General features: G+C 37.7%; 7 protein-coding genes across 9 annotated transcripts; 5 read left to right on the top strand and 2 right to left on the bottom strand.

Annotated features, from left to right (window-relative positions):
• Positions 1-7,983: 7,983 nt before the first annotated feature.
• Positions 7,984-9,166, bottom strand: LOC126589957 (uncharacterized). Its single transcript, XM_050255412.1, has 2 exons — positions 8,716-9,166; positions 7,984-8,217 (listed from the first exon to the last, which is right to left on the bottom strand). Exons 1-2 carry the CDS (start codon positions 9,043-9,045, stop codon positions 8,191-8,193), a joined length of 357 nt encoding a protein of 118 aa, XP_050111369.1. The 5' UTR covers positions 9,046-9,166; the 3' UTR covers positions 7,984-8,190.
• Positions 9,167-24,319: 15,153 nt separating this feature from the next.
• LOC126589956 (ras-related protein RABA1b-like) lies at positions 24,320-27,103 on the top strand. Its single transcript, XM_050255411.1, has 2 exons — positions 24,320-24,730; positions 26,431-27,103. Exons 1-2 carry the CDS (start codon positions 24,510-24,512, stop codon positions 26,861-26,863), a joined length of 654 nt encoding a protein of 217 aa, XP_050111368.1. The 5' UTR covers positions 24,320-24,509; the 3' UTR covers positions 26,864-27,103.
• A 525-nt stretch (positions 27,104-27,628) lies between these two features.
• Positions 27,629-36,085, top strand: LOC126589952 (anaphase-promoting complex subunit 6). 3 transcript variants are annotated; one of them, XM_050255405.1, is made up of 16 exons: positions 27,629-28,016; positions 28,382-28,516; positions 28,648-28,721; positions 28,969-29,008; positions 29,630-29,675; positions 29,922-30,001; positions 30,168-30,346; positions 30,447-30,572; positions 30,844-30,918; positions 31,626-31,751; positions 32,277-32,346; positions 33,086-33,168; positions 33,992-34,105; positions 34,390-34,489; positions 35,469-35,504; positions 35,631-35,772. In XM_050255405.1, the coding sequence occupies exons 1-16, from the start codon at positions 27,771-27,773 to the stop codon at positions 35,679-35,681; spliced, it is 1,581 nt and encodes a 526-aa protein (XP_050111362.1). In that variant the 5' UTR covers positions 27,629-27,770; the 3' UTR covers positions 35,682-35,772. The 3 variants fall into 3 exon arrangements, with proteins under 3 accessions (XP_050111362.1, XP_050111363.1, XP_050111361.1); XM_050255404.1 differs by lacking the exon at positions 35,631-35,772 and adding an exon at positions 35,779-36,085 and having other exon boundaries at positions 27,631-28,016; XM_050255406.1 differs by lacking the exons at positions 33,992-34,105; positions 35,631-35,772 and adding an exon at positions 35,779-36,085.
• A 184-nt stretch (positions 36,086-36,269) lies between these two features.
• On the bottom strand, positions 36,270-40,408 carry LOC126589953 (uncharacterized). The gene is made up of 8 exons (XM_050255407.1): positions 40,253-40,408; positions 40,040-40,156; positions 39,092-39,285; positions 38,903-39,008; positions 38,619-38,769; positions 38,323-38,462; positions 36,861-37,027; positions 36,270-36,783 (listed from the first exon to the last, which is right to left on the bottom strand). Exons 1-8 carry the CDS (start codon positions 40,314-40,316, stop codon positions 36,490-36,492), a joined length of 1,233 nt encoding a protein of 410 aa, XP_050111364.1. The 5' UTR covers positions 40,317-40,408; the 3' UTR covers positions 36,270-36,489.
• LOC126589954 (uncharacterized) lies at positions 38,809-63,990 on the top strand. The gene is made up of 3 exons (XM_050255409.1): positions 38,809-38,819; positions 60,825-61,469; positions 62,497-63,990. Exon 3 carries the CDS (start codon positions 62,507-62,509, stop codon positions 63,638-63,640), a length of 1,134 nt encoding a protein of 377 aa, XP_050111366.1. The 5' UTR covers positions 38,809-38,819; positions 60,825-61,469; positions 62,497-62,506; the 3' UTR covers positions 63,641-63,990.
• Positions 40,491-40,997, top strand: LOC126589958 (uncharacterized). Its single transcript, XM_050255413.1, has 2 exons — positions 40,491-40,653; positions 40,796-40,997. Exons 1-2 carry the CDS (start codon positions 40,581-40,583, stop codon positions 40,909-40,911), a joined length of 189 nt encoding a protein of 62 aa, XP_050111370.1. The 5' UTR covers positions 40,491-40,580; the 3' UTR covers positions 40,912-40,997.
• LOC126589955 (protein DOG1-like 4) lies at positions 47,654-49,072 on the top strand. The gene is made up of 2 exons (XM_050255410.1): positions 47,654-48,130; positions 48,591-49,072. Exons 1-2 carry the CDS (start codon positions 47,720-47,722, stop codon positions 48,861-48,863), a joined length of 684 nt encoding a protein of 227 aa, XP_050111367.1. The 5' UTR covers positions 47,654-47,719; the 3' UTR covers positions 48,864-49,072.
• Positions 63,991-70,447: the final 6,457 nt, after the last annotated feature.

Genomic DNA, 70,447 nt, shown 5'->3' with positions numbered 1-70,447 from the left:
GTATCTGTAACTGGTGGAGATGCACAAGGTAATGTATCAATTTCACTTGAAGCTTACTTGTAGTTTCAGGCTTGGTCAAGCGCGATACAAACCATGTAGTAGGAGTCCCCCAAGTCGCCGAGCTAGGGGATCTGCTGAAAGAGGTGACAGACAAGGTAAGCAATCAGAGCTCCGGCTGATTGTTCACATTCTCCCTATCTTGCAGGCAGCATGAAGGATAAAGAGAAGAAAAATGAGAAGAGATGATATGGGATACTTTTGCTTTTGAAGAAGTAACTTTCCATAGACTTATTCTTGAACTGGGCTGGAGGGTTTTCTGGTTTCCTCCAGAGTATAAGGCCGACTGAAGAATTTGAGGGTCAAAACAAGTCCATCAAATCTAGAGTACGTTCGACCCTGCTGATATGGGATACTTTTGCTTTTAACAGAGTAGTGGATGTATCGGCACGTGTGCTGTTACGCTTGTCTCCACATGCTTCCTTGTATCCTTCTCACTTGCCGTATCTGTTCCTCAGGCAGATACGGTATCTTCCCTGGAAGCATAAGATGTTGAAGATGAGTACTCGAGAGCAATGCCAGGTAAGTAATCAGGTAAGGGGTTCCAGGCAGTCAGTTCCTGACTGGAAGCTTGATTCCAAGTGCTGACTGATTGCTCTCTTTCTCCTTGTCTTGCAGGTAAGAACAAGGCCAAAGGAAAAGACAGGGAAAAAGCATGATATGGGATACTCTTGCTTTTAACCCTGATGATATGAGATATTCTTGCTCTAGTATAGCTTGTTTATAGAGGTATTATCGGGGGGAAAGAAAGCTGAATATTTCGAAAGGCTTCGTTGGGAGTGCCCTCTCAGATAAGAGGAAGGGTTGAGCATTTTTGCAGGTCTGCCAGTCCGTTGGGGATGGAGGTCGACATATATAGGAGTCTCCCTAACATCAAGTAATAATGCTATTCCTTTACCCTACTTGGTCATAGCACGGTAGTGGGAGCTGTCAGCTTCACATGTTTTAACTCTGTCAGAGCACTTTGAAAAAGTGGTCTGTGGTATCTGGAAAGCTGATGTTGCGTGTGAAGATTACAGACAAGCTTTATCCAAGGAGATCCAGCTCTTGAAGTTGGGAAAGTGGTGCCTCTTCGGTTTTCGAACAAGCAATCCTGTCGGGGATCTGGCTCTCGAGATTCGGAGAACGATGCCTCTTCAATTTTTGAGAAAGCAATCCTGCTGGAGGTCTGGCTCTCGAGATTCGGAGAGCGGTGTCTCTTCGATTTTTGAGAAAGTAATCATGTTGGAAGTCTGGCTCTCGAGATTCGGAGGGCGGCGCCTCTTCGATTTTGGAGCAAGCAATTTTGTTGGGAGTGTTTTCTCGAATGTGAGTAAAGGTTGGGCATGTTTGCTAGTCTACCTTGCCACGAAGCACAGAGGTTGACACACAGGGACTTTCCAATTATCCAGCAGTGGTACTGTTCCTTTACCCTCTCTTCGATTTTTGAGAAAGTAATCATGTTGGGAGTCTGGCTCTCGAGATTCGGAGGGCGGTGCCTCTTCGATTTTGGAGCAAGCAATCTTGTTGGGAGTGTTTTCTCGAATGTGAGTAAAGGTTGGGCATGTTTGCTAGTCTACCTTGCCACGAAGCACAGAGGTGGACACATCGGGACTTTCCAATTATCCAGCAGTGGTACTGTTCCTTTACCCTTGTGGGTAATAATATGGTAGCTAGACCTTCAAAATTTATGTGTCTAAACTTTGTTAGTGTTGTTTCTTTGCTATTCTTTTACCCTTCTTGGTCAGAGCTATGTAGTGGGAGCTGCAAGCTTCACGTGTCTCAACTTTGTCAGAGAACTTTGGCAAAGTTATCTGTGGTACCCATGAGCTACTGTTGCGTGTGGGAAGTGGATGATTGAACAGTACGATTCATGTGCTTTCTACTTTGCCATAAATCTTCGACAGAATGCCCATAATTTCTACAAAGCTGAGTGTGCGTGTGACAGGTGCTGACAAGGCTGGAAAAGTAGGTGCCTCTTCGATTTCTGAGATCGGCCCTCGTGGTCTCTGAGCAGCCCAGCTTTTGAGAAAGCAAGCCTCTTCGATTTCTGAGATCGGCCTTCGTGGTCTTTGAGCAGCCCAGCTTTTGAGAAAGCAAACGCCTCTTCGATTTCTGAGATCGACCCTCATGGTCTCTGAGCAGCCCAGCTTTTGAGAAAGCAAACGCCTCTTCGATTTCTGAGCAGGCGCCTCATCGATTTCTGAAGCTTCGTCGAGTGCCGATTTTTATAGGGGCTGACATTAAGTTTCAAAGCACACTTGAATATCCACCAGTAGAAGCTCTATTCTTGCACTTCTAAGATCTTGATTTGTTCGACCTCTTCTCTCTTCAACACCTTTGAAAATGTCTGGCCCCTCCGACCGTCGTTTTGACTTGAACCTTGTTGAAGAGGTAGCCCCACCTTCTCCAGACAACATATGGCGCCCATCCTTCGTCTCCCCTACTGGTCCTCTTACCGTTGGGGATTCCGTGATGAAGAATGATATGACCGCTGCGGTAGTGGCCAGGAACCTTCTCACTCCCAAAGATAACAGACTACTTTCCAAACGGTCTGATGAGTTGGCTGTTAAGGATTCTCTGGCTCTCAGTGTTCAGTGTGCAGGTTCTGTGTCTAATATGGCCCAACGCCTATTTGCTCGAACCCGCCAAGTTGAATCATTGGCGGCTGAAGTGATGAGTCTCAAACAGGAGATTAGAGGGCTCAAGCATGAGAATAAACAGTTGCACCGGCTCGCACATGACTATGCTACAAACATGAAGAGGAAGCTTGACCAGATGAAGGAATCTGATGGTCAGGTTTTACTTGATCATCAGAGATTTGTGGGTTTGTTCCAAAGGCATTTATTGCCTTCGTCTTTTGGGGCTGTACCGCGTAATGAAGCTCCAAATGATCAACCTCTGATGCCTCCTCCTTCTAGGGTTCTGTCCAGTACTGAGGCTCCGACTGATCCCCCTCCGGTGCCTTCTCTTTCTGGGGCTCTACCGACTGCTGAGACTTCTCCTAAGCAACCTTTGTGAAGGCTCCCTCTTGTTTGTTTATTTTGACTCAAGTATATGTACATATTTGTAACTTATCGGGGATATCAATAAATAAGCTTTCTTTTATTTCAACGTATTGTGTTAAATACACCAAAGCCTTCTTCGCTAAGTTCTTGAATTTTCTTTTGTTGAAGCTTGTATGTTGAAGCTTTGTGAGTGGAGCATGTAGGTTGAGGTAGTGTTCCCTTAATTTACCGAGTGAGGAAAACTTCTCGGTTGGAGACTTGGAAAATCCAAGTCACTGAGTGGGATCGGCTATATGAATCTTAGAACGCCATTGTGTTCTGTCCTGTGTCATGTCCTCTGTTAGATCCAAGTACTCTAAGTCTTTTCTTAAGGTCTCTTCCAAAGTTTTCCTAGGTCTTCCTCTACCCCTTCGGCCCTGAACCTCTGTCCCATAGTCGCATCTTCTAATCGGAGCGTCAGTAGGCCTTCTTTGCACATGTCCAAACCACCGTAACCGATTTTCTCTCATCTTTCCTTCAATTTCGGCTACTCCTACTTTACCCCGGATATCCTCATTCCTAATCTTATCCTTTCTCGTGTGCCCACACATCCAACGAAGCATCCTCATCTCCGCTACACCCATTTTGTGTACGTGTTGATGCTTCACCGCCCAACATTCTGTGCCATACAGCATCGTCGGCCTTATTGCCGTCCTATAAAATTTTCCCTTGAGCTTCAGTGGCATACGGCGGTCACACAACACGCTGGATGCACTCTTCCACTTCATCCATCCAGCTTGTATTCTATGGTTGAGATCTCCATCTAATTCTCCGTTCTTTTGCAAGATAGATCCTAGGTAACGAAAACGGTCGCTCTTTGGTATTTCTTGATCTCCGATCCTCACCCCTAACTCGTTTTGGCCTCCATTTGCACTGAACTTGCACTCCATATATTCTGTCTTTGATCGGCTTAGGCGAAGACCTTTAGATTCCAACACTTCTCTCCAAAGGTTAAGCTTTGCATTTACCCCTTCCTGAGTTTCATCTATCAACACTATATCGTCTGCGAAAAGCATACACCAAGGAATATCATCTTGAATATGTCCTGTTAACTCATCCATTACCAACGCAAAAAGGTAAGGACTTAAGGATGAGCCTTGATGTAATCCTACAGTTATGGGAAAGCTTTCGGTTTGTCCTTCATGAGTTCTTACGGCAGTCTTTGCTCCTTCATACATATCCTGTATAGCTTGGATATATGCTACTCGTACTCCTTTCTTCTCTAAAATCCTCCAAAGAATGTCTCTTGGGACCCTATCATACGCTTTTTCCAAATCTATAAAGACCATGTGTAAATCCTTTTTCCCATCTCTATATCTTTCCATCAATCTTCGTAAGAGATAGATTACCTCCATGGTTGAGCGCCCTGGCATGAACCCGAATTGGTTGTCTGAAACCTGTGTCTCTTGCCTCAATCTATGCTCAATGACTCTCTCCCAGAGCTTCATTGTATGACTCATTAGCTTAATACCCCTATAGTTCATGCAATTTTGTACATCGCCCTTATTCTTGTAGATAGGCACCAAAGTGCTCGTTCGCCACTCATTTGGCATCTTCTTCGTTTTCAAAATCTTATTGAAAAGGTCAGTGAGCCATGTTATACCTGTCTCTCCCAAAACTTTCCACACTTCGATTGGTATATCGTCTGGGCTTACTGATTTTCTATGCTTCATCTTCTTCAAAGCTACAACCACTTCTTCCTTCCGAATTCTACGATAAAAGGAGTAATTTCTACACTCTTCTGAGTTACTCAACTCCCCTAAAGAAGCACTCCTTTCATGTCCTTCATTGAAAAGATTATGAAAATAACCTTTCCATCTGTCTTTAACCGCGTTCTCTGTAGCAAGAACCTTTCCATCCTCATCCTTGATGCACCTTACTTGGTTTAGGTCCCTTGTCTTCTTTTCCCTTGCTCTAGCTAATTTATAGATATCCAACTCTCCTTCTTTGGTATCTAGTCGCTTATACATATCGTCATAAGCCACTAACTTAGCTTCTCTCACAGCTTTCTTCGCCTCTTGCTTCGCTTTTCTATACCTTTCACCATTTTCATCGGTCATATCCTTGTATAAGGCTTTACAACATTCCTTCTTAGCCTTCACCTTTGTTTGTACCTCCTCATTCCACCACCAAGATTCCTTTTGGTGTGGGGCAAAGCCCTTGGACTCTCCTAATACCTCTTTTGCTACTTTTCGGATACAACTAGCCATGGAATCCCACATTTGGTTAGCTTCCCCCTCTCTATCCCACACACACTGGGTGATTACTTTCTTTTTGAAAATGGCTTATTTTTCTTCTTTTAGATTCCACCATCTAGTCCTTGGGCACTTCCAAGTCTTGTTCTTTTTTCTCACTCTTTTGATATGTACATCCATCACCAACAAGCGATGTTGATTAGCCACGCTCTCTCCTGGTATAACTTTGCAATCCTTACAAGTTATACGATCCCCTTTCCTCATTAGAAGAAAATCTATTTGTGTTTTTGACGGCCCACTCTTGTAGGTGATCACATGTTCTTCTCTCTTCTTAAAGAAGGTGTTGACTAAGAAGAGATCATATGCCATTGCAAAATCCAAGATAGCTTCCCCATCCTCGTTTCTCTCCCCAAAACCATGGCCACCATGAAAACCTCCATAGTTGCCTGTCTCCCTGCCCACGTGTCCATTTAAATCTCCTCCTATAAATAACTTCTCCGTCTGAGCAATTCCTTGCACCAAGTCTCCAAGGTCTTCCCAAAATTTCTCCTTCGAACTCGTATCCAACCCTACTTGAGGTGCGTACGCACTAATCACATTGATAAGTTCTTGTCCTATTACAATCTTGATTGCCATGATTCTATCTCCTACCCTCTTGACATCTACAACATCTTGTGTCAAGGTCTTGTCCACGATGATGCCAACACCGTTTCTCGTTCTATTTGTGCCCGAATACCATAGTTTAAAACCTGAGTTTTCTAGATCCTTTGCCTTACGACCAGTAGGCACATAATATTTATCCTTCTCCTCACCATAACTTCTACTACTTCCATAGATTTTCCCGTCAAGGTTCCTATATTCCACGTTCCTAAACGCATTTTGCTCTCTTGAACTCTACCCTTCTGTCCTAGCTTCTTCACCCTTCCCCGTCTAATAGGATCAAAGTACTTCTTTTGTGTGTCCCGTGTAAAGTTGATAGGAGCATATGCTCCCAAACAACTTTGAGTGGAGTCGTTCGAAAAGAAGTTTCTATAGCCCCCTTGCTCATTTAACACTGCATCCGGGTGCCGATGGAGATACAGCGACCCTTGCTCACTTATCACTGTGCTCGGGCCACACAGCGCGCCACTTACGGGTGACGCCCTAGCTTTAGCGCGATTTCGTTCTGGATTCATTTTCATAAGGATTCGACGTAATCATGGGGTGCCGGCTGTCGACTACCTGACGCCCTCCCCCTCCTCCTTTATCCGGGCTTGGGACCGGCAATGTAAGATAAACTTACACGGCGGAGTTGCTCAAGTAATTTAGTAATATTCATAATTTTTGAAAACTATAACTCATGACCATTTTCAAATTGAACACCTAAGTTTGCTGCAACTGCAAACCAAAAGTTAGGCGGAGTCGAGGAGCAGCCTCCAAGCTGCTGCAAAACCGAATAAAGAGCTGGTTTAACTTGAACTAGAAAACCGATGAAAGTCATCTAACTTAGTCAAGCATGACTCCAAATTCAAAATGTTTTCTGGTTTAACTATACAGAACTTGTTCAGCTTAAAATTGACAATGTTAAGCAATTCCTAATTTCGTTCTGATTGCATGAAGTTCGATTAGGCCTTAATTTTTCATCTTATTTTGCTCCTGGATATATGGTGCTGCCCTCAGGCCACAAAGATCACTCTTTAGCACCCCTACCTGACCGCCTTCCTATCTGACTTCATATAAAACCATAATTAAGGCCTTGGGCGCTAGATTCAATGGAAGTTAATTAATGTATTATTTTGTCCAAGTAAAGGTAGTAGATGAATTAGCTATGAAGAAAACTAATCCCCTTCTAAGTGTCACAAAAAATGGTAGGATTGCGAGCGATAAGTTTTGCCATGGCTAATTCATCTTCTACCTTCACTTCCTGAAAATGCAATTCAATTCATCAATCAATACTTCTAGTGAGTTATCATATCCAAGTCAATTGTAGACAAGAAAAAGAGGCCTAAATTCCATTGCAGTGAGCCTCCATGATTTTATAGAAAATTTAAATTCTATTACAATTTACTTCATTTATGTGTTTAAAATGGTTTCTCAACATATCTTTCCATTCAGGGAAACATATATAAGAAGTGCACAAAAAGTTTAAAAAAGATTAAAGTATATTAATAAACACAAGCAAAAAGCAAAAGGAAAACAACAACAACAACAAGAAAAGGCAAATTAAGCAGACGATCTGTGCGCACCCAACTTTGAACAACTCCAAAGGTAGGGGAAGGGAATCTATTATTTCAAGTTTATAAAGAAAGAAAAAGCCGTTAGTTTGTGCTGCTGTGTCCTCAAAGTCTCAAAAAGCAAACCTGTGGCCTCCGCAGAAGACACATGCAGGTCTGAAAATTCCTTTTGCTAGCATGCAGACCATTTCTGCTTGATGGGTCACTGTATCATTCAAATCCAGCCACCAACATCTATGACTTTATCAATTAAGAAATTTGAAAGCTTACTTCACTACTGTGCCTATAATTATAATACCTAAAGAAAAAACATTCGAACGGTCAAGTCGTATACATTTTTTTACACTCTGATACAAGCGATATCGGGGGTGGGAAATCGAACATGCCATGAGAGCGGAGGTAAATATAGTTTTAACTACTTAAGCTACAAACTATTTGCTCAAACAGTCTAGTTGTTTTATATATCGATCTACAAACTATACGAGCATAAAATGACAAAAGTTCATTATATTATAAGCTAGAAATAAAATATACTTAACAAGATTTATCCATAACTCATATATAACTAAAGTTGTACAAGACACCTTCTTTTCCTCTTTGAACCTTTTCTAATTAACAGCTAATTAGTACTTTTTTCTCTTTGGGAAGCGATTAAAGGGGGTGTTTGAATTAGCTCTATGAAACGGAGAGCACCAACTGCTATTGCCTTCGAGAGCACCATAAGGCCTGCAACAAGAAATAAAACAACATAGCATCACCATTTTCAATGCTAGTTCAACATGCATAGTATTCGCTTCACATAAAATAACCCCATCCGTACATTCAATTGTTCCTCCGCAAGAGGCGCAGTACTATATGTGATTGCCAAAATTTTCACAAATATTATACATATTATATATAATTTCGTTATATTGAGAAAAAGTAGAGGGGAATATTTTCATGCCAGACTTGTAATTATTTTGTCATAATTAAAACGCTTATGTTGCTAGATTGTTCACCAAACCATTCATTCGGCTTGAAATAAATCCAATTAACAATCCAAATCCATTATGTATCCACACAAACATCTTATATCGTCAGACAATGTTACTCCCAAAGAGAAAACATTTCCCTTAATAAAAAAAAAGATAAAGAAAATCAAATATTTAAGAAACAAGCAAAGTATCTCACTCATGCACCACAGTAAACAGGGAATTCCCACAAAGTAAGAAAGCAAAAACTTACAGCGATCAAAGAGAAGAAGCGTCTGGGCCAAGCCATCTTGGCATTCTTAAGTTTGCAGCAGTATATTTCTTCATCTTCATCACAACACGATATGATAATATTCCCGGGTGAGTCAAGAAACACCCTCCGGCGTAATGGAGGAGACCACAGACCACTCTGCTTGTAATCGAAGTCGTATTGGGAAGCATCAAAAAACTTCCCCAGAAGCCTCTCAGATACCGACTTGGAAACCATTTGAATACTTGGAGTAGTACTTGTACAACTTGAAGAGCCTGCAGTAGTACTTTCCGACTTCGATGAGGCAGGTGAAGAAGGATCAGATGTGGACATATTGAGAGAGAGAGAGAGAGAGAGAGAGAGAGAGAGAGAGAGAGAGAGAGAGAGAGAGAGCGAGCGAGCTATATATGACCGTATCGTCTAGGCTTTTAGAAGTTTCTGAGATGGAAAAACATTGGTTGGGGGATTGGGGATTGAGGTTAGGGGGACATGCAATTATATATGGTGGGGACGTTATCGAGTACTATGATTTGAGGGTCTTTTTATTGAGTTCTTTTAGATGTAGACCCTTGCAACTCTTACACTATGTTTGGATGAGAGAAATAAACTTGAAATTTGGATAAAAGTCAGAATTTATAAATTGACATGCACCAATTCCTTTGTTTGGATTCATAAACATAGAAATTTAGAATTTTCGCGTGGAAAAAAAAACTTGGAATTTGGGACCTCCAATTCCCAAGTTTAAATTTCATGTAAATAAGTGTATTTTCCCAATTTCTATGATTGAGAGTTTAAAAATAACAAATTCCATATTCAATTCCATTTTTCTTTTAGGTTAACCAAACAAGAAAATTCACAAATTCTAGAAAATAAAATCCAGTCATTTTAAAATTCCGTATTAATCTTAAATTTCTTCATCCAAACATAGTGTTATTTTCTAGACAAAAACTCACCTAATTATAAACTTCTAAATAAAACCCAAATTTGAAAATGACTACTAAGTAGAAAAATAATTGACCTATTATTACAAGATATTTACAATGTGTACCACAATATTCAAAATAAATCAATAAATGTAATTACTCACCTTAATTATAATGAACAAATAGTTATTACACATATTATTTCCCCTAACAGATATATATATATATACACACACACACGTTCAAATGTATATAGTACTACCTTAAGCTCAACACACACATATATATATATATATATATGCACAGTACTACATATATGTTCAAACATATTATACTAATTAATCTACCTATATGTAAATTTATCATGAGCAACTAACATATATTTTGTAGGTAAATTAATGTTGAATCAAATAACATTCTTTTATTTAGTAGGTAATGTTGTGGCTCTGACAAGGGGAAGAGGGCCGGAGGCAAAGAGAGAAAAGAGAGAGAGATGTATATGTGTAGAGGATATGTTATTCCCCCTACGCAGTGCCTTTACTTATAATAATAAGAGAGAGAAGAAATCCTTCATCCCCAAGGAATACAAGTCCATATAGGAAAGAACAACTAGAATCAAATCTAGGAAAGTTTATAACACTCCCCCTTAAGTGTGTAAATACTCAAGGTAGATTCGGCATCATGTATAAGTTGAGGAAGTCAACTCATCGACGCTGATTATGGGAACAATGCTATTCTCAATAAGGTAGGAACTTCCATAAAGAAGTAAGTCTCACTAAAAAACCCTAAGGCTATGGCAGTCTAAGGAAAAATGCATGAGAAATGCAAAGTTAAATGAAACGTCTACATGACGTCATCAGGGATATGATCAACCCAAGGTGGGTTCCTCGTTAAAACATAGTTAGGTAGCAAAAATGCAGTGGGAAAAAATGCTCCTAATCGTAGGGCAAAAGAGTACATTAAGATCAAATAAGTATACTTTAGGATACTCCCTCTGAGTTTGACACAATTCTAAAGAGAACTAGCAATGTTACAATTCAAAAAGTTTATGCATACCAATTCCTTGAACAAGCTTCTAAAACGTCATCTTCGGTAGTGGTTTGGTGAATAGGTCAGCTAGATTGTCTTGTGAATGGATTTGCGTGACTTCAATCTTCTGATACTATTGTTGTTGATGTGAGAAAAAGAACTTTGACGCAATGTGCTTGGTGTTGTCTCCTTTGATGTAACCATTCTTGAGCTTTTCGATGTATGTTGCGTTGTCTTCATAGATCGTTATATGGACATCAACGACGGGGTAAAGATCGCAGGAGCTTCGAACATGGCCCACAACTGCTCTTAACCAAAAGTATTCCTGAGTTGCTTCATGTAAGGCGATAATTTCAAAATGGTTAGACGAAGTGGCAACTAAGGTCTGTTTAGTTAACCTCCAAGAGATTGCGGTGCTTCCAACGGTAAAGACATAACCCGTTTGAGAACGTGCATTATGCGGATCAGATAAGTATCTTGCGTCGGCATAACCAATAAGGCGAGAATCAACTCGAGAAGCGGGGGATGCGACATCACTCGAGGATCCATATGGATAGAACAAGGCCAAATCCATAGTACCCTTATGGTAAAGGAATATTTCTTTAACGCCAGTCTAATGTTTGCGTGTTAGTGCATTACTGTATCTTGCCAAAAGATTAACAGCAAAGGAGATGTCAGGTCTAGTGCATTGAGTTAAGTACAATAAAGCGCCTATCACACTTAATTAAAGAACTTTAAGCTCCAAAATCTCTTCATCATCCTCTTTCAGACGGAAGGGATCTCGTTTTGCATCTAGCGATCGAACAACCATAGGAGTACTCGAATGCTTCGCTTTATCCTCATTAAAGTGGCACAACACCTTCTGGGTGTAGTTCGATTGATGTACTAAGATTTCATCTAAACAGTGCTTTATCTCTAAATCGAGACAGTATTGAGTCTTTCCTAGATCTTTCAACTCAAATTCCGATTTCAGGTGCGCGGCAGTCCTCGCAAGCTCTTCAGGAGTTCCGATAAGATTCATGTCATGAACATATACTGCATCTATCACAAAATCGGAATGTGACTTCTTAATGAACACACAAGGGCATGGTTCATTGTTCACATATTCCTGACTAGTCAAATACTCACTCAGACGGTTGTACCACATTCTTCTGGATTGCTTCAAACTAGAGTGAACGCCTTAGCCAAATTGAGAGTGTGTTCCGGGGTTTGAAAATATTTGATCTAGTCAATGTAAGTCATTTAGAAACTTTCATATAAATTTCATGTCAAGATCCCCATAAAGATACGCAGTTACTACGTCCATCAACTGCATACTCAGTTTTTCGGAAACTACCAAACTGATAAGGTAGCGAAAAGTAATCACATCTGTAACGAGTGAATAAGTTTTGTTATAGTCAATCTCGGGGCGTTGTGAGAAGCCTTGTGCAACAAGACGAGCTTTATAACACACAATTTCGTTATTCTCATTACGCTTCCGAACGAAAACTCACTTGTAGCCAACGGGCTTCACATGTGGAGGAGTAGGAGCTACAAGTCCAAACACCTTACGTTTCACAAGTGAATCGAGTTCGACTTGAATTGTTTGTTTCCAGTTTGACCAATTGGGGTTCTACATCGACATTCATTAACAGAACGGGGTTCAATGTCATCGCTCAACATGATCCCAGTAGCTACTACATATGTTAATGCATCGTCGACGATCATCTCATTTCTACACCACACATCATATAAGCGAGCATAATAAATCGAAATCTCAAGATTCTTGGGAGGTGGATTCGTCTATTCAAGGACGCTTTCGTAATCTAGAATTTCCTCATAAGTTTAATAGAATGAGTAAGCGATAGTTGGATTCACGGTAGGCTCTTCAGGTACCTGTGCCATAGGTTTATTCTTCCAAAAGGTGTGAATCCTTTGAACCAATGGGTCTGCCACGCTTTTGTGTAGGGGAAAATGATTGGCTAGCTGCTAATGTGCATGGACCACCAAATTTGGCGTCCCGGGCCTTCAGGAGGGAAGTTCGTCATACATTTGGTACATCCATCTTTGCAGGCACATTCGCAGCTGGAATATGTGATCTTGTCACTCGCATTAGATCTGTGAAAGCATCTGGCATACTCTGAACTATGCTCTGGATATCTAATATGTTACGCTTCAGTTTCAGACTGAGCAGTGCGAGGATCTAAATGAGACAAAATGATAGTCGTCCATGATAATTCACGTCGTTGTTCAAGAAAGTTAATTTTCTTATCTTTCCCTAACGACGAGAATACCGTATCATAGAAGTGACAATCCACAAAACGAGCGGTAAACAAATCACCTTGCAACAAGCCTTAAACGGACCAACATCGCTACGTGCAATATTGCATGGCCCCAAACAATGATTGGGAGCTTGGTACGTATGACCAACGATCGAACAATCATTTGTAAGCCCTTAATGAATGCCTCTGCCAGGCCATTTTGGGTGTGAACATGGGATACAAGATGTTCAACTTCAACCCTAATCGACATGCAATAGTCATCAAAAGTTTTAGATGTGAATTCTCTAACATTATCCAATTGAATAGATTTGATCAGATAATTAGGGTGGTGAGCTCTGAGCTTGATAACCTGAGCCAACAGTTTGGAGAATACAGTGTTCCTTATGGACAATAAGCACATACGTGACCAACATGTAGAAGCATCAACCAAAACCATAAAATATCTAAATAGTCCTCATAGAGGGTGAATCAGTCCACAAATATCCCCCTGAATCCTTTATAGAAAAATGGGAGGATTCGAACGATCTTGTCATAAGAAGGTTTAGTAATAAGTTTTCCCATAGAATAAGTCTGACATGCGATTCCTTGAATCGAACCTAAACTTCTAGTTAGTGGATGCATGTGTGATGATTTGAGAAGACAGCGCATCATTATTCATTTAGGATGTCCTAAATGATTATGCCAAAGTGTAATTTTATGCACAGTCCCAGATGTAAGGCCAGCCATATGATGGTTCTCGTAGTATTCAGACCACTTGGGATACGCTCCATCTTCTCTAGAATACGCTTCTGGCCATATTCATAGGAAGTTATGCATAGAAATTTAACTCCATTTTCTACATAAGTTTCAATGTAGTAATTATTATCTCTAATGTCCTTAAAACTTAACAACGTTCTTCCGGAACATGGAGAAGAAAGTGCCTCATCAATGGTCAAAATTGTGTCATTAAACAACATTATATGTGTCTTACTGTATCATTCGATCAGGTTGGATCGGTCTGAGAGGGTTGTTAGAGGTGCATTCTTAGATCCTTTTCGGTCAAAGTCTCATTACAAAACTTGAGAAGTGATCGGATTTGACAAACTTCATAATTATATTCATTCACTGACTTAAAGTCTTGAAAGCGCAAATGCTACTAGTCATGTCTTACTTCAGGCAAGAAAATGTCATTTTGGTGATCAAAGCAATCAACCAAAGTGACCCATAGTGCTCGTGGGTCCTTCTCAGCAAAGTACTCGGTTTGCAGGGTGTCATGAATATGTATTCAAACGAAGATCATAGCAGTGACTTTCTCAACTTCGCCAACCGATTTGTCCGTCTCATCTTCAATAGCGAGATGCAATTCTTTGCAGTGAGGTGGAGCTTCACATCTTGGACCCACTTGAGGTAGTTCCTTCCAAAGACCTCCAAAGCAGTGAAATCGAGTTTGTTCAAATTCGACATGTTCCTATCACAAAATAGATGGACAAGATGTGGTTAGTCTAATGGAGAAAAAATCAATCCATTCACATAAAAGTAGAACATTCAGGTTCTGATAGACATGTATTGGTTTAAATTTGCATGAAAAACTTCGGGTTTTCATGCATGATGTTTTTAAGGAAAACTTAAGGTATTCAAACTAGGCATGTTTTTAGAAACTTCAGGTTTGGAAAGAATTATGAACTTCAGGTTCATATGTTCCTGCAGACAAATAGAACTTCAGGTTTATAATTATAATTGAATTAATTATTTGGACTTCGGGCCAAATTGAAGTGTGGGTGAAAAATTATAAAACCCATTGGGCCTAAAATAATTAGGCAATTAAACTTGAGGCCCAAAATAAAGGGCCAAAGCCCACGGATGGGCTAAGTAGGTTGATACCGTGCAGCCCAGCCCCAAAAATTAGGCTAAGTATAAAATGGGTCGAGCCATCAGAAAATGCTGCAGGCTTTTCTGGGCTGTAGGAGCAGGCCCAACGTTTTGGGCGAGGTCCAAGAAGACCCGTGAAGGGCACATATTAGATGCAGTGGGGACACGGGGACACCCAAGCCTAATTAGGCTGTTGTCTTGAGTGGGTCAAGGGGAATCAGCAACTAGGCTAGTTTAAAAAATATTTGTTGATAGGCCGAGAAGGGTTCAGGCCCAAAGGTCCATGGGTCAGACTAAACACAAATCCCAACCATGCTGGGTGTGCGCATCGGAGAAGATGCCCGGTGCTGATGCTTTTGGCAACCGTGTCTAGGTTGTTAGGACTCTAGGGGAGTCATGGTTATCGTTAACGACCATGGTGGTGAACGGAGATGGTTTAATCTCAACGTTTCAACAACAAACCCTAGAAAATTTTGAATCGGATTTTCAAAAAGTTATGATGAGATTCAAGTGAATCTCGGTCCAATTTCCATAAAAAATGACTTCTAATCGTCTGTGACAATGACCAAATGCTCAGGGTTGTGGCTGAATGCCAAGCCCGTGGTGGTCGTGGACAAGGACGCCATGAATGGCATCAGGTTTTTTTGGGTTGGAAAGCCTAGAGCTTCTGGCTCCGTGGCTTTGTGTTTCTCGGCTCGGTGCGAGAAGCCCAACGACATGGCTTTTAGTCGTCGCCCTCGGGGTTCCCCACGAAACCCTTTTTTTTTAAATTTAATTACATAATATTAATTTAATTTCAATTGCAAGTATATGTAAGATGTGTTAGACTATAGAGAGATTAGCATAGAGTTATGCCAAGTGTTATGTATTAGATGTGTGCCATTTGTCACAAGTGTATTAGGTGGGTTAGTTATGTGTGGAGAACTATTTATATATATAAACAAGAGATGTAATAAGTGAATGGTTAATGAAATGAGATATCAGAAACAATTTCTCTCTCTAGCTTTTTTCCTCTCTACTTCATCTCTCTCTTAAATCTCTCTGAAGCTTTATTAACATGGTATCTTCGCCGGCGACGGGTAACTCATTCAGTTGACGACGATCGATGTACCTTTGCTTTCGCTCGTATTGATAGTTGGTGGTGTCGCTGTATACTTCTCTGTCGATTGTTATTTACTCATTGAAGCTATGTCGTTGCACAGTCGGTGCTAAGTCGGTATGCTAAGTCAGTGATTGAAACCCTAGTTTCTTTGGGTTTTTTCTGTAAGTCACTGTTTCCTCCATTGATTCTTGCTTTCTTTGGAGAAGATCGTGTTGTTATTTGAAGAATTTGTGTTGTGATGTTGTTGTTTCTTGATTCGATCAAATTCGATTGTCGGTGTGTTCTTGATTTCGACACATTTGCTTATCTTTGTGCTTTGGAGATCTCTCTATATTTCATATCTCTATGGGTTGTTCTCTTGTCTGTGGTAATTCTTCTGTGGAATCTACTTTAATTTGTCATTCGAAGCAAAGCCTCTGATTGATTTGTTGTGCTGCTATACAATGGTTACAGTTGCTCAATTAACTCTCACTCAGTCACCAATTTCTTCGTTGATTCCTAGTGTTGGGAACACTGTGATTGTAAATCTTGATGATTCCAACTATGTTACTTGGAATTTTCAAATGGAACTATTGCTCGATGGAAATGGGATTCTTGGGTTTGTTAATGGTTCTATTTCTTGTCCAAACAAATATGTCGATTCTGAATCTGAAAATGAAACTGTTAAAAATCCACCAGTGATTAATGATGCATATACTGTGTGGAGAATTCATGACAAAGCTTTAATGACTCTTATAATTGCTACATTATCCACTGCTGCTTTATCTTGTGTCATTGGCTGTCAAAGTTCTCGTGAAATGTGGATTAATCTCAAAGAAAGGTTTTCTAATATGACAAGAACTAGTAAAGGTTTTCTAATATGACAAGAACTAGTATTGTTCAAATGAAGATTGACTTACATAATCCATTGATGTGTATTTACAGCACATTAAAGATTGTAGATATCAACTTGCTACTGTGGGAGTGATGATTTCAGATGAAGATATAATGATTGTGGCTCTTCAGGGTCTTCCCTCTGAGTATAATACTATCAAAGCTGTTATTAGGGGCAGAGAAAATCTTGTTTCTCTTAAAGAACTTCGGTCTCAACTCAAAGCTGAAGAGTCCACATTGGAAGAGGTGGTTAAGCAAGCTCATGTGATGACTGCCATGTTTGCCAATTCTCTTAGTTCTGGATTTGAAAGTGGTAATTCATATGGTTTGAAGTACTCTCTTGAAGTTAGTGGTCAGCATGCTTTTTCATCTCAACCAATGCCACCATTTCAGCAACTGCCTATGTTTCAATCAATGCATGTTTCACAGATGAGTGGACCATATGCATGTGTAGCTCATAATGGTTCAGGGACATATAACAATTTCAGGGGTCCTAATTTCAAACTAAAAGGAAAAGGGAAGAAATTTTATTCTGGTTCTTAATCATCCTTTCAGCAACCTTTGGTCACTAGTTCTTAGTCATCACTGCAACCTTTGCAAAATCAGTCTTTTTCAGGACAAGTGTATCAACCTTTCCAATTTTGTCAAATATGCAACCGAAAATGTCATACTGTTCTTACCTGTTTTCAAAAAGGATGTCAGATATGTCACAGAGTTGGGCATACTGCTGCAACATGTTTTGACAGAACTAATTCTTCCATTCAACTTATGCCTATGCCACCTTATTCTCAGCAGTTTCACTAGTTTCAGTCTCTATCTCTTAACACATTTTTCAATGCATAGAACTCTGTTATGACCTCATCTACTCAGCATCCTCACATGATGGCTTCTTCTTCTTATAATCCTGCTATAATGATGTCTCAATCTGTGCCATCTGTTGCAATGACTGCCAGAACAAGTGTTTCTCCTTCTGCTCTTTCACATGAGTATTGGTTGCTGAACTCAGGTGTAACAAATCACATGACTTTGGATTTGTCCAACCTGCAAATGGCTACTTCATATCCATCATCCGACACAGTCACATGGGCTAATGGTGAAGGTTTGCATATTAGTCATATTGGCAAGTCAAATCTTTCACTTCAATCACATAATTTCCAACCAAAGTCCCTTTTACATGTTCCACAGTTGTCTCAACATCTGTTATCTATGCACCAATTATGCAAAGATAATAATTAGAAGTGTATTGTTGATGAATTCTCTGTGTGCATACAGGACAAGGTCACTCAGAAAATACTTTATCAAGGACTGAGCCATAATGCAGTTTATCCCCTCCCCGTGCTCAAGCCTTCCAAAGTTCATCCAGCAGAATATATTGGACAGAAAATAAAATATGAGATTTGACATTGCAAATTGGGTCATCCTGCAAATTCAGTTACTAAGATAGCTCTTAGTAAAGAAGCCATTCCTCTTTCTTGTAATGACACTCATCATACTTGTATTGCTTGCTTGCAAGGCAAGTTTACTAGACTACCATTTCCTGTAATGGCTTCCAAGTCTGTTGTTCCCTTTGAAGTCATTCATTCTGATGTATGGGGTCCAGCTCCTAGTATGTCTATTGAGGGTTATAGATACTATGTGTCATATATTGATGAATGTACAAGATACACATGGATATTCCCATTAATGAATAAAGCAGCTGTTTTTGGAACATTTGTTCAGTTTCAAGCTTTTGTTCAGACTTCTTTTACTGCAAATATCAAAGTTTTATAGAGTGATGGTGGTGGAGAATATATGAGTGCTTAGTTTCAAGCTTTTCTTAGGGATAAGGGTATTCAACATCAAAGGTCTTGTCCCTACGCTCCTGCACAGAATGGACTCGCTGAAAGAAAAAATAGGCATATTGTTAAAACTGCCATAACTTTACTTCAACATGCCAGTCTATCCTCTTAGTTTTGGTATCATGTTTGTGCCACCGCTATATATCTCATAAATAGGATGCCAACCTCAGTATTGTCGATGAAGTCTCCTTTTGAGCTATTATATCATTCAGCACCTAAGTTTGAGCACTTGAGGGTGTTTGGTTGTGCTTGTTATCCATCTTTGCAACCATATCGAAATAATAAACTTGATCCAAAAACCACCACCTGCATTTTTTTGGGGTATGCAGCACAATACAAGGGGTTTATTTGTTATGCTATTAAGGATCATAAACTTATTGTGTCTAGGCATGTTTTATTTGATGAAAATGTGTTCCCTCGACTTCATACAATCTTTTTTTTCTGAGTCATCTAGACCTAAGACTTCCCTACCCTTGGTGATGCATCCAAATACATTTCATCATCCACTACTGGTTCCTATTCCTTTTCCACAAGTTTTTTCACCATCCTCTACTTCACCATATGTTTCTCAGTCATGCAATCCATCAAACACTGATAGATCTTCACTGTCAGTTCCAGATCTTATCTCTGCACAAGTGGATCAAGCTATGTCGTAAGCTACATAATTGCATCCCAATGTTCATGTGTCACAAGCTATAGAATTGCAACCAGCGTCTTTGTCTTCCATTAATATTCATCCCATGCAGACTAGGTCAAAGTCTGGCATTGTCAAGAAAAAGTAAGTCTTTAGTGCTTTTATTCAAGAATATTCTTCTGTCAAGGAACCTCAGTTCTACTCAGCAGCTTCCAAAATTACTCACTGGCAAACAGCTATGCAAGAGGAGATGGATGCTTTAATTCAACAGAAAACTTGGAGTTTAGTTCCTCTACCTCCCAATAAAAATGTGGTAGGGTGTAAATGGATATATAAAATAAAAAAGAACCCTGATGATTTTGTTGCTTGTTACAAAGCCAGATTAGTGGCTAAGGGATTCTCTTGATTACTATGAGACATTTAGCCCGGTCGTTAAACCTACTACTGTGAGGCTTCTGTTATCTCTAGCCGCTTCACAAGGGTGGAAATTGAAACAACTAGATGTCAAAAACGCTTTCTTGCATGGGTTTCTCGCAGAAGAGGTTTTTATGGCTCAACCACAAGGGTTTGTAGATGCTCATCACCCTGAGTATGTCTACAAACTTCAAAGGTCTCTCTATGGTTTAAAACAAGCTCCGAGAGCTTGGAATGAATGGTTTACCAGGTTCTCTTAACTTTGGGATTTACTTCATCCTATGCTAATCCCTCATTGTTTGTGAAATCAACTGGTCACTCTATTGTAGTTCTCCTCTTATATGTTGATGATATTATTCTTACTGGAAGTGTTGCGAGTCATGTTTAAGATGTGATCAATCAATTGACCAAAGAATTTGATATTTTTGTGCATCAGTCTAAGTATATTACAGATCTTCTTCATAAAACTGATATGTTTCAGTGCAAACCTTGCATCACTCCATGTCATACCAATTGAAAACTGTTGAATCATGGTAGTTCTTCTGTTGCGGATCCCAATATCTATAGAAGTATTGTTGAGGCTTTACAGTATCTCACCTTCACAAGGCCTGATATTGCATATTCAGTCAATCAAGTGTGTCAATTCATGCATTCACCTCTTGAAGATCATTTTGTTGCTGTTAAAAGGATTTTGAGGTACCTTAGAGGGACAATTAGGCTTGGTATTTGTTTTAGACCTGGTTTCATGGATATTAAGGCATACATAGATGCAGATTGGGCTGGTGATCCTAATGATCGACGTTCAACTACTGGTTTTGTTGTGTTTTTAGGCTCTAATCCCATATCATGGAGTTATAAGAAGCAACATACAGTGAGTCGATCGTCTACAGAAGCTGAATATCGGGCAATGGCTACTATTACTGCCGAGGTTGTGTGGCTTCAACAACTTCTCAAGGATCTTCACATTCCTAGTTCGTCTATTCCACTTCTACATTGTGATAATATTTCTGCAATGACACTAGCTACTAATCCAGTTTTACATTCCAAAGCAAAGCATATTGAAATTGACTGTCATTTTGTAAGAGAACGAGTTCAACAAGGCACCATTTTGTTACAGTTTGTATCTTCTGCAGAATAGTGTGCAGATGTTCTTACTAAAGGGTTGTGTTCTTCACAGTTTAATGTGCATTGTTCCAATCTTATGCTCGGTTTTCACCTCCATAAGCTTGAGGGGGAATGTTAGACTGTAGAGATTAGCATATAGTTATGCCAAGTGTTATGTATTAGATGTGTGCCATTTGTCACAAGTGTATTAGGTGGGTTAGTTATGTGTGGAGAACTATTTATATATATAAACAAGAGATGTAATAAGTGAATGGTTAATGAAATGAGATATCAGAAACAATTTCTCTCTCTAGCTTTTTTCCTCTCTACTTCCTATCTCTCTTAAAGCTCTCTGAAGCTTTATTAACAAGATGTAATTCAATGCATGAGCAGATATTTGATGCAATTCATCACAATATCAAATTCACATAATTCAACAATTATGAATATAATGCATACACAATTTATGTAAAATCTAAAATTCGAAAAACGTAAAGTTGGGTCATGCATTATGGTGAATGTTCATGCTATCAGGGCTGCAAAAATATCGAGATTAAAACCGTTGTTTTGGAAGAACTTGATTGCATGATGATATGGATGAACTGGTTTGATGCAGAAAGCTTCCACGTTAGATTCCTAAGCGCATCGGTAGGAGCGTGCTAATAACGTGTTGTGGCCATTTTATCTAACAAGAGGAAGGGGGTCGGCGGCAAAGAGAGAAAAGAGAGAGAGCGAGAGAGAGAGAGAGAGATAGAGAGAGAGAGAGAGAGAGAGAGAGAGAGAGAGAGAGAGAGAGAGAGAGAGAGAGAGAGAGAGAGAGAAAGAAAGATGTGTTTGTAGAATTGTGTAGAGGATGTGTTATTCCCCCTAAGCAGTGCCTTTATTTATAGTAATAAGAGGGAGAAGAAATCCTTCATCCACAAGGAATACAAGTCCATATTGGAAAGAATAACTAGAATCAAATCTAATCTAGGATTTACACAATCACACTTAATTTTGAATCAAATAGCATTCTTCATTATGTAGGCATTTTATTTTGTATGTATATATTGGGCATATTTTATTATTATATGTACAAATAATAGGTAAACTAGTATTGAATAAAAAAATAATACTTTTTATGTTGGTACATTATTTTGCATCTATTGCGTTTGCTTTATTTTGTAGGTAAATTATTTTGCTTTTTTTTTAGCGAAGGTACGATATTCATTGATAGGAATTTAATACGTACAAACAGGATAGGGTGCATATAGTGGGCCTTGATAAAAACCTTGCCAGGGACGAAGGAAAAAAGAGCGTCCCACACCATGAGTGATTACATATGATTACTATCCTCAATTAATAGGTCTATTATTGTATCAAGAGGTTCCTCGAACCAAGCTACCGAAGTATCAAGGTCTATGCCCAATCTAGCCAACCTATGTGCCACCTTGTTCGTCGAGCGTTGGTCAAATGTAACCTTGCACTAAGGAAAACCATTTAAAATCTGCCTAGTATATGTAATAATGTGCCCAAAAGGAGATGAATCCTTTAGGCCCTCATGTTGAAGTGTCGTGGTCACCATCAGAGCATCCCCTTTAACTTCCATGTGTGTAGTCTGCTAGTGTTGTGAAAAAATCACTGCTTCCCTTGCTGCCATAATCTCTGCCAATAATGGAGAACCAATTCCCTCAACTCTCATTGCTACTGCAGCCATGAATTCCCCTTTGTCATTCCATATCACTACCCCCACTCGTCTAATCTCTAACTGTTCATCCCATGCCGCATTAAAATTACTTTTAATCCATCCATTTTCTGAGGGCTTCCATGGCTACCCAGTGACCACATTGGTGTTCTTCCTTGGCCCATTTCATTTATAGAATTCAGGTAGCCATGTTTGCATTGTACAGTGCATTTCCGAAGGCTCCAGAGCCTTTCCATTCCACAACATTGCATTACGTTTTGTCCATGTGCACCAAATTAAAATTTTTTTTGTAGGTGCACTGAATCATATAACATTTTTTTTGTAGGTAAATTATTTTGCATGAATTTTTACGATTCAAGCATTTTTTTTTGTTATATATGTGTGTGTGTGAAATAATTTACCTACATATGTAAAATATAATTTGATTGACTAAACTAAGCATGTATTATTACATATATTAGACATGTTTTATTGTTATTATATTTTAGGCAATAAATTTATTATTTTATTATTTTTGTAAAATCATTAAATCTTCCTGACAATCCGTACATAATTAATTGTGTACATCAAACATTCAAATAGGGGTATTTTAAGCATTAAAATTTTTTAAAAGTGTAAAGTCAAATATAATTAATGAATTTGCTGATGTGAAATCTTATCAATAGGCTTTATTGGAGTAAAAAACTTATGTCAAATTTTATATAAAGAAAATTAAGTTTCAGGGCTAAAGTCATATTTGATTTATTTAGGTTTTTTAAAGCATCTTTAGGTTCATGTCTCATTGGGTCCAACCTCGTATGCACTTTACCAAAGTCCCCATTAATTGTGCTTAGGGGCAAGTGTTATACTGGAAAATCTGATTCCCATCCTAAAATTTCCAAAGTTCACGTGAATAAGATTGAAATCCGAAGTTCTGAAAAGAAAAAAAAAAGTGTTTAGCTAACTAGAAATGGACACTAATCACAACATCTACAACAGCTTGAAATGATGAAATGTCTAAATTACCCCTATATATAGCACATATAGCATCATAGTATTATACTTAGATACTATTGTTACCATATCGAAATGTTGAGATAGTGTAAATATTATATTTGCCATTGTGTACCTATTGTTGATACGAAATTCATAATGCTGTATGTATGTATGTATCTATATATTGTCAACAATATGATTTGGATATCGTTGATATTGTTCAAGCTGGAGGATTATGATGATTTGCTCACAACTACAAGCAGAAGGATCCGCAAAAGAAAAACGAACTCGTATCGACTAGATATCGAACTAGAATAAGTTGGGATTGAGTTGAGTTTGACTATGTAAGAGAGTGAAGGTCACAAAGAGAGATACAACAATAAAGAGTTCCTCTCCTAAACTTTTGCATTGGCCAAGAGAGTTAGAAGTTAGAACCATTAACTATCGTCATCTTTTCGAATTTAGCGCTTTGATGCCCCTTGATTCAAATCTTCTATGCAATAAAACTATAAATTTCTCATCTTTAGAAATATGGAGCCGTTTATTCTCTTTGCAACCACACTTGTATAAAATAAAATAAAAACTTACATCTTTTAGAGAAACAATTAAAGAACCTAAGAATTGTTTCATCTTTTGATTCAATCATTAAGGTTTATATAAAACGTGTGGCTTGTTAAAAAAAGAAAAGAAAAGAAAGAAAACTGAGGCTTTTTAACTTTAACTGTGCAGAGCTGCTCTTTTAATGTCTTCTTGTGATGTTTTTTTTACACAAATCATTAGATTAATTTTACGATAAATTAAATTATCAACTTAAATAATTTAGGTTACACAGATATAAAATACTTACTCCCAAGAAAAGCATAAAAAAATAAGAAGAGAATCATTCCATCTATAAAAAAAAGTACTGATGGTATTTACATGGACGTTTCCTCAATGTGCAAATTCCTTTGACATCAAGTTTCTGGCGCTTTTTTTAATTAAAAACGCTTTCACACTTCCCAGTCCCACTTCAGTATCCCCACCGAAAGCTGCACATCTCTGCAACTCTCTCTCTCTCTCTCTCTCTCCCCCTCTCTCTTAATTCGAACACCAAAAGTTAGAGAACTGCAGAAATGGCTGGATACAGAGCCGACGATGACTATGACTACCTCTTCAAGTTGGTCTTGATTGGGGACTCCGGCGTGGGGAAGTCGAATCTGCTCTCTAGGTTCACCAAGAACGAGTTCAACCTCGAGTCCAAATCCACCATTGGCGTTGAGTTTGCCACCAGGACCTTGACCGTTGACGGAAAAGTCATCAAGGCTCAGATTTGGGATACTGCTGGCCAAGAAAGGTCCTCTCTTTTCTTCTTCCTCCATGGGTTTCCCCATCTGGGTCTTGCTAGTTTTCGATTTTATTTTTTGGGTTTGTGAATTTTTTTTTCTTTTATTTTTTATGCTGGATTGGTAGATTTTGTGTTTTGGTGAAGTTTAATTTGTGGGTTTTGGTGAAATTTTGGAGCAGATTTGGGTGATTATTGTTGCATGTAGGTTTTTTTTTTAGCTCAGATTTGTTGAATTTTGTTTGTTTGTTGTTTTTTTTTTTTTTTTTTTTTTTTCATTTGAAGTTTGCGCGTTTAGGAAAATTTGGGGTTTCTCTTGTTGCAGAGACTCATTGATATTAGAATTTGTTTCTGGTTTTCTTGATCTTTGAATGGTAGGTGGGACTTAGATCTTGGTTGGTTGAGATCCATGCATTTTCAAGGAAAAAGATAAGCTAACTGTGGTAATATGCTTGCCTTCTTCTCGAGGCACATACCGGGATGAGATAGTTCTTAAATTCCTTCTGTTTGTGGACTCAGATCTTAAATTTAGTAAGTACTATTCCTTAATTACTAATACAAAAGAATGCTTTGCCGTGAAGCTTCTGGCATGCCTTTAAATAGGGATTAGCTAGCATAGTATTTAAACATTGCCTAGCATTTAAGCAAAAAACATTGCCTAGGAAATCGGTGTAAGTTTTTACAAAAGGCCGTCAGTAACAATAAGAAAGAAAAAGAGAACCAAGGACGTATAGAACATTCGAAAATGACCCCGCCTCTTTCCTTTATAGATAATAGTGGCGCAGCATCGTACTAGTAGCTTCCCCTTTGGTTACAACTTACTTGCCAAAGATTGGCTTCTCTCCCTTTAAATGCTGGATAGGAGTTTGTGCTGGTAGTTAGAACTTACTTTGCATTAACAGGACTTACATTAACAGGGTGGGCTTTAAGGGTTGACAAAGAATGGTAGAACAGAAGGAACAGGACCGAGTCAAATTAGCATCTGTCGTGTCCGCATCTATTCTGACAGTTAGAGTCTAAGGACTGAAAACAGATGCTAAGAAAAGTAGTGGTTGTAGAGTGTTGTTGTCTGTTGAGATTTTCCACTTGATCCTTTAGGCATGGTCGTTGTTGTTAACTAGTTGAAAGGACTAGTGTTTATGTTTGAGACTCATAGGGAATCCATTATCAAAAACATAAGCAGTTCCCTTTTTGTAGTAAATACAAATATGAACAAGAGCTTATTACATGACTGAAATTTGATGCAGTGCAAGGGCTATTGTGAATTATGCTTATTTTCTTCTTGTTATGCGTTTCACTTTGTGCACATTTCATTTGGCGGTTATGGAGGCTCAGCTTATAGGATATATCTGAAAAGGAATACTATAAGCTGATGAATATTGCTGCTTTCTGGTCGGTTTTAGCTGATAATATTGCTTTTTCTTGTTTCTTGGCATTCAGTTGGTGCAACTTATTAAGGCCAAATTTTATCTTTTGGAAACTTAGAGCACCATTATATTAATCAAACTACTGTTGCTAGTATATGGCTTATACATTGGCCAGAATGTTTCACTACGATTCAGGCTTATGATTTCTAATAGTGAATTGCGGCTCATAATCCATTTTAGCAAAGGACTTTCCCCCTTGCTTTTTAAGTCTGCTTATGACCGTTTCTCTTAGTGATGCCCTTCTACATATTTTTTATGCTTAAGTTTTCCCTCTTGGTTTCGTAGGTACCGCGCCATCACTAGTGCTTACTATCGCGGGGCTGTGGGTGCACTCCTTGTGTACGATGTCACTCGCCATGCGACATTTGAGAATGTCGACAGATGGCTGAAGGAATTGAGGAACCACACCGATTCCAACATTGTTGTGATGCTCGTTGGGAACAAATCAGATCTCCGCCACCTTGTAGCTGTCTCAACTGAAGACGGGAAGTCCTATGCTGAGAAGGAGTCACTCTACTTCATGGAAACATCTGCACTGGAATCAAAGAATGTAGAAAACTCCTTTGCTGAAGTTCTGACTCAAATATACCATACTGTGAGCAAGAAGGCGGTTGAAGGGGGAGAAAATGGAACTTCATCTGTCCCAGCACAAGGAGAGAAAATAAACATGAAAGATGATGTGTCCGCGTTGAAGAGAGTTGGGTGCTGCTCAAGCTAGGCCTGGTAAACAAAACTTGATTGAATGAATATGGCTTCTATGAACTGTGTAATATTTTGCAGAGGGACACAAACTAGAGAATACCGGAACACGAAATTTTTACTCTGAGTAAGCTAGCTTATGTTATCCTCAATTGGTAAACAATTTCAGTGGATGCTGATTAGCACATTTAATCCGCACTTCAGCACCATCTATGCCTTTAAATTTGTTGTTAGCAATGATATATTTGTTCAAATTCAATATCAGCATCGCCCTTCTTTTTGGAGACGGATCTCTTCCATCAAGACCACTGGATTAAGTAATCCGGACCTTTGAAATTTCATCCAACGGTCCAAAATTATTATAAGCTTTTAAGGGGTAAAAAAACTCCCTGATCATCGCGTACAATGTAGTGCTAGGTCATCAATTTTTTTATATATTTTTTTTTTATAACCTTCTTTGGACTTGAGTTCAAAATTAAAGAATTTGACACGACACGATTTCAAGAGCTTGACATGAGGTCACAGATTCAAGATGCTAAAATCGTAGGTGTAATCGGACGGATAACACATTGTATTTGTTTCTTTTCTCACATCACATGACGAAACAGATAAGCGCAAAGTTATATATACTCAGTTGCATAGAAGATGTTTTCGTATAATAATTTTAAACGTTCTAATTTGAATATTAAACTTTTAGTTTTTTTATTTGTATCTAAAAAAATCAAGTTCTTTAATCAAAAGGGGTTTAAAATTTTAAATTACAAAGCCTAAACAAGATCTTAACCCAAAGCCCATCACTCTAAAATCTCCACAGCTCCCGCCCAATTCAATCACTCTCCCTTTCCCAAAATCCCTCACTGACTCTCTCTCTCTCTCTAACCCAATTCGAACTGAAGCAACCAGAGCAAAACCCCCTTTCGGCGACAATGAGAGAAGAAGAGATTGAAAAGCTTCGTGGGGTAGTTCGGGACTGCGTGACGAAGCACCTCTACTCCTCCGCCATCTTCTTCGCTGACAAAGTCGCTGCCTTTACCAATGACCCTGCCGATATCTACATGCAAGCTCAGGCTCTATTTCTCGGCCGCCATTACCGACGCGCTTACCACCTCCTCAATGCCTCCCAGATCGTCCTCCGCGACCTCCGATTTCGTTACCTCGCTGCCAAGTGCCTGGCAAGTCTCTCTTGCTGCTGAAATTAGGATATGGGTTCTCTTCGTTTGCTGAGTTGGTTCAATGTTTTTGCTTGAAATTGGGTTTTCCATTTGTGGGTTTTGGGTTTCTTTAGTTGGGTTTTGGTTCACTTTGATATGTGATTGTAGAAAAAGGAGAAAATGGGTTTTACTTCTTTCTTACTCGGATTATAAAGGCGACATTTTTTTCGTGTTGTCGGATTTTCAAATTCAGTAACATAGATAGATGTTATGATGATTAAAAATTGCCGGTCTTTCAGCTTTAATTTGGGGTCGATGCAGTTGTGTTCTGGGTTAATAGACTGACTAGTTCTTTTTTTTTTTTTTTTTTGTGTCTGTTTAATCAGGAGGAGCTGAAGGAGTGGGATCAATGCATATTAATGCTTGGCGATGCGAAAGTTGATGAACAGGGGAATCTGTATGACACAAAGGATTCCAATATCATGTACTTGGATAAAGATGGCGAAGATCATGAGATCAATGTAAGATTATCTGACTACCTCACCTCCTAGTAAACATTGTTATATGAAAATTTGGCAACAGTTTCCGATGTTCTGTCTGTATATACTACTATCTTTGTCCCATGAAATGTGTTATTCATATCTTGCAACAGATATCTTCTGCAATATGCTTTTTACGAGGTAAGGCATATGAAGCATTGGAAAACCGTGTCCAGGCCCGGCAGTGGTAAGTTTTTCTCTGGGACCTGGCTTTATCATGTAATGTTTAACAGGTGTGCGTGTGTTTGAATGTGTTTTTGGGTAAAAGAAATGATACCCTCTGTAGTTTTTAACTTGTAGGAGTATGAGACTTAAGCTTAAAGTTGATCTTGTGGATAGAGAATAAATGATTTCTATAGGTGTGGTATCTGCTGAGAAAGGTTGATTGAAGGGATCCTTTAACTAATTTTAATATATTTTTTTTTAATTTAAAGGTACAAAGCTGCTATCAAAGCTGATCCCTTATGTTATGAGGTACGTTTGGAATATTCCGTTGGATATATGGGATTTTAACTTACCAGAGACAGTTTGGTAAAACACCCTAACACCTGTAAGTTTTATAGAAAAACACTTCAAGGGCCCAATTGGAGAAAAAAAAAACTCCTCGACTATCCACTTATCGCATTCTAATTGATTCTTAGTTGCAAAATTCATTTGGTATCCTTCTCCCCATTGCTAGGTAAGAAAAGAATTTTTCTAAAGTATTTGGTTTGAAGTGTTTTTCTTTGAAGTTGTTAAAAGCCCAAACTTATTCTTTCTGGCCTTTTCTAACATTTTATGGCCACCAAAAGCAGGCAGGGAAAATAGCATTCCTTACAAAAGAATTGAAATTACTAAAGTATCAACTTGATAAACTGTTTTATCCTTTCAAACATGCTTAAAAATACATGGAATCATTAATCAGAAGGTAGGTAGAATCACTTTCTCATGAGGAAATAAATACCATCTGGAAAATACTATTCAATCCAACTCTTTACCAACTCTATTATATGGGGTGAGACCCATTTGAGAGTGTTCGACAAAAAGTTGAGCTTTATAGCATCTTCAGTTTCATCCTTCAAACTTTTTCTACTGACCTTTTTAATTTTCTTTCAGGCTTTGGAATGTCTTATTGAGAATCACATGCTTACATGCGAGGAAGGTTAGGGTCATTTAAATAAACGTTTCATTTAATCAAGTTCGATTGTTATTTAAGGAAGTAATATCATGTATTTTGATACTACCTTTTCAAGTTAATTAATTAAATATGTTTTAGCCATCTGGCACTTTTATCTTTGTTGATCCATAGATTGCATTGGATTGTTTCCTCTGCATTTATTTCATCAATCATTTAACTATGGATTCCATGGTCCCCTACTTATACCTTTTTATTTGCTGCTGAGTTCAGAGGCGAGCCTACTTTCATCATTACAATTTGGTCCTGAAGATGGATGGCTCTCGTCATTCTACTCATGTTTAATTAAAAAGGTAAATCGAAATGCATTTCAATATGTCACCCTTTAAGTGTCGAACATAGAGAAGACGTCTTACATCCAAACAATTTTTACCCTTTTAATAAATATTACTGTACAAAACATCATATAACAATATCTTTTGCTGTGTTCTCATCAGTCCTCCTTTTTGTGTTTTCCAGTATGACAAAGAAAATGTTGTAGAAGCAAAATTCAGAGAACTTGAGGAAGAAAGTTGTAGTAGTAACACTGAGCAATCCTTCATTTGTACTCTGAAAACCAACACCGACCTTCTAGCCTGCAAAGCTGAATACTATCATCAGTGCGGTGAATATCAAAAATGCTTTGAGCTAACTTCCGTGTAAGTTGGGAACTGGTTTGGAAGCGAAATACGAAAATACCTACATTTGAGTTTTTATTTCCCCCCAAAATTTATCTGTGTTTTATTCGTGATTCAACAGACTACTCGAAAAAGATCCTTTCCATCTGAAAAGTACGTTGGTGCATCTAGCAGCTGCTATGGAGCTTGGGCATTCGAATGAGCTCTATCTTATGGCATGCAATCTAGTGAAGGACTATCCTCAAAAGTGAGAGTGGTTGAAAACCATATTACTCGAGTCACTACTGTACAATTTGAAAATTGAAAGTACATCCATAAATACTTATGCATATACTACCATTACTGGGAATACCCATGAGACAAACATGGGATATGGATTGCGGTTTCCAGGGGTTTTGGGGGATCTTGTAACTATGATTTGAGATGCCAAAAGAAAGACGGACTTTGAATTTTCTTGTGTTTTGTTGCTTTTGTGATTCATTTAGTTCAGTACTTTATCAGGTGTATTCTATTTGCAGGGCTTTATCATGGTTTGCTGTTGGTTGTTACTATTATTGTATCAAAAAGTATGTTGAGTCGCACCGTTATTTCAGGTAACTCCATCACAATTGGTAATGCTGTTAAATGAAGTGTATACATGTAATTTATTTTGAGTTGCCTTATTTGCCCCATGTTGACTTAGAGCTTTCAATTTCTGCATTATTGGTTTGAGATCCTTTTGATTATGACAGTTATTTTGTGTTTATGCTTTGAAGTTTATTCTGCAGTTATGCTGTGTATATAAGAAGATAGGTTATGAGCATTCTTTTTCCTCAGCTTCCCTGATATTTCTGTTTTGTTTGAGGTGAATGTCCTTGTTGCCTGATAAATGGCCTTCACATCATACTGGATGCTTTAGATTATTTAATGTGAATTCTTCTGGATTATATAGGGATTGTGCTGTAGTTAGGCTCATAACCTTATTCAACCTTGCATCAGTTGTTACCACATTGATAATTTTAAATGTACTTATGTTACATTGCTTTGTATTACTCATATATTAATAGATCCTTTTTAGGTTGAAAGTTTGGACCAGTCCTGGTTTGGATTTGATTTAGTGCTGCTTGCCCCTGCTTCCTCCCTCATTTGGTGAAAAGCATTTGGAAAAACAATCTGTCCCTAATATACCAAAAAAAAAAAAAAAAAAAGAAAAAAAAGATCATTTGAAGTGATAGCAGTTGAAAAGGAGGGGTTATTGTTGCTTTGTATGTTTCAATCTTGAATCCTTACCGATTTCTTTTGGGTTTGTTCTTCACTGTAGCAAGGCTACCAGTCTAGATGGGACCTTTCCACCTGCTTGGATTGGATATGGGAACGCATATGCTGCTAAAGAAGAGGGTGATCAGGCCATGTCGGCTTACCGCACTGCTGCTCGTTTGTTTCCAGGGTAATTATGTATCTCTCTCAGTATCTTACATTGACCATTACCTTGAATTTTGTTTTCCTTCTGCCACTTGAGAATACCAGGAAGAAGATATGATCATGTTATTTAGGCAAATTTTTAGAGATTAGTATAATTAATAGGAACTAAAGTCATTTAACTGAAACAAAGCACAAATTTGGTAGAACCTTCAATTTTTTGTGCTTGATATTTTCCATTAGTTTGATTGAAGGTGATATGGTAGGGCACATAAAGCTTCTGTTTTTTATCAAATAATAAAATTATGGTAAGAACCATCACCTACCTGTGTGCAGTGGTTAATGGTGTCAGAGTATAAAGGTATAATAAGAAAAAGTCAAGGACACAGCAAAATCTTAGGTCTTGAGAATTGGAAAACTTCAAAATGAATTTCTAATGATCTTACTTGGAGTATTATCATTAGTTTGTCTCTTATGTCCTATAGTCCGTAGTTTAATTTCTCTTATTATATATGAATTGTGTTTTACAGGTCTTGATATTCTCTTATTCCAGGTGTCATTTACCAACTTTATACATTGGGATGGAGTACATGCGAACCCATAGTTTTAAGCTTGCCGAGCAGGTAAAATAGAGTTCTGTAAACTACTTACAGATTGCTGTTTGTGATCTTGGTGTTCAGAAATGTGAAATAATCCTCATCTATACCAATCATACAAGGAAAACCCTGAATGGCATATTTACCTCATGACTTCCTACATTTTCTTAAGTCACAAACAACTCTTTACATTAAAAGATTAATCTATAAAAGTTTGAGAGCATGATGGGCAGTATGAGAAGTGGATAACTCCAAGAGGAGTTTGCTTTGTCATAAGCACCTGCACTTGAAGAAAAAATGAAATTGTAAAGAAAGGAGAACTTTACATGTGAAGGATGTGTGAAGGGACTACTGTTCTTAATTAATTATTGTTTTTAGCTTCCTTGAACTTTCAGTTTAGTCTTTAAAAATTTAAATTTTAATCTAAACTTTCAGCTTCTAATATATATTTTACGTATTCATTGCATTATTCTGATGTCACTGGCTTACCACTTTGGAACGATGACAACAAACTGTGTTCCTTCTTTGAATTGATGTCCAGTCCACTTGTCAAAAAATTGATTAGAATGAAAAAGTATAACATTGTTGCCCAGATGTGTTAGATTGATACGAGAATAGAAGTATCCTCTCCATCGATTTGTAGCCCTTAATACATTTCCCATGTACGTTCCCACCTGACAATAACGGATTCTGTGACCGGGTAGTTTCATTTGTAACTCTTTATCTTACAATAAAAATACTGATATAAGCCTCTTTGCTTCTGTAGTTTCTTATGCAGGCGAAGACTACTTGCCCATCAGATCCACTAGTATACAATGAACTTGGTGTTGTTGCTTATCATTTGAAGGAGTAAGTACTGTTACTGTGTCATGAGAAATGCAACCTTAAATAATGAATATAAGATAAGTTTGTAATGACATTTGAAAAGGCTGACCATTTATTTCTAGTGGTTTATAAGTAAGGATCGTACATGCACAATTTTCTCAAATGATATGTATATTGAATCACAAAATATTAACTCTACCATTCTATAACAGTCGGTTTGGGCAACTTTACATGTATAAGTATTTAACTGGCCCAATGTGGTATATTTATCTGGTGGACTAGTGCTTCGTTTTTCTCACATCCATATTTGTTCTCTTAAATTGCAGAGTGCAGAATGATTGTAGTTAGTAGGGTTTTATTTATTTTTATTTTGTTTTATCATATCTACAATGTTTTTTGTTGGGGTCGAATCCTTTAATCAATTTCAAAGTGGTCTTATGATGGATTGACAACTAAACGAAGGATGCTAATTAAATCTGCTTGATAATTGACTCTAATTTTCCCAAACAAGTTACCAGAAGGGGAAGTAGTTGGTAATAATTTGAAGAGAGGGAAATAATGTTGACTCACAGTGTCATATAACTTGAGAAATTTAACATTTGTGGTCCTCATGCTGTATGATTATTAATTGGCTCATATGAAGTTGCTACTGCATTAAGATTATGGAAATTGTATTTGTATTCTGTAATTTATGTGGACTATTAGGTCGTATAATCAAATCATTTGCATGTTTTATTTCCTTTTTTGTCTGTTCTAATTGCTGGCCATTTGTCACAAATTTTCTTTTCAGCCACACCTCTCCGATTTGTACTATGTGATTTTTATGAACATCTCTCTTTTCATACAGGTATACTAAAGCTGTGTGGTGGTTTGAGAAAACTTTGGCTCAAATTCCTTCCCCTTTGGGTGAAATGTGGGAACCAACTGTGGTTAATCTTGCTCATGCGTACAGAAAACTGAAGTACGTTATTTATTTGATCAGAATTTCTAGCATTTTGTTTGTTAGCAGTGTCTGTACTTCTTTCATCCTGAATTTTTTATTTTTTTCTAGGAGACTTTGGTACCCTTGATTTGTGGGGATGAGAGAATGTTCTCTGGAAGTTTTATTTCTTTGTAGTTTTTTGATATAGCGGAATTTGTTTTCCTCTTCAGTTTCTCTCTTCTTATTGATGCCTATGGTTTAAGTCTTTATATGTAAAACTAATATTTCCTCTAGTCTAACTAGATAATTCTACTCTGTCTCAGGATGTATGATGAAGCTATTAAATACTATGAGAAAGCGCTTGCATTGTCGACAAGAAGCGTGAGTACTTATGCAGGTCTTGCATATGCTTACCATTTGCAGGTATCTAAAGTTATAAATTACTTTATGTATTTTAATTTTTAAGAGAAGAATTGTATTTATTGCTCGTTTTTCTGGGCATTGCTTCTTGTTCTTGAAATGTGTTAAAAACTTGGAATCTGTGAATGCATAAATATTAGCAAGGGCTTCCGATTTGATATAATGAATAATTTCCACTGATAAAAGGTTGTTGTGAGAATGTGAGGGCAAATTCCCACATCGGTGAGGGATCAAACCCTGCAAGGGCTTATAAGGAGTTGGGCTACTCCCCATATAATTTAGCCAATTGGTTTTATGGTGGAACCCCAACTTTCTCAGGTTGTCCCACGTGTGAAGCTCAACGGCCACACATGCTCCACGTCACCCTGTTTGTGTTGTCCACGTGTTAGGCTTGAAAATTCGCCACACGTGAGGGGGCGTGTAATAATGTGAGAACAAAGTCCCACATCGGTGAGGGATCAAACCATACAAGGGCTTATAAGGAGTTGGGCTACTCACCATATACTCTGTTGGTTTTATGGTGGAACCTCAACTTTCTTTAGTTGTGTACTTAATGCAGACTGTTCTACCAATAAACACTCATTTTTGTAGTTACATGCATGATGTTCTGGATGTGTGGTCAGTTTCAATATCTCCCTGTCATATGTGGATAGAGAAGCTTCACGTTTGGAGAGAAGAAAATTTTAAAATTAATCGGCAGATAATATGCTTGTTGCATTCTCTTGTTTTGAAATGTTTCTCAAATGTTTAGTGAGGTATGCTGGAAACGTAGAAACTTGGATGGGTAAATAAACACGTTATTCAACTCTAAAACAATGAAATTGATCTATTCTTGCCTGGACAATGTTAGTATCACTTAGAATCTTGTGTCCAGACACCGAAACTTCTAAAAATTGAGTGCATGTGTCTTTCATCCCCATCCAGTATGATGACAGTACTTAGTGTTATTGTTTTTTATGCTCTCGTTTTCGCTGCTGTGCAGGATAATCTTAATGCAGCAATTTCATTCTATCATAAGGTGAGTAACTGTTCTCTCTCTCTCTCTCTACTGATTGTGAGGCTGATGATTCTTTATGTTGTACTGCATGACTGATGAAAAGGTTTAAATTCTTGGTCGTACATGGATCCATTAAAATTTCTGCAGGATGCCTTCGTGCCCAAACACACTTTCGATGCACCTGGAATATCTTTTTAGATGCTCATAGTGTTAGCATGAGATTGCTTGTAATGGCAGGAAGATGGTATGATTATGACAGAGGTATGATTACGTTTCTTTTGTTGTGTCCGTGCAGGCTCTATGGCTAAAACCAGACGATCAGTTCTGCACCGAAATGTTAAGCTTGGCTTTAGTAGATGATAGCCGTCGTGGTGTGGACTCCAGAACTGAATTTCTAGGCTTAATTACGTTTGATGAACGCGTTTAGTCTTGTATGCGTGTTGTATTTTACGTGCAATAGATACCCCAGTGCCTGAGATTTGATCAGGTGATGTAATATCTTAGGCTTTGTTGTATCAAAGTAATACGTCTGAACCTGTTAGCATCGACGTTTGATTGTTGAAGTAGAGGTACATGGGATTTTATTCATGATTTTGGCCAAATCTGTCCCTTTCACGAGTTTTCTTATTTAAACGAAAACAACGACGGTAATGAAGGATTAGGCAAGCATAACGAAAGAAAAGAGCGATTAGCAAAGTGCCCCAAAAATCTCCCTTGTGATTTGTTGCCTACTTCAAGGCCGACAAGAAGATCGATGCCCGCCGGACATTATTAACAATGATGCGATATCGGAAGCTATATTGCCACTGATTGTATTGTCATTTAAGAATATCCCTACTGGAGAGAGTAGGACAATATATATGTAGAGGAACTAAGCATACAAAATCTAAAGTTTCTCTTCTGTAACTTACTAAAAGCTCGAAAACGATGAATAATTAAAGTTCGATGAGTCATTAACACTACTTAGTCATGCAGTCTTCCGTATCGTACTATGTTAATTCCCTCTTCAGTCCCTTTTCGTCCGAGCAACATCAGCAATGTATTGATTCAAGTGCTGACCAAATATTTTCGTAGAGAATGACTCTGTGACGTGCCGTCGTGCTTCTATACCCATTCTCTGAGCCATCTGCGGGTCTTTTATGAGTTTAGCCATAGCCAAGGAGAACTCTCTTGGGTTACAGTCGCACAGAAATCCCGTTTCACCATTCCTAACTGTCTCTACAGGGCCCCCACTGTTGCACGCAATAACAGGTTTATGAGCAGCCATTGCCTCCAGAGGTACAATGCCAAAGTGTTCATCCTGCATTTTTGAATCTCTCATATTAATTTCATTTTCCCCATTATCCGATCAAGGGAACAAAATTATGTAATTTTTACCTTTGGCGTATAAAGGACGCATAGGCATTGGGAGAGAAGTGCATTTCTTTCTGCTGTCGAGCAAGAGGTGATGAAGTTAACTTGACTGGACACTCCTTCCCTTTCTGCTAGGCTTCTGAGCTCCTCTAAGTACTCAACATTTTCTCTCAGACGATTATCAAAGCCACCTAAAACATCAGACACGTATTACATTTATCATTCCCATATGTGCAGAAGTTATGCAGCACTACCAATCAATTAAGGAATGATACATGAGTATATCAATGTCAAATTAAAGCCAACCAGTAAAGCATTGAAGCAGAATTGATTCCTCTTGGAACACGGCCCAGGCAAGGGTTGACCAGGGTAAACTGAACCTAAGGACCCAGCATAACTTGTCCTGCTAGCTCAAATAGAAATCCAATGTAGATATGGTTGTTTACCTAGCATCCACAATAGGTAAAAGGCAACCCCATACAAACCTCGACTGACGAACACATACGAGTCCCCAATATGACCTAACTTTTAATTTAAGACAATATTTAATATTTAAAATGTTTAGACTAACACGGTCAGAAACTATTGTTTAAGTTAAACATAGAATTGCTAAAACTATGACACTTGGAACCCTGAGGAATAACTTTTGAGAGGTCAAACGAGTATATAATCCTCCAACAACAACAAAGCCTTTTCCCACTAAGTGGGGTCGGCTATATGAATCCTAGAACGCCATTGCGCTCGGTTTTGTGTCATGTCCTCCGTTAGATCCAAGTACTCTAAGTCTTTTCTTAGAGTCTCTTCCAAAGTTTTCCTAGGTCTTCCTCTACCCCTTCGGCCCTGAACCTCTGTCCCGTAGTCACATCTTCGAACCGGAGCGTCAGTCGGCCTTCTTTGCACATGTCCAAATCACCGGAGCCGATTTTCTCCCATCTTTCCTACAATTTCGGCTACTCCTACTTTACCTCGGATATCCTCATTCCCAATCTTATCCTTTCTCGTGTGCCCACACATCCTCCAATCAATCTAAATTCATTTCAGCTCACCAAATACCAAGTCACTGCAGTCTTTTACACAGTTATCACCCTATTTATCTACAAGTTATACGTCATCATGGCCATTGTTATTTAAATTTTGACATCTTTATATATTTTTCATATATATCATGCAAAATGACGCACAAATATTTCGCAAATAACAAAGGAAAATTTGAACACCCAATACAGGGTTCTGAATTGGCTATACGTCAGACAAGCTTACAAAACTGCTTATAAAGGGCACATGATACTGTAAAGCTCCCAACACGCAAATGAACTAAGGGAAAGCTTAACCACACAACCAGATGATTCCTGCATGCTTCCACTTGGTTATTGAGAGCCAAACAAAAATGGAAACAGTCTTTCAACAGCAACATAAGGTAATGAAGGAACACGCATATCCTATAGAATCATTAAGATTAGTAGGGAGATAACAAGTCGGAACTTGCCTGCAATTGTCAAGGAAGCTTCAGCCAGATCAGGACCTTGAAGGACATCCCCTTCAAGGGTACGGAGCAAAGCAAAAGCTGAAATTGCCAAGTCTATATTCTTTTTCCTCTCGAAACGATTGATAGACAGAAAATTTAGCCTGGAATGAAAAAACCAAAGCAGGAAAAACAACAGCAAACTACCAGATGAAATTCAGAGAAGAAAATCTTCAAAGTTATGGTTAGATAAAGAATCATACAGGCACCCTAAAAGTAAAACCAAAAGACACCAGCAGATATACGAACATGTTCATTACCTGAAAGAATTGGCGGGTTCATTAAACTGATTCACATTGACAGCTGGATAAAGAACAGCTGGCTGAATCCCTCGTGCGGCAAGATGCTTAAATGTCTTTGCAAACATAGATGCTGTAAATTTGCTGTTAACAAGAATCTTATGTGCCATCCCTGTAGCATTATTTATCAAAAAGAAAAAGGAAATTTAGTGAAAAATAGTAGTATATCCACAACAAAATAACACTGAAAAATGCACAAGAAAAAAAATAGAGGAATGTCATAAAGCCAAGATATGGAATCAGACCAGTTGTCATTTCTTCAATGAAGTCTATGGGTTTTCTATATATCCTCCTCAAAAGAGTTGTGTGTTGAGCCAACAATAAATCTGGAAAATGACAGTAAAACAAAACCTGGACAGGAAGATATAATGCATTAAACAACTATACTACTGGATGCTACCAGATAACAATTCGTATGAAATAGGTGCAAATACCTTTGTTGCCTTCTTAAGCTTCAGTAGTGGGATGACAACAGAAACCTGATCTGCTAGTATTACATCAAACGATGGCCACATGACCAGCATGCAGAGAGCAACAAAAAGGCACCGTATATATGCACACAAAGCATGGAGTCGATAGAATATATGTCGGGGCAGGAAAGATCCATATACAGTAACAGGAAAGATACCTGTAAAACCAAAGACATTTGTTCAACACAACGCTGAGAAAAAATAAAACAAAAGAAAGGAAAACAAGTTATGTTGTTCCAACTTCTATACATTCCCAAAGGACCTAAAGGAAGTGAAACGTGTAAAGTTGTAAACCATCTTCTAACCCCAAGGCCTAACATTCATCTAACTACGTAGTCACCTATTTGAGGAAGTCCCCATTTACCATATTAGAACAGGAACATCCAACCTAAAATCAATTGGCGATAGGTGGAGAGGCCCGAGATGATAAAACACTTGTGCAAGGCTTTAGTTCACCAATGTCGGATTCACACCCTCAACAGGCAGGTCTGTATTTTTAACCATGTTTCTCATAGAGTAGACACACCAAGACTACCTGGTGTACCGTTATTTCTCCCTAAAAGCAATGCATACTATTTTCTTCTCTTATATGTAAATTGGGCCATCATCTAAATCTTCCACTAACACTCACAAACAGAAATTACAATCTCCTTTCTACAACTTCCTTTATTTATTTATTTAAGGTTTGTCTTCGCTATTTCCGACTACTGGATAGTCCGGATTTTTATCCATTACATTGGCAAGTAAGAAAAATAAAGTTTCCTCAATTCAACCATGACCTTTCATTTCTCGTACTACTGACTAGTCCGTACTATTGAAGAAAAATTGATTTATTTATGATATGATATTCCAAATTTGGTACTTATCAATTTGATCAAAAGCATAAATTGAAGTAGAGAAAGCCACACACACCAGAAACGGTCTCCTCAAAGCATCGATTTTTATCGTGGTGGGAAGTGAAAACGTGAACTTTGTGGCCATGTGATGCAAGTTCGACAGCCGCGTCGACGATCAGTCTTTCAGCTCCACCTACCCATCACATTCACCACAACAAAAACTCAATCCCAAAAACTCCTTCACAGTTTTCAAAAACAACGGAAAGAAAAGAGAAGAAGAGGAAGTTACCGATGCCCAGATCGGGATGGATGATTGCAACGTTCAACTTGGAGCCTCCTTTCTTCTCCGCCATTTCTTTCAGCTCCTTCTTTCTCCCCAATTATCTGCAGAGTCTAATTCAAAGTCTCAAAGGAGAAGCTTTTCTGCTAATATTGGGCCGAAACGGGCCGGGTCTGGCCCAAAATGTGTAATGATGAAGTGGGATTTCACAAAAGCACGTGGGTTGGTTCGATAGGATCCGACCCGGTTACAGTTTCGGGCCAAACCAGTCGTCTTTACCTGTTTCTCTAACACAGAACGGAAGAGAGAGAGAGAGTTTGTAAGACGAAGGAGAGAAATGGGTGGAGAAGAAATAGCGGGCCCACCAGCTCCGAAGGTCCTCCGTCTCCTCTATTTCGTCGGCGCCGGCTGTAAGTCACAATCTTTCAGATTTCATGGTTAAACAAATCTTTGGTTTCTAGAGAGAGAAATCGTTCTTCTTCCTGTTTTAGAGAGAGAAAGTGTTCTTATTTGAATTTTGGCCCATTTTTGTTTTATTTTTTTTATGTGTAGTTATTTGCACGGTTGGAATCAACAAGTGGCGCGAGATGCAGCGCAAGTCCATGGCTTTACAGCAACACCAGCAGCAGCAGCAGCTCCCCGAAAATGCCTCAAATGCCCTTGAGTGATCTCAGGTTTTTGGTTTCTGAAATTCTTGATGAATGTGTGTAAAACAATAACAATTTGAGTAATCTGATTTGAAATTTTGCATTAATATGGAATCTTGCTGTTTTTTGAGCTGGATTTTCGAATTTCGCCGCGGATTGTGGCAAATTAGTCTGAGATTTTAGGTTTATATGTGCCCTCCAGATGAACTCTGGTTAGAATGATCGAGCTTTAATAGCTTGTTTGTTGAATTTTATGGCCGAATAGTGGACGAATTTGTATCTTTCCATGTATAAAATACTGAATATGAATAATTCTCGGCATAATGTAAGAGCCCTAGTGACCAAAATCAACTTGAGATTGGAGATTGGGGATGAATTTTCGATTTTATATTCTTTTCGGCTTTTTTCGTGTCAAGTTTTGTGGAGTCCATAGTTTGATTCATGCAGTAGTATGCTTTGCACCCTTCCTCTGTTGAACTTGTTCCTTGACTTTGTAAGGAAGGTAGAGTTTTCGCCTTGAAAGTCAAGCCAAAGCTAATTTGTCATTTGTTGTTCGGTGAATAAAGCTAGAGAAGAGTTCAGGCAATCCCGTAGAAGCATGCTTCTAGTTATTAACCTTTGGATGGTCATACATTGTACTCTTGAAGATGTCGATTATATGTCTGTGGACTTTGTATTTGTGAAGTTGTTTTGATGCTAGACCTTAAACCATCTCCACGTATGTGAGCAACAAGCATGCTTTAAAGCTATTAGTAAACTAAACCTAGTGATAGTCCTGAAATAGGCGATTTGTTAGTAATTCGAAGTGGCAAGGAACTTGGTAGTTTCATACGGTTCTGTCATGGATTTTGCAGCACGCTTTTGAACTTGCCCTTTTGATTATTCTGAGATACTTATGCGCTAATCTCTGTAGTTTAACTTCTAACTATACATAATGTGCTATGAGGCCGTCACTCTACTAAGTTCTGCAACCTTCACATAACGTAGGTTATATGTTATGTCAGTTCTCTTCAAATGTTTCACTCCATAAATATGTCAAAATTAGTTGTGTCATAAGAACGGAGTTTGTAAAAAAATAGAGGGTCTGCAGCTGCTTTGAGATATATATAGTTTTGCCAATAGCGATTGTTCGAGTCTGACATTCTTCTGGCTACATAGTTTCATCTGTTGCAGTTAGATTTTTGTTTTTCTGTTTAGAAACGTTTTTTTGTCCAACGATCAAGAAGATTATTGATCTGGCTAACCACACTGGATTCAGAATGTGTGTCATGATTGAAAATCTCCAACCATGTCTATACATTTACAGACTAAGTTGGAGGCGTCAACATTCATCGATGCGGTGTGGGTTGCATGTCAATTTTACTCTTGTGGTGAAAAAACTGTTAAAATCTGGGGTAGCATCTTTCGCTCTCCCAAGCCGTCTATGCGCGGAAGAAGATGAAGATGGTGATGTTCTCACATTTGCTAGTAATGACATATGGGGGTGGTACTAGAGTTTAGCGTTGGTACGCCACATGTTATTATATAATTTATATAATTAAAGAGATTTTTTTTTTGTAGGATTCTCCAATTATATAATGACATATGGTGTTTTGCTCTATGTTTCAGACACACTGAAAAATCTCTAGTAGTTAAGGTCTTAAATTTCCTCTCATGAATGACAATTAGTACTGCAGTAAAGATGAAGTCTTAAGTTTGATTCTTGCCAAATGCGAATTTCACTTGTAAGTAAGAAGTCTTAGGTTTGATTCTTGTCAAAGGCAAATTTGATCCACATTATTACTAACTCATTATGGGTGCGTTTGTTGCACCGGACTATCTCGGACTGGATTAGCTTCAGGAACTAAGCTGGATTGGGTTAGACTAGACTAAGCTGGACTAACTTAGTGAAACGTTTGGTGCAGTGTCGGACTAAAAAACAGAACAATTAATCAACTATAATATTATATTAATTAATGCATAAATAGTAATATTTTATATTATTTAATGTTTATATAATAATATTTTATGTTTTTTTAATGCATATTTATTCCTCTTTCACTTTACTCCAAACAGACACCCCTCCAGAACCATCTTCTTTTTTCTTCTACCTCTGGCTCAGCCCCATTTCTTCTTTCCTCCATCTTTTTCTGCGAAACGCATGTGTAAAGTTCATAGCAAATCCTTCAAAACAAGCTCATCCTCTTCACCCTCTTGCCATTGTTAAGAATTTCCACCTTCCTTATCCTTTTTTTGCCAAAAAAATTCGGATCTCTCTCCTTCCTCTGATACATGCGTTGCCTTCTCCGCCTACAAAGTCATCTCATAATTTTCTGGCAATGTGTGGATTTTGAATTTTGGGTTGGATTTTGTAGTTATTTTTTCGCCTTTTTTTTTATAAAATTTTTGTGGTTGGATTTTGAGGTTTGGGCAGTAGGTGGAGCTTTGTTTCAGATATGAGCGGTGATTAAAGGGTGTTGCAGAGGAAGAGGCAGAGGCGAGGAAGAGGCAGATGGGAGGATGAGAGGAAGAGGCAGATGGGAGGATGAAGCGGAAGAGGCAGATTTTGCAGGATCTGGGTTTGAAATGGGTTGTGGGACGCGAGGAAGAGGCAGATGGGAGGACGAAGCGGGTAGGAGTGAAGCGTAGTAGTGTGGTCTTAGCAGTCTGCCCAATTTCGGGGGTCTCGCTAAGACCCTCTAGCGAAGCTGTTAGTCGGACTCAGTCGGAGCGAGTCTCATTAAACGTTGTCCCCGTGTGAAACAAACACCGGATTACAGTCCAGTCTAATCCAAGGATGTTTAGCGAAGCCAAACAAACGGGCCCTATAAGACTAAGCTCACTCCTCACCCTTAGTGTAGATAATATCGTTTGTGCACTATAATCTAGTGGTATTCCTCTTCACTTGTAAGTGAGAGGTCTTAGGTTCAAGACTCGCCAAATGCGAATTTGAACTACATTATTGCTAGCCCATTATAATGCTTGGCCCACCTTCTTCCCGTTAGTGTAGATAATATCATTTGTGCAAAACAAAAAAAAAAAAAAAAAAAAAAAAAAAAAATATATATATATATATATATATATATATATATATATATATATTCATGTATCAACGTGATATATTAAAAAAGAAAAAAAAATTAGAATCCCCACTCTTTTTCTACATAATTTTTTTAAACCCTTGTGTTTTTTTTATTAAGACGCATAAAACTAATATCCACCTAAGCATATCTAAATTTATTTTATTTACATGTCATTAATTTTTTTTGAAATGAAAATATTTTTGAATTATAAAATATTTATGGGAACTTTTATGAAAAGGGTGTGGGCTAAATTTATTTTAATAAGAAAAACATACTATAACTTTATTTAATGAACAACTCTTAAATTTTAATAAAATGAACAAAAGAACTTAAATTCTAATGAAAATGACATAATTTTAATATTAAAAAAAAAACTGATGTGCGGACCCACGCGTTTTTACACAAATTGTTTATGAAACTTAATACATTGTATATGAAACTTAATAGTACTACACTGTTTATGAAACTTAACGGTAGATGAAGATTAATTATATATGTAGTTATATAATAATATATATGTATAAAACAATAGAAAATTCCTAATCCTACTTTTGTGTATATAATCTACAAGGGACGAATTTGACTAAATTCGTGCACAAACAGTAGTCTAATACAGAAATATTGGAAAATATAAAATTGTTCGAGAGAAAGAGGAGAGGCGTTGTTGTCAGGGAGAGTAGTTGATGGAGGAGAAGGAGATGAAGAATAATAAGGCGATGATGAAGTATATATTGCACGAGCTTTACTTAGGTTTCTTTTCTTTTCTTTTTTTTTCCTTTTTTTTTTATCATTATTTTGTCCTTATTATTAAATTGAGTTATATGATGGCTTTTGGTTAAAACTCAAAATTTTGAAGCCATTTTAATTAATTTTCCTTATATTTTTTTGCGCTTCAGGGTTTATACCCTTTTGTTGGCTCGTTCACATCATAAAATTACCATTGAAATATAAAAGTTGTCGACAAAAGGATTACTTTGGAGTCTTTTGACTAAGATTAGTGCTCTTCGCCATGAGATATATGTATGGATGTGAATTTTAAATTGAAAGGTACTCTTGTCGATTTAAAATGTATCCATAATAACTTGAAACATACGGTTGCTAAATTGAAACGTATAATGACAATTTGAAACGTACCAATTTCAACTTGAAATATACCCACATATCGGTTTGAAACGTATACAATACAAAATTGAAATGTACCCAATACAAACCATCTTTTAAAAGGAAATGTATCACTAAATTCTATTTTCCAAATGTACCATGGTACATGAAAAAGATGGAAAGATAGGTAAAAAGTGTGCTAAAACAAAATGCTTACCTTTGATACAGATACTTAGATCAAAAGGTGTGCATAATGAAATATGAAGGAAATGAATATGATCGACAAGGGAGAGCGGAAGAGGGTTGACAGACCGATTGAGGAAAGCAATGGCATGAAAAATTGCTAATGGTTGTAGAAGAAGATAGCACGTTACTTACTTGTATCTTCGATATACAAAGTTGGTGGAAAAGGTGAATAGTGATTTTGGTGTCACCAAGTTTCAACAAAAATATTTGGATAAAAATGCTTCAAAGGCATCCCAAAAAAATGAGACAGGGGCATTTTCGTAATTTCAATAGTTTTTTTTTTAATAATTTTTTTTTTTTGTGGTTTCTTTTTTTAATTAGTACCTAACCCTTTTTTTTAATCTGAAAGTACCCTTTCTATTCTTTCTTAGGTAGGCCCACATGTTTTAGGTTATCCGGAAGGAATGGAATGACTAATGTGATTTGAAACCCCTTGGAGAGCTAGGACACTGATTCAAACCACAGTATGGCCAAAGATTTCCTTTAAGCATGTTTTCAGGGAAGCCAATGCAGTGGCTGATGCACTAGCAAATATGGGGCATGGAGTTAGACAGATTAAAAAGCAAACTCTGGACTTTATAGCTTTTCTAAACAGTATAATAATGTGATTCGATTTCTCTATTTTTAAACACGTTCAAAACATCTTAAGAGATGTGTAATGCCGGTTATAAAAAAGGTCATTTGCACGCGGATAATGATGTAATTAAATTAGTTGTCAAATGATTTTTTTTTTTATATAACAAACGATATTATCTACACTAAGGGGAGGGGGTGGGTTTAGCCTCACAATGGGCTAGCAATAATGTGATTCAATCAGTTGTTTATTAAATATTATTTTCTCTATTTTAAACACGTTCAAAACATCTTAAGAGGCGTGTGATGCCGGTTATAAAAAAAAGTCTTTCGCACATGGATAATAATGTGATTCAATTAGTTGTCAAATTTTTTTTTTTTAACAAAAGATATTATCTACACTAAGGGGGAGGGGGTGGGCTTAGCCTCACAATGGGCTAGCAATAATGTGATTCAATTAGTTGTTTATTAAATTTTTTTTTTTTATTTTTAAACACGTCCAAAACATCTTAAGAAGCGTGTAATGCCGGTTATAAAAAAGGTATTTCGCATGCGGATAATAATGTGATTAAATTACATTAAATTAGTTATCAAATAATAATTTTTTTATTTTTAACAAACGATATTATCTACACTAAGGGGAAGGGGGTGGGTTTAGCATCACAATGGGCTAGCAATAATGTGATTCAATCAGTTGTTTATTAAATATTATTTTCTTTATTCTTAATGTAAATTCTATAGAGACCGATTTTATTATGTGAATTCAACTGCTTTAATTGGTTTATGAGGGGTTTCTTCTAGCATGATCTAAGATTATTCATTTACTTCAAATATTTGACTTTCCTTTTGTCAAGTTACGCATATAAGTACATTTAAAGCGTGTCAGTCGCACGTAGCACACCGTAATTCAAAAAAGGCCTTATGCACGCGCGTGAGCACGTGCAAGAAGGCTAGTGGTATGGAATGAGGAAGAAAATGTACATTAGAAGCATAATTAGGTCAACTTTGATGTGTTTTAAGATTTTTAAAACTTATGTACTACATTTAGGAGATTTGGGATATTAATATGATAATTATTAATCAATTAAAGGTACATTATAAGGGCAAATCGTGCAATATTGCATTAAAATATGTTACTTATAAAATATGTGGAACCTTAACTGTAGGAAAAATGTTTAATCAAATTCTTAAAAGGAGCTGATGTTCAATTTAGGAAATTAAAAAATGACCTCATTAAAAAATTATTTTTGTAGTACTTTAAAATCTTATTATGCACTCCTTAAAAAAGTTTTTTTTTTTTTTAAATATAAACATTTGAAGTGCGCAATGTGAGATTTAGAATACTAATAACAACACCCTAAAAATGAATTTGTTTTATTATATAATAATAACATTCAAGTAAAACTTAAAAGTTAAAGTTCTTGTATTTTTTTTTGTTTGGTTCTTTAGGATTAAACTGTTTTTTATTAATCACTTCAATATTACGTTTGTAACTCTTTTTACTTATTATTTATTGATATTCATAGATTTACAATTAGTAAGTGGTAAAGTTTGTTTGATTTAAGTTCTCGTTTTCTAACATTAATAAATTATCTTACTCTGAAGAACTATATTAAAGAAGGCATTTTATAAATTTTCCGCGTGGCCCAACTTGCTTCCACGTAGCCATGTACGTGCCCTACTGTCACTCCAACACCATTTCTTCTTTCGCACAAAACCCACCACCCATTCCCATTAGGTGCCCTTATACTCTGTCCAATTTGGCATCAATCAACAAACCAAAGATAAAACCCTCCAAACTTTCATCAACGGTCGTAGACAAGTAAACTAAACCCACCACCACCACAATGAGCAGCTTCACCAGCTTCTACGAGATGTGGTTTGAGCAGCTTCACCACCTCGTCCACCAGCTCTCCACTTGTCCCAGACCCCCCACAACTCCTGACCACCACCACCAACTCCTCCACGTCGTCCAGAAAGTCATGGCCCACTACGCCGAGTACTACCGTGTCAAGTCCCTTGCCGCGGAGCGCGACGCCCTCTCCGTCTTTGTTGCCCCCTGGGCCACCACCCTCGAGCGCTCCCTCCACTGGATCGGCGGCTGGCGCCCCACCACTGCCTTCCACCTTGTGTACTCCGAGTCCTCCATCCACTTTGAGGCTCACATCGTTGACATCCTCCGGGGCTACCGTACCGGTGACCTTGGGGACCTCACCCCCTCCCAGTTCCGCCGCGTCAGTGACCTCCAGTGCGAAACTGTAAGTGTATAAACCACATCAATAACAAAAACTTTCTAAAATAATTGAACTAAAAAAAATAAATTCTACAGTGTCATCAAATCGCAACAATATTTTTATAACTGTTGGATTATTGACATTTCAATTTTATAACAAGTTTTTTAATTATATCACAAAATGTGGATTTGTTTAATATAAATTTGGAACTCGCGCTTAATTCTTGTAATTTAAAAAAGCATCTATTAGCACCTAAAAAAAAAATTATTTTGCACTCTTCATTCCCTTACAAACGATTAGATGAGATTGCATTTGCATGTTGACGTTTTTGGATCGCTAAATAGCACCTTTTGGCGGGGTGAACAAGATAAACACTCAGCGTTCTACATGTGATTTTATAACTATACATATTCTTACAAGAAAAAAATTGGAATCAATGGTATAATTAAATGATGCTAGCTAGCTACTTCATTTTTTGGTGCAGGTGAAAGAGGAGAATGCGATATCCGATGAGTTATCGGAGTGGCAAGACGGGGCGTGTGAGCTGATGGGCGAATGCACTAATCTGGAGACGAACATGGGATTGCTGGTGAGTGTGTTGAAGAAGGCTGACGAACTGCGGCTGAAGACTCTGAGAAAAGTGGTGGAACTGCTGACTCCACAGCAAGCTGTGGAGTTCTTGATTGCAGCTGCCGAGTTGCAGTTTGGTGTCCGCGGCTGGGGGTTGAATCAGGACCGTCGGCGTAGGAATGTGTGAATTTCGGTTATGTTAATCAGACGGTGTTTTTTGATTGTTGGCGGAAGTTAATCGGGTATACACCGTCGTTAATTTGTTTGCAGTCTTGAAGTACTACCAACATATAGTATGCAGGCTGTTTAACGTTGATCTTTTCGTGTTTTGTATCCTCCCATCAGCACCGTTGATCAAATAAAGAATTAATCGTATTTACTTTCACCGTTGGATTAGTATATGCTTTGAATTGAATGCTTTGTAGAAGGAAACAAAGTATTTTCTTTTTGTTGTGAAAAAGGAAGGAAGGGAGACAAAAAGCTTTCGTCAAAGGTCCAAGTTGATGGTACGTAGTTGGAAGATATTTTGACGTGGCATCGTGTGAGGCCCCATTGCCATGCAAGCTGCCACCTGTGCTTCTGCATGGACGTTACTAGTCATGCTAACGCATGCATTTTTGTTGTTGCTGTTGGATTATTCATCCAGTTATGAATGTATGTGTGGGAAACCCTCCTGATCTACGAAACAAATTAGAGATCAGAGGTGATACAAAATAGAGAAACTAGGAGAGAGTTTGCCAGTGCTAATCCTTTAACGCGGCCCATGATCATGTGCTTGTGAGATATAAATTTTTTAATTAAATTTGCAAATCAAATTATGTAGCAGCAAATTTTCAAACGTCTAGGGAAAAATTTCAAAAATTTCAAATGCTGAAGGAGACAAAACCTTTGCAATCTAGAGAGCACAATTTAAAAAATAAACAATGCCAAAATTAAAAGTAAAATAAAATTAATGGGAGAGATCTAGATTGAGAGATAAATACTTTCTAGCACTCAAAACCTAGAATGGTACAGAAGATGTAAACATTTGTGCGAACAACACTTTGTTTAAAGGGAGACTTTGGATTCGGTCTCTAGTCATTAATACTCTTTAACTAAAACCTTAATTGTATTCTATCCTTGATTATGAAAACCTCATTATATCAATATTAATATGTATATTTCCAGGCTTTTTATATTAGCATCCCACAAAATGTTGAATGCACCCCATATTAAAATTTAATATTAAATGATTTATTTACCCTACCATACAATGACAATTTTGAACTTATTAGGTTTTAAGAAAAAATATTCTAAATACACCACAAATCACTTTTAACGTATTATTTATCTTCTTCAACTATTAAAATCCCTCCGACCCTTCATTGTTGAACAAAACCCTAACCAATGAATAAACATATTGATTGAGAAAAATTATTTTTGACGAATGGAACATGAAATCGATGTTTCGGAAGCTTCACATGAGGTAAGACTTCATATTCTTTATTGTTTTAGTGATTTTGACGATATCGATAATTATTTAATCTTACTTTAGCTGCGTTATTCAAGCTTTTATGTTCACATTCATCTTTTAGGGATCACAAGGATTACATGAAGAATTAAACACCTAAAATTACCACCAAATATTAAAAGCAGACGACATGGGTTTTAATGGTGGAATTGAAAACAACCCACATATGCTTTAATTCTCAGGCGGCATATTTTGTCAAAATTCCAGTCGGCATTTTTTTGTCCAAATTAAAAGCTTTATAAGATTTGAGAGACGTGGGGTGTATAAAAAATATGGGGTGCATGTAGAAAATATAAGGTGTATATTGAGAATATGAGCTGTGAGGGTATTATGGGGAAGTAAGTGGGGTGTATTAAGATAAATTTTCATTGAAAAAACAAATGTGAGGTGTATTAAGTATGTGGGTGTTAATATAATAAGCCTATTTCTATATGTTTGACATTTATGAGATTTATAATCCCATATTATGTGTGTGTATATATATGTGGCATATAAATCCTAGATTTAAAGTCCCTCATTATATTACAAATGTAATAATATGAAACGGCTACAGTAAAAAAATTTCAAAAATTTTTATTGAATAAATGAATAAAAACAATGTAATAATATGAAATCATAAATAGCAAAAGAATGTGTCCATATGTTAAAAAATTGTAAATAAGCTATATAGTAATGAACCCAAAAATTCAAATGGATACATTATTTTGATTGAAATTTTATTATACCAAACTTAAAATAAATTTTTTAATTTGAATACTTTAATTAAAAGACAAAATATTAAATTTTAGTATTAATTTCTCCCTATAATCTTACAAAGATGGATAATTCATCTTACCCTTTTCAGATTTTTTAGTTTTTCACAAAATAAAATGTTTTATTTTATATTTTTAAATAAGAGTACATTTGAAATTGAAAAAGGGGTACATTTATAGATTTGACATTAAAAAAAGGGGTTCATTTTACATAAAAAAATGGTACATTTACAAAAAAAATTGGTACAGAAGTGGTACATTTATAAAGTAGAATGGGTACATTATGGATAAATTATGAGTAAAAAAAAAAAAAAAAAAAAACTAGTCTACAAATAAATCTTTTAAAGAAAGGGGCACAAAAAGAAATTAATATATGGTACAATTTAAAACTAAAAAGAAATTTAGTACAAATTTAAAAAAGGGTTGCAAATTAAAATTGGGTACAAACAAAAAATAAAAATATATGATACAAAGTATAGCCATAAATATAAATATACCAAATGTAACATTTCTAATACTAAATTAATATATTTTAGAAATTTATTTAATTATGCTAATAAGTAAATATTTTATTGTTGAATAATGACACTCATTAAAACCTAAGGACCTTGATAAAAAATTGCAAAGAAATAAGGTTTTAATCAATGGAATAGAAGAAAGAGGGATAAGTGTAACAGCCCGTCCCAAATTTTACGTTTTTATTAACTTTAAAAGCGTGAATTCATGAAAATGCCCTAGAGGCAAGGACTTTGACTTTCGTTGACCATCGGTTAGAGAAATGTATGATTTATTCTTTTAGCATATCCTTGTAGTACTCATCGCTACGGACGCGTGGGCGCAAACGGGACGTGATTTGGAGCTGTAGCAAGGGAAATATTAACGTTTGAAGTTTGGGGCATATTAATAATTTGGTTATTATTAGAAAACTCTAAAAAAAAAATTAAATGAAATCTGGTGTGCCACGTGGGTGGCCCAGATTTAAAGACAATGATATGGATAGTTGTGATGGAAAGGCAAGAAGAGAGATGAGAGATAAGTGGAGCAATGAGGAGAAGAGAGAGAAGGGCGGACCAATGAGGGATGAGAGAAAGGAGAGAAGAAGAAGAAGAGGGAACCGGCCAGGTTCACCATGACCCGTGACCCGACCCGGTTCCATCTCCCGATTCTGACCACCATGGATGGCGAGGTTGGTGTCAAAATGATCCTTAACTCGGGGCCATTCGATAATTCTTCCTATTTTACCCAGAAAATCAAGGGATTTGGCATTGATTTCACAAAACCTGCACGGTGAGGTGCGGCGGTTTTGGGTTCGAACCACACAATTCCAAAGTTAACCACATCCATCACCACCACCCATAGCATTATCTTGAGGCTTAGAATAAAGCCTAAACAAGTTTGGGGGCGGCGGAGTTGTTTTGGAGTCGGATCGAACACACCCAAATTCAAGGGGTTCGTACGGTTTTAGTAGAATTGAAGCTTTTCCAGGTCAAATTGGCCTTAGTCACATGTATAGATCGATTAGATAATTTTCATGTTTGGATTGTGTGATTTGGTTGAAAAATAAGAAAGTTATAACGATTAAAAGTTTGCCCAGTTTCCGGCGACCTCCGCCACTTTCGAGGCATTTTCCGGCCAAACCACGGCGAGTTAGCCTTCAAGAAAAGTATCAATATCTTCCTCTCGTCGAAAACTAAGATTTCCATTTTTGAATCACTTGATTTTGTGGAGTATTGACAAAGTTATGGATGTTGAAAGGTTACCCAGAAATTCTGGCGAGTAACCAGTTTTCCCGCGGACAGCAGTATTTCAGACCATTTTCCGGACACCTCCGGCCACCATTTGGACTCCAAGCTGGTATAATTTGTTCAACATTTCTCTAGCTTCGATTTGGTATATTATGGGTTGAATTTGGTTGAGCAACAAGTGAGATATGGAGTTCTAAAGATTGTCCGGAAATATGCGAAATCTGCAGAATCCGGCGAAGTTCCATTAAGGTCCACCACTTGATTAGAATAGTAATCGACGATCTGACCATTGGATCGTCACCAAACTTTTTTAAATTGTAGTACATAATATTTGAAGAATGTAGGAATTTACAGATTGGGAATCCGACTTACGGATCTTCCCGAATTGGATTTGTAAGTCCATAAAATAGAATGTTAACCGCCACTTGGTTTTGGAAATTGGCGGAGATCCAACCATTGAATCATAATGAAATTTTAATATGTTATTCTAGAAGCATAATGTGGATCTTTGAAAGTTGCGGATTGGAAATCTGATATGCGGATCTTCCAGATCGAGTTATACAGGGTTGTAGACCCTACCGTCGATCTATGATCGGCAGTTGACTGATGGTCATTGAGTCTCAAACTATTTTAGAATGTCCTTGAGGATGTATTTTATGTGAATTATGTATTCTATTGATAAGAGTTCTGAGATGTGATTCAATAATTGTTATAGGCACCAATCATTCGAGACGTCTCGATGCGCGTGCTAGAGAATTATAGCGTGGACTCCAGGTGAGTGGGTCTTTTCCTTTTATTATAGGCATATAATTGATAGTTCCACAAACACTTCTAAAGTGATTTATGCATGTTACCTACAATTAATTATTGTGAACTACGAATGGCTTGATCCCTGTTTAGGGTACGTAGGCAGTTTAACGAGACATTAGATGCAGCCATACAATAAGTGAGATTAAATAATCGAGACAAAAGCTTTATTTGGGAAAATGAGCAATGTGAAGGAATCTGGTGAAAAACGTGAGATTTAACCCTATGTTTTGGGTGAATAAATGTTGGTTATAAACCAACGTGCGAAGGAAATGAGAAATTGTGGTTTTATGTTTTATAAATGCCATGCAATAATTAGTTTACATTTTAGTATGTGATTTAGTACAACCTTGCACAATGTTGCACACCAATGCGGAGGCTAAGGTAAGTTCAGGTGAGTATATAATATTGGTATGATTGAATGGTAATTAGTAATGAATGGATGTGATGAGATATTTATGAGTCATATAGGTCACTACAGGTGACTCCGACTTATATGCTAGCCATAATTGATGAGATATGTGATGAGATATAAATAAGTCGTACAGGTTACTATGGGTGACTCCGACTTATATGCTAGCCATGATTGATGAGATATGAATAAGTCGTACATGTCACTACAGGTGACTCCAACTTATATGCTAGCCATGATTGATGAGATATATGATGAGATATTAATAAGTCGTACAGGTCACTACAAGTGACTTCGACTTATATGCTAGTCATGATTGATGAGATATGTGATGAGATATGAATGAGTCGTACAGGTCACTATAGGTGATTCTGGCTTGCATGCTAATATGGTTTATTAAGCACATGATTATTTATATTGCTAATGAGTTGCTAAGTAGTATTATACTTCGGGGTTTACCGTTAGTATATTTTTGACTTCATACTTCTACGCAGTATGATTTGCTGGAAATTATACAGGTTTTACGGCGAGGGGTTACTACCTTTGATAATGGAAATGACTTTGAAAATCTTTATTTTGACCACTCACACTTTCTATTATTGCACCCCTCTAGGTTCTAGTAGCAAGGTTCTGTATCGACGAAGACTTGTGGCACTCCCAGTTCTGATGGCTCCTTATGATGGTATAATTATTATCTTTGCTCACTGTACTTGTCTTATGCTCTGTATCACGCGTGAAATTGGTCCAGACCCGCTCACCGCGCACTTGTGTACTTAGATACTTCTAGAATTAATTTATTCACATGTTATACATTATCACACTTTATGGCTTCATCACCTTCCAGGTGTCGGCCATCACGGCTCGATTCGGGGTCCTAGTGGACATTCCGGGTCGGGGTGTGTCAATGAGAACCTAATTTTTCCTTGTTTAAATGTTGAATTTATGGGGTTATTTGTTCTTATGTTATTGTTTGAAATGAATAGCTAAGATTAGAATTAGCTCATAGGTTATATGAATAATAGCTATTGTAGCATCTGTGTGTCTTAAGTTAGAGACATGTTGTGTATGTCATAGTTGGCTCATGTTGTAGGCGTGAGTGGGTTGCAACGATTATCTTGCTCATTTCTATTTGATGAGTAATCGAATCCAAGAGGATCAACGCACTCCATCTTCTCTCTTTTCATTGATCAGCTAAAATCAATTCTCATTGATTTTTAGTTTTTAATTTATAAAATCAAAGTCTAATTCCTAACACCTTTTGGCCGTAGCACTGTTGTAAAAATCATGATGACGAGTTTGAGTTTGGATATTAATTTGATGATTCATGACCAAAAAAATGGCGTTGAATCACTAATGAGATGAAGAAAGAAAGTTTAAACTTAAATTTTTTAGAAAGGAGGAACTATTCATGTACTAATTTTCTTAAGAAAGGGGAAGACTGTTCACTAGTTTTTTTTTCATTTTTAATATATATGGACTAACAAGAATTGAAAAGTTAGTATAAAAAATAATTGAGAAATAATTTGGTGCTATAGAAAAATAAAAAAAGCTCATGTGTCTGTCAAACACTTCAAAAAATAAAAATGAGAGGCATTACGAGAACCAAACACGCAATCATATACATAATAAATGCAGCAAATATATGTTGCAAAAGAAACATTTTGATAATTAATCAAATTGTTCACTATTTATACAAATATAGCATACACTCATATAAAAGTACCCTAATATTTTGTGTGCCTTGATTTTTTGGGGCCCTGAATGATCATCCTGTTGGCACTGGGTTAAGGCCAGCCATGTGGGTCACCAATAGGAAATAAACACGTTAATCAACACTTAAATAATAATTCAATCATCAACAATCACATTATTTAGTTTACAAAATTTAATTTAAAATTATGATCTTTCTAGTATTACCTGATTAAAAATGAAATGAAGAAACAAAAGGAAAAGAAAATAAGCAAAATACAGGAATGGTTGACGATTTCTCTCAACCGTCAATAGTCATTACCACTTTTAGCCAAACTGCAACATGCTCAACCAGCATGCCTCTCTTCTCAGACGGAGTACATGTCTTTCCACTCTGACAAAGTCCCTCCACACAAACCACCGAAAAAGAAAGGCTTGCACAACACTGCATGGAGAAAAACTAGTCTCGATTCTCCTTCATACGAACACCCTAAGCCTAAAAAATATCTTGGATCTATATTTTTTATTGAGAAATTATCTTTGTCAATCAAAAGATGGTAAAGAAAAATAGTTTGGCCTTTTATTCACAATTCTATAAAAACATTAAAAAATAAAAATCTTGGGTATTAAGGTCATCTCCAACCGAAGGGTATAGAGGGCCAGATGACCGAAAATAGCCCGAAAACCGTCTTCAACCGAGGGCTAGGCCAAAGGGCTCGTGGGCCCACTGGACAAAAAAGAGCCAAAGAGCCAACCGGTTGGCCAGCCAGCCACCCCCAGGCTTGGCTGGATTTGTCATTATTCCTGTCGGTTATATCTAATAGCATTGTACTTATACATGTCGATTATATCCGACAGTAATGGTAGGCCAAAATTTCAAATACAACGGCTAGTTACCGTTGGATTCTTTTTTTTTTTGGGCCAATTTTTTTTTTTTATGAATTTAATTTGTAGTTTTTAAATTTAATTTGTAGTTTTTAAATTTAAGTTGTAGTTTTTAAATTTAAGTTGCTGTTGTTTTTAACTTTAAATAATAAATTATGTTTGGCCCTATGGCCTTTTCGCCCTTGGTTGGAGACGATTTTTTGTGACAGGGCTAAAACGAGCCTTATGGCCCTCGGTTGGAGATGGAGGCAAATATGGCCATGTACTGTTCATTAAAATATTAATATCTTGGAGGGTCAGAGGGCTAAAACGAGCCATCTGGCCAACCTTTGGTTGGAGATGGCCTAAGAGCACTTTCACCGGTTGGTGCAAGGCAAGGGCAAGGGCCTAAACTTGCTCTCCACCCCCAAACCTTACTCCACCAGTCCAAATTGGCAAGAGCAAGTGGTGGGCCAAGCAAAGTTCGCCCAAAGGCCCGAACATCCGAAGCCTAACTTTGCGCCAACGGACAAGGCTGATGTTAGTTATGTTTTGATTTATTTATTTATTTATTTTGTGTCTGGCACTTGCACTACATGCGTGAACTTAACAAGTTGGGCATCAACTTCTGCCTTTGTGAGGCCCATTGTGTGAGTCTAACAGAAGCCACCAAATGCTACATGAAGTGGCGTTTATGAGCTATTGGATTTCCAAGGATTAAAAAACTTAAAAATATTTACCATTGTGCCATATAACACTTTCCAGTGCGCCGGATTTCAGATGAGCAAAAAATTAACGATTGAGATTAATCTAACGGTACAAAAATTTTAAAAATGAGAGAAAACAACTTCGTTGATTGGGGAAGACTTTGCTTTGCTTGAGGGTTGGGTGTGTGCTACTCATGACCTGATCACGAGAAATGAGATAAGAGTGCAACAAATGTGGAAGAGGATTTAAGCACAATTTTTCAAGCTAATTCAAGGTACACCCCAAACTGATCAATCTTTGTTGAGCAGGTATAAACATTTACATAAAGATTTGAAAGCTTGCCAAAAAGCTCTCGCAAAATAGAGGTAATTTATCGATCAAAGTGACGATAATCTAGTCAATGAGGTAATAACATTTTATTAGTAATAAATTAAAATATAAATAACATGTTATTGTTTAGACCTTTATTTCTAGGCTAATGACACGTGGCACTTAGGGTAGTCAGATGACCAGAAAGCCTTCTAAGTGAGATTGGAGCTACATGGCCATACCTTATTGGATTACCATAATCAAGGTAATCTAGCACAACTCTATTAGCTCTAACATCATCAAAGATGTTACTCGTCTCCTTAGTATGAAAACCCTAGTTCAAGTCAAATTAGGATATCTTGGAGATTATACAACGTAATCGTAATCCTATGATGATTGGGTATCTCATCCTAGATTCCCTTCTTGATTGTTTCCCTATTTAGTTGTTGATTACTCTCCGACTATCAAGGTCTTCATAAATAACCTAGCATGGGTATATTTATTGACACGCTCTGATCCCGATGTCTGAAGGACAACGGGATGGTCACATGCTGGCCAACACCTGAGAATGACACAAGCCATTTAATGAATGCATATGCTGAGAATGACGCAAGCCATTTCGTGCGTAACAACGCAAAGTAGTAATCAAGTACAAACCTTAATAAGATATAATATTCAACTGCCAACAATTTAAAAGTGATAATGCATGACAGGTTTAGAGCATACTACTAATTCGAAATACAAGCAGAAGGAATATTAGAAAGTGCAATAACAAGATGAATAGGTCCTACATTGAGAGGACTCGAAGATACCAGCGCGGGAGTGCCTTGACACCGGGATTGTACGTCTCGATTCTAAATCATGAGAGGGCACAAAACAAAACATGGGTGGACCAAGTTTATATATATGTTATACTAAAACAGTTATTCTTCAACGTACTAACCCCCAGTTTAGAAAAATCATATAGCATAATAAGTAATAGGTTTTCTAAAAACCCTAGCATGCCATAAAACTTCATAAAAAATATATCATATAAAGTGTGCATATATATATATATATATATCTTCATTCACCTGAAGGCTTTTCATCTTCCACCTGTAGGCATATATAAATCTTCATTCGCCCCAAAGGCCCTACATCATCCAACCGAAGCCATATATAAATCTTCATTCGCCTGTAGGCCCTACATCACCTGACCGAAGCCATGTATAAGTATCATTCATCCGTAGGCCCTACATTACCCGACCGAAGCCATTTAATGATATCATTCGCCCGTAGGCATATATAAGCATAGAAAATCATAAATATAATATTTCCAACATATATCTCATCAGATCTCAATAGCTCAAACATCATATCATAAAACATGTTCACAATATAAAATCATAAATCCTTCAAAGAATGTAAATCTGATAAGGCATGATATTTCAATAAAGCGTAAATCCAATTCACTCATAAACGTTTCATAAAACGTAGTCATAAAACCATGTTTTTCATGTATGCATTTCTAATAGTAAAATCATGCAATTTGGAAGGGGTCCACTCACCTTACTCCGTCGTCGAAGAGCCGTGCAAATTAAAGAAGATGAAAACGCCACTAACAAACGCACCTAAGCACATAAAGGGACCAATTAATAAAACTATACTATAATGATTGAATTTGGGAAAACTGAGTGTGGATTTGGAATCAAGACGTCGAAATTAGTCTAGAAAAGGTCCCGGTCAAAAACCCAAAAAAGTAAACCAAAAGTCAATAGTTAACGGGTCATGTCAACGGTCAACAGGTCGGGTCAACAGTCAACGGGTCGGATCGGGGTCTGGGCTTTGGGTTTCTGGGTTGGACTAGGTTATTAGGTTGGGCCTGTTTTGTTGGGCTGGGCCTTACTTTGGTTGGGTTTAGTTTAGTGGGTTGGGCTTCTGGTTGTTGGGCTGGGTAGCATAATTGGGCCATGTAGCTGGGTTTGTGGGTCGGGTTGACCCGGTAACAGGAAACTAGATTTTTGGCCGGAAGTTTGGGAAATTTTCAAAACTTTGTAAATCACTTGTTTCTTAACCAAATTCGACCCAAATATCTCAAAATGAAGCTAGGAAAGTGTAAAACAAGATTGTACCTATTTGGAAGCCCAATGGTTGCTAGAGATGGCCAAAAAATGGCTTGAAAGGTGATTGGTTCGCGAGAAAACTAGGGAATTTGCTTGAAACTGAGTAAACTTTAAATGTTCATAACTTCTTCAATTCAACAGAATCAAGTGATTCAAAAAAGAAAATCATACTTCTCGACGAGACAAAGAGAATGGTACCTTTCTTGATGGCTAACTCGTCGTGGTTTGGTCAGAAAACACCTCGAAAGTGGCGGTGCTCTCCGAAAAACTGAGGAAGCTTTCCCCACGAGATTCCTATGTCCAAACATCACCAAAACTTCTCAAAACTACTTCCAGACATACACCAAGACATGATCTACAACTTTTGGATGAAGTTTAAGGCATACCTTGGTCGGAGAAGGTGAAAACTCATCGAAAAACTCGGTGAACAGTGAAAGTAATGTGCATCGAGTTTGGAAGGGTTTGAAGGCTTCTCCTTCAATTCTAAGTTCACCAGGGTTTTGGTGAGGATGTTGTTATCATTATTGTATTGTTTGTTTATGTGAAGAGCCCTCAAAGAGGGCGGTTTGAGAAAGAGCCGAGAGTGTAAAGAGGGAGAGAGATGAGAGAGTTATGAGAGAAAGTGTGCGTGTTTTTCAGAAAAGAAAAAAGGAATGAGGTCACGGGGAGGGAAAAAGGAGGAAACATGTGGGCCCTAGTGATGCACAAAACAAGGTCACTAAGGACGAAACACGAAAGTATCCAAAAACGTTCAACATTTCGAACGTAAAATCTTCGTTACAAAACCAATTTCAAATCCGTTCACGCTTAAGCGTTCATGGTGATGAGTACGATAAGAATAAATTAATAAAATTTGAAATAGGCATTTTGATGAGATGGTCAACGAAAGTTAACTTAAGGGTAAATTGGTAATTTCATAAGCCCGACAATATGAAAATACAACAAATTAGGGATGAGTTTCACATTTATCTCCCTGGTTCTAATTTATGTTACCAATCATATATATTCTCTCATAGATAATTCTTATATATGTTATCACTCATACATATTCTATCATACACGTTGTTGTTTACGTGTAGACATGAAGATGTTTCTCTTACACACCCCGCCATAGGTTACTTGTAAAGGATGGTTCACGATGCAGTATTGATAGACGCATATTTATGCGACTTAGTTAACTAGTTTTCTTGCATTTACGTTATTAGTTCTTAGTTATTTTAGTACTTTAAGCCATTTTCGTGTGTTTGTAGGTCCAAAGGGCTAAGGTAGCAAGAAAGTGCATTTTGGTGCATTTTGGAACAGTTTTGAGCTTGTAATGGATTACATATGATATGAGCAAGATGGATGGACGAATTTGAAGACAAAAGAGGCTAAGAACATGCTAAAAATCTGGTGAAACAAATACAAGTTGCAAGAAGGGATAAATTTCTAAAAGGATTGGCCAAAACTTCACTCAAAACACATCAATGCCGTGACTTTTACTTCCACCTCCACCAGAAATTTGAGTAATGATGCAATGCTTAAATCACCATGACATGTGAGTGGATGATGCAATGCTTAGCTAACCATGACATGTGAGTGGATGACTCAAAACCTACCCCAACAACAATTCCCACTCAATGCCGTGACTTACCTACCCATTCCACCAGAAATTTGTGCTTAAACAAGTCCATCATCTCCCTATAAATACCATGCAGCAACCTCATTGAAATCATCCAGAAATTAACCATTCTCCAAGCCTTTCCTTGCCTCTCCTACATATCTAAACCCCTTCCCATCCATTCCTCCAAATAACCAACCCTTCAACATCATTCCAACCTTGTTGTGGCGGCAAGGAGAAGGAGAAAAGTCCTTGGACGCGCTTGCTATCCAACATGGATCGTTGGAACGTTTAGGTGCTTTCTTCCCTTTGTTTTTCAATGGTTAAATTTGTTTATCTTTGTTTTGTAATAATGAGGAACTAAACCCCCCTAGCCAAGGGGGGGATTCAAAACCATGTTTATGCTTGCTATATGATTTGATTACTTCCAATTGCGTTTCTTGAATTGTGAATTCAATTTACTTATCCGTTCGTATAAAAACTAATTTGTGTATGTTGGTTGAGAGTGCACGCTTAATTTTCATGCATGAATTTGACGCTAGAATATAAGGGAGTTTCACCTAATCGTTATGAACTTATATTCACAAGTAGTGAAGGTTGCTAGTCACAATCACGTTAAGTAAATTCTTGGCATAAGTTTCATGCAAATCATAGTAACGAGTGCCTCGTCAATGCTTATGTTTTTCATAGAACTTAATGATTCTTGCTTGTATCTCTATTATGCAATTCATGTAGGGAACTTGTAGGGAATGTTTTGGGTTGTCGTATGCAATCATCCAATCTAATAACTTGTTGAAAAACTGAGAGTTAATTAGTGCAATTCACGGTTAATTTGGGGCGTTGAGTATTCATAACTTATCGAAGAGCAATTGGAAATCATTTTGTATGCAAGCAAGACATGTGTGGAGAAGAACCCCTTAGCTAGCCTTCCATTATCCATTCGACCCAAATTTGTTTAAAATCTATTTAAGTTTTTAGTTTATTCGTTTTTACTTTCAACTTCACCAAACTCAAATCCCCCTTTTACTTTCTTGTTTTAAAATCTTTTGTTTACATTTTTAACTTTGTTTCTTTTTGTTTTTGAGTCAGTTTAGAGGTTTTAGCAAGCCCTCCTAATCCCCGGTTTAGAACGATCCCTACTTACATACTTTGCTACAATTGTCAAAAAGAGGGTTTAATTTGTGTGTCAAGTAATTCTCGCATCAAATTTTGGCGCCGTTGCCGGGGATTAGCAACTTTGCTAAATCCCCATTGTTTCTTTTTATTTCTTTTTTGTGTGTTTTAATTTTAGTTTTAATTTTATTTGATTTTGTTTATTTCAGGTACTAGTTTATGACTCGTAGTTCTCAACCAGTTCGTGCACACATATCGGAGTTTGACGACAATTTTGAACGAACTTTTAGAAGGAAAAGGAAAGAACCAGAACCTAATCCACCTAGTTCTAGTTCTGAATCCGAATTTGAAGAAAAGGAGGAGGCAAAAAAAGACATGGAGGTGGACAATCGAACAATCAAAGAACTTTCAGCCTCGGGATTGGACAATGCCGCGCCTCTATGTATCCAATACCCCGCAGCAGCCCGAGGAAAGACAGAAGAATTTGAATTAAAGTCAAGCTTGTTACACCACATTCCGAAGTACCATGGGTTGTCCATGGAAGATCCTAACAAACACTTGAAAGAATTCGAGGTAGTGTGTTCGAGCATGACCCCCGTCAATGTCGATGGGAGTATTTTGAAGATGAAAGCCTTCCCTTTTTCTCTCTTGGAAAAGGCGAAGGATTGGTTGTACGAATTGGCGCCCGGAACCGTCACATCATGGGAAAGCATGAAACGGGCCTTCTTGGAGAAGTTTTTCCCAACTTCTCGAGTCATCCTCCTACGGAAAAGGATAAGTGGAATTCAACAAGAGGAAGGTGAATCTTTTCCTACTTATTATGAACGTTTTAAATCTCTTGTTGCTTCTTGTCCACAGCATCAGATGAAGGAGGAACTTCTTTTGCAATACTTCTACCAGGGGCTACTACCTATCGAACGTCAAATGCTAGATGCCTCGGCGGGAGGAGCCTTGGTGGACAAGACCCCCACGGCAGCAAAGACTTTAATTTCCAACCGTACGTTGAATGCTCAACAATACGAAGGCGTTGGACAAAGGAGTAACCCACGACCACATCAAGTCAATGAGGTAAGTGCCATAACCGAACTTCAAAATCAAATGGCTAACCTTACTACTTTGCTTTCTCAGGTAGTGGAAGGTCCAAAAGTGCAAAACGTGGCAGCTTGTGGCGTGTGTTCCATGCAAGGCCACCTTACGGACAAGTGCCCACAGTTGATAGAAAATGGAGGGTGGGAGACCCTCAATGCCGTGGGATTTGACAACCAATACCAACCAAGGAATGACCCCTTTTCCAATACTTACAATCCCGGTTGGCGTGATCATCCAAATTTCAAATGGCGAGAACCCCAATAAGGCCAACAACAAAGCGGATTTAGGCAACAACCCCCGGGTTTCTATCAAAAGCCGTTTGCACCAACTCAACCCCAAGCACAACCTGCCCAAAAATCAAGTTCGTCTATTGATAATGATCAAATTTTTAATTTACTAACTTCTATGGCGCAGGGAATGCAAAATAGGGACAAAAAGGTGGACGAGTTGGAGAAACAAGTAGGGCAAATTGCCGAGTTCATGGGGCAGTTTCGAGAGCAAGGCAAGTTGCCTAGCTCAACCATTGCAAATCCAAAAGGAGGCTTTGAAACCGTCAATGCAATCATGTTGAGAAGTGGTACACAGGTTGGAGCCAAACCAAAATCATCCAAATCAAGTCATGATGAGGATGAAAAGTTGCTACAAGAGGAAGCACAGGGACCAAAACTCACGGCCAATGATGAACAATCCTTGCCACCACCATCTATCCCTCCTAAGCCGTCCCAAACCACCAAGGTAAGTCCAAATTTGACTTTTTCTAGTTCCATTCCACTAAATGTGCCCTTTCCTGGCAGGTTTAGGCAATCAAAGAAGGAAGAAGCCGAGAAGGACATTCTAGAGACCTTTCGGAAAGTTCAAGTCAATATTCCGCTCCTTGATGCAATTAAGCAAGTCCCGAGGTATGCTCAGTTTTTAAAAGAACTTTGTACATCAAGGAGAAGGATTTCGAACAAAGAGGTGGTCCAAGTAAGTGAGAATGTTTCTGCCATGTTACAAAGGAAATTACCCCCTAAATGCAAAGATCCGGGTAGTTTTACAATTCCGTGCGTTATTGGCAAGACTAAGTTTGAACAATGCATGTTAGACTTAGGGGCTTCGATTAATGTTATGCCATACTCTATTTATGCATCTATGAACTTAGGTGAGCTTAAAAACGATGGTGTGATTATTCAATTAGCCGATCGTTCTAATGCATATCCAAAGGGTGTTTTGGAAGATGTGTTGGTGCAGGTGGGAAATTTGATTTTTCCAGCGGACTTTTACGTGCTTGACATGGAGGATTCACCCTATTCTACCCCATTGCCGATACTATTAGGGCGGCCCTTCATGAAGACAGCCCAAACCAAGATTGATGTGGCTAAGGGAGAGTTAACGATGGAGTTTGGTGATGAATTGATTAAATTCAAAGTTCCTGAATATGTTAAGAATCCTCATGATGTTCGTTCTTGTTTTGCAATAGATGTGATTAAACATGTGGGGAAGGAACATTCATGCGCACCAATCAAGAAGGATGTCCCTAGATGCATCATCGAAAAGGGTATTGGAGTGGAGCATACAAAGCATGTCATGGAGGATGTACCCCTCCATGCCGTGGCACCTAGTCAAGCTTAAACGGAGGTACCGTCCAGCTGGAAGACGTTAAAGAAAGCGCTTCGTGGGAGGCAACCCATGCATTCGACAAAGGAAGGCCTAGAGAGCACTCCAATTCCAGATTTGCGTTCCTAAACCCTTCTCTTTGTTGTTTAATTAGTTTCTGCCATATTTAGTTTGTTAGTGTTTGTTTGTTTGTTTATGTGTTTTTGTGTTAGTTATGCTTTGAAACATTGAGGACAATGTTTGGTTTAAGTGTGGGGGGGGTAACCAAAGTGTTTTGATGCAAATTCGTAGGGTTTTCTCACTCATACTTCCCAATGTTGTTTCTTGCTGTTTTTAGGTGTTTTTAGGCTGTTTTGGTGAGTTTTAGTGTGTGCTGACTTATAACTCCGAAAATCACATAAAAATTTGAAAAATTGCTTTGCAAAACCCAAAAAGAGTTGTTTTTGTGTGTTTGTTTGTGTCTTAGGGTACCTTCCAACACAATGATGAGGATTTGGTTTGTAATTTCATGGTTGTTAAAGAGAGTGATTAACATGGATGAAAGTTTGATTTACTCTTTGTTTATGCTTGGTTGTGGTTATAACTTATGAATTTACATGCAATCTTAAAGGAAAAATCAGTTTTTGTAACATGCTTGAAGGAAAGAACTCAAACTAACGCTACAACCTTGTGAGACTTGAGCCTAAACGTTTATTTGGAGAGTTAATAATCTGTGATTTATTGTTTTCTAAGTCGTTGCATGATCTCATTATTCTTTGCTTGGTTACTACTTAGAAGGCGTTTCATCATTTAGTTCCAAATGCTAGAACTCATACCCATTTCATTCAAAGCATGTCATTGATTTGCATAACACATATTCAAGATAAAGTTGTGTAGTGACCACCACCATAACCAAAAAGCCGTGAATCTCCTATGTCATTATGTTTTGTACGTTTTAATCCCGTTGAGCTTTGTGAGCCTTTTCTTTGTAAACCCACATTACCCTCACCTAGCTTAGATTAGGACCATCCATTAACCTTGTTCTTAAAGCGTAGTAAAGCATGATTCAAATTGAATTCCTTTGTGGCAGAAAACAAGTGTGGGGGAAGTGTTTTTCATAAGGAATTATGTGCCATAGGCACGGGTAAAAAGAAAAAAAAAAAAAGAAAAGAAAAATGTGAAAAGAATGCGAAAAGAGTTGAAAAGAAGTGAAAAAGAGTTCTAAAGTGTTGTTTGATGAAGAAGGGGTCCAAAACAATGAATTCGACCCTAAGGAGTTGTTTAAATCTTCCCCTTGTGTTTTAAAGCTAATTTCTGCAATCTAAGTAAATTCTAAGTCTCAATTTCATTACTTTGCTTACTATCACTTTAAGAACGTTTGTTTTCCTTATCCTTTCTTTGTTAGCCAATACCCCAAGCCCCGTTACAACCCTTGACTTCTATCTTGAGTGTTATGTGTTTCAATTTGTGGAGATTGAACTTGGTATGAGCATATGGTCACTAGTTTTCGCATCTAAGTAGTAGCATTCCATTCATGAGATCATATCTCAACATGCTTATTAACTCTAGAAATTGTGTTCTTTGTTATACATATATGTGAGCATTCGTTTTTATATCTACATCAATTCTCTCACATATAACTAGTATAGGGTGTGTAGTTAGAAAATCTGAGTGAAAATAGAGTGCGTATCTTGTAAGGATTGAGGGAATTCTCTAAGGCATGTTACTACATTCAAAACATTGTTTTAATTGGTTAATTGTGAATTAGTAAGTAGTGACTATGATTAAGTATGTGCTTAAGTGTTAAATTGACTCAATTATGTGGGAATGATAATCTTTAACATGTCATGTGCATTGGAAATCCCTAAGGCAAATGTTGGAAGGTTAGGTTATGTTTTATTTGTTTTATTTTGCTCGAGGACTAGCAATAGCTAAGTGTGGGGGAATTTGATAGACGCATATTTATGCGACTTAGTTAACTAGTTTTCTTGCATTTACGTTATTAGTTCTTAGTTATTTTAGTACTTTAAGCCATTTTCGTGTGTTTGTAGGTCCAAAGGGCTAAGGTAGCAAGAAAGTGCATTTTGGTGCATTTTGGAACAGTTTTGAGCTTGTAATGGATTACATATGATATGAGCAAGATGGATGGACGAATTTGAAGACAAAAGAGGCTAAGAACATGCTAAAAATCTGGTGAAACAAATACAAGTTGCAAGAAGGGATAAATTTCTAAAAGGATTGGCCAAAACTTCACTCAAAACACATCAATGCCGTGACTTTTACTTCCACCTCCACCAGAAATTTGAGTAATGATGCAATGCTTAAATCACCATGACATGTGAGTGGATGATGCAATGCTTAGCTAACCATGACATGTGAGTGGATGACTCAAAACCTACCCCAACAACAATTCCCACTCAATGCCGTGACTTACCTACCCATTCCACCAGAAATTTGTGCTTAAACAAGTCCATCATCTCCCTATAAATACCATGCAGCAACCTCATTGAAATCATCCAGAAATTAACCATTCTCCAAGCCTTTCCTTGCCTCTCCTACATATCTAAACCCCTTCCCATCCATTCCTCCAAATAACCAACCCTTCAACATCATTCCAACCTTGTTGTGGCGGCAAGGAGAAGGAGAAAAGTCCTTGGACGCGCTTGCTATCCAACATGGATCGTTGGAACGTTTAGGTGCTTTCTTCCCTTTGTTTTTCAATGGTTAAATTTGTTTATCTTTGTTTTGTAATAATGAGGAACTAAACCCCCCTAGCCAAGGGGGGGATTCAAAACCATGTTTATGCTTGCTATATGATTTGATTACTTCCAATTGCGTTTCTTGAATTGTGAATTCAATTTACTTATCCGTTCGTATAAAAACTAATTTGTGTATGTTGGTTGAGAGTGCACGCTTAATTTTCATGCATGAATTTGACGCTAGAATATAAGGGAGTTTCACCTAATCGTTATGAACTTATATTCACAAGTAGTGAAGGTTGCTAGTCACAATCACGTTAAGTAAATTCTTGGCATAAGTTTCATGCAAATCATAGTAACGAGTGCCTCGTCAATGCTTATGTTTTTCATAGAACTTAATGATTCTTGCTTGTATCTCTATTATGCAATTCATGTAGGGAACTTGTAGGGAATGTTTTGGGTTGTCGTATGCAATCATCCAATCTAATAACTTGTTGAAAAACTGAGAGTTAATTAGTGCAATTCACGGTTAATTTGGGGCGTTGAGTATTCATAACTTATCGAAGAGCAATTGGAAATCATTTTGTATGCAAGCAAGACATGTGTGGAGAAGAACCCCTTAGCTAGCCTTCCATTATCCATTCGACCCAAATTTGTTTAAAATCTATTTAAGTTTTTAGTTTATTCGTTTTTACTTTCAACTTCACCAAACTCAAATCCCCCTTTTACTTTCTTGTTTTAAAATCTTTTGTTTACATTTTTAACTTTGTTTCTTTTTGTTTTTGAGTCAGTTTAGAGGTTTTAGCAAGCCCTCATAATCCCCGGTTTAGAACGATCCCTACTTACATACTTTGCTACAATTGTCAAAAAGAGGGTTTAATTTGTGTGTCAAGTAATTCTCGCATCAAGTATACATCACACCTTTCCTTCTTTAGAACTATACATGTGATTTGATTCTCCTCCCCTGGAGATATGTAAGCAGTCAGATCTGGATTCAATCACACCCTCCAATCAACCTCATTCTCCCATCGCTATGTCCATGGGTAATTTTGACTGGATTTTGCTTCTGTCCTCAAATGTACGCAAATTTGGTTCCATCAATTATGTTGTTTCAGAATTTTTGTTCAACAACTATAGGCACAAATGTGGTTCAATCTTGAAAACAAGGAATCATTCACAATGCATGAATGTTGGAACATTATGAAGCATACTCCGAAGTACAAAGTTCAGCTTAGTGGTCCATGAGTTCAATTGAACATAGCTCTTATAACGAATTAACTACTGAAGAATTTTGAAACCTCGTCCTTGATTTATCATATTTTATACTATCGAATTTATGAAATTACCATTGTACCTTTGAGTTGACTTTCGTTGACCATCTCGTCAAAATGCATAGTCTTAATTTAATTAATTTATTCACATCGTACTCATCGTCATGCACACGTAGGTGCGAATGGATTCGAATTCGGATGTATAAGGAAGATTCTGCATTTGAACCGTCGAACGTTTTCAGATATTTTATGTTTCGTCTTATGGATTCTTAGATTGTGAACCAATGGGACCCACTTGGGATTCTTGTCCCTTTAGCCTTACCCTATCCGGATACCCTCTTATACTTTTCAGATTTTTCCTATTTCCTTTTATAACATTCTTTCTCTCTCTTCTCCTTACTTTCTCTCCTTTCCCTTTTAACTCTCCCCGTGCCCTCTCTTTGCGATCTCCTTCTTCTCTCTCTCTGAGTTCACTCTCACAACAATAACAACCCCAAGACTCAAGGCTTGGACATTGGACCTCGAAACCCCATGCCAAACTCGACACTTGACAGTCACGGTGCACCTTCCCTCGACGAACTCCAACGACTTTCGTGACTTTTTCAACATGGGTAAGTTCCTAGAAACCCTTGAGATGTGTTTTAAGGTTAGATCAAGGCTTGTTGTAAGTTATTTAAGCTTGTTAAATGTAGTAATAGCTCGGAGTAAGTTTTCCCCAGTTTTCCGATAGCACCGCCACTTTCGAGCCGTTTTTCGGTCAACCCACGATGAGTTAGCCATTTTATGAGATACCATTCTCTTCATCTCATTAAGAACTACAACTTTTGTTTTTGTATTACTTGATTTGGTAGAGTATTGAAGAAGTTATGAGCGTTTGAAGGTTTGCCTAGAAACAGGCCGATCCACAGCTTGAAATCGGGTCGACCCGACCTAATAACCCTAAAACCATGATCCAAACCCAACTGCTACCCGGCCCAAACCTTTGGGCCATGCTACCGGGCCAACTTAGAGACCCAGCCCATTAAGCCAAGCCCAAACCCAAACCTTTGGCATAACCTAGATTCCAGTTAGTGCGTGGGTTCGTGCATAGGCCTGCGTATGGGCATGCGTAGGCACCTGTCTTGGCCTGTGCATGGAGCATACGTGCCTCCATTAGAGGTACTGTTCTCCATCGCCATCCACGTCGGCAATGCCGGTAACTTTTCCGGCCAATTTTTCAACAACCCAACTCGGCGCGTGGGGGTACCTGAGGCTACCATTTAGGTTTTTCAACTTCCTGAATCCTCTTATGACATCTGTTTCCCGAAATTCAATCGTTTTAGTATAGTTTTATTAATTGGTCCCTTTATGTGCTTAGGTGCCTTTGTTAGTGGCGTCTTTGTCCTCCCTAGTTCGCACGACTCTTCGACTACGGAGTATCTGTGAGTGGACCCCTTCCAAATGCATGATTTTACTATTAGAAATGGATACATGAAAGACATGATTTTATATCTACGTTTTATGAAACGTTTATGAGTAAATTAGAT

Source organism: Malus sylvestris, chromosome 11, assembly GCF_916048215.2.
Source record: "Malus sylvestris chromosome 11, drMalSylv7.2, whole genome shotgun sequence".
Classification (NCBI taxonomy): Eukaryota; Viridiplantae; Streptophyta; class Magnoliopsida; order Rosales; family Rosaceae; genus Malus; species Malus sylvestris.
Note: the sequence above shows the minus strand (reverse complement) of the source record. Positions and strands in the feature narration are given on the sequence as shown.

What these genes read in the sequence shown, in the direction of transcription:
- LOC126589957 (XM_050255412.1), bottom strand. Translation starts at nt 9,045, where the DNA reads ATGTCCACATCTGATCCTTCTTCACCTGCCTCATCGAAGTCGGAAAGT. An exon ending in GCTTCTTCTCTTTGATCGCT is followed by an intron (nt 8,218 to 8,715) that starts GTAAGTTTTTGC and finishes TTCTTGTTGCAG; the next exon opens with GCCTTATGGTGCTCTCGAAG.
- LOC126589956 (XM_050255411.1), top strand. Translation starts at nt 24,510, where the DNA reads ATGGCTGGATACAGAGCCGACGATGACTATGACTACCTCTTCAAGTTG. An exon ending in GATACTGCTGGCCAAGAAAG is followed by an intron (nt 24,731 to 26,430) that starts GTCCTCTCTTTT and finishes TTGGTTTCGTAG; the next exon opens with GTACCGCGCCATCACTAGTG.
- LOC126589952 (XM_050255404.1), top strand. Translation starts at nt 27,771, where the DNA reads ATGAGAGAAGAAGAGATTGAAAAGCTTCGTGGGGTAGTTCGGGACTGC. An exon ending in GCTGCTCGTTTGTTTCCAGG is followed by an intron (nt 31,752 to 32,276) that starts GTAATTATGTAT and finishes CTCTTATTCCAG; the next exon opens with GTGTCATTTACCAACTTTAT. An exon ending in CATGCGTACAGAAAACTGAA is followed by an intron (nt 34,106 to 34,389) that starts GTACGTTATTTA and finishes ACTCTGTCTCAG; the next exon opens with GATGTATGATGAAGCTATTA.
- LOC126589953 (XM_050255407.1), bottom strand. Translation starts at nt 40,316, where the DNA reads ATGGCGGAGAAGAAAGGAGGCTCCAAGTTGAACGTTGCAATCATCCAT. An exon ending in AGCTTAAGAAGGCAACAAAG is followed by an intron (nt 39,009 to 39,091) that starts GTATTTGCACCT and finishes CTTCCTGTCCAG; the next exon opens with GTTTTGTTTTACTGTCATTT. An exon ending in GAACCCGCCAATTCTTTCAG is followed by an intron (nt 38,463 to 38,618) that starts GTAATGAACATG and finishes TTTTCATTCCAG; the next exon opens with GCTAAATTTTCTGTCTATCA.
- LOC126589958 (XM_050255413.1), top strand. Translation starts at nt 40,581, where the DNA reads ATGGGTGGAGAAGAAATAGCGGGCCCACCAGCTCCGAAGGTCCTCCGT. An exon ending in CTATTTCGTCGGCGCCGGCT is followed by an intron (nt 40,654 to 40,795) that starts GTAAGTCACAAT and finishes TTTTATGTGTAG; the next exon opens with TTATTTGCACGGTTGGAATC.
- LOC126589955 (XM_050255410.1), top strand. Translation starts at nt 47,720, where the DNA reads ATGAGCAGCTTCACCAGCTTCTACGAGATGTGGTTTGAGCAGCTTCAC. An exon ending in GTGACCTCCAGTGCGAAACT is followed by an intron (nt 48,131 to 48,590) that starts GTAAGTGTATAA and finishes TTTTTGGTGCAG; the next exon opens with GTGAAAGAGGAGAATGCGAT.
- LOC126589954 (XM_050255409.1), top strand. Translation starts at nt 62,507, where the DNA reads ATGACTCGTAGTTCTCAACCAGTTCGTGCACACATATCGGAGTTTGAC.